This window comes from Chelonoidis abingdonii, chromosome 10, assembly GCF_003597395.2.
Source record: "Chelonoidis abingdonii isolate Lonesome George chromosome 10, CheloAbing_2.0, whole genome shotgun sequence".
Lineage (NCBI taxonomy): Eukaryota > Metazoa > Chordata > Testudines > Testudinidae > Chelonoidis > Chelonoidis abingdonii.
This window is the reverse complement of record NC_133778.1, coordinates 3,349,744-3,409,281: the sequence shown is the minus strand read 5'-3', so window position 1 is coordinate 3,409,281 and position 59,538 is coordinate 3,349,744. Positions and strand designations below refer to the sequence as shown.

The 59,538-nt window shown below is 46.4% G+C and overlaps 2 protein-coding genes across 2 annotated transcripts in view; both read left to right on the top strand.

Moving 5' to 3' along the window:
* The window catches only part of TRPM8 (transient receptor potential cation channel subfamily M member 8), a 91,221-nt gene extending 88,229 nt beyond the window's left edge, over positions 1–2,992 (top strand). Inside the window, exon 25 of the mRNA XM_032771508.2 lies at positions 2,528–2,992. The gene's annotated coding sequence lies outside the window, so the exon portion shown is untranslated. The remainder of the gene's footprint in view (positions 1–2,527) is intronic.
* Positions 2,993–28,742: 25,750 nt separating this feature from the next.
* On the top strand, positions 28,743–55,589 carry SPP2 (secreted phosphoprotein 2). The gene is made up of 7 exons (XM_032771510.2): positions 28,743–28,794; positions 28,884–29,008; positions 32,671–32,793; positions 36,205–36,315; positions 41,659–41,713; positions 42,667–42,774; positions 55,513–55,589. The coding sequence occupies exons 1-6, from the start codon at positions 28,743–28,745 to the stop codon at positions 42,762–42,764; spliced, it is 564 nt and encodes a 187-aa protein (XP_032627401.2). The 3' UTR covers positions 42,765–42,774; positions 55,513–55,589.
* Positions 55,590–59,538: the final 3,949 nt, after the last annotated feature.

The following is a 59,538-nucleotide window of genomic DNA, read 5'->3' as shown; positions in this document are numbered from 1 at the left end:
AATAACCACTGGGAAGCATTTCTTGCTCAATTTTATCCTACTTTTTCTACAGCAAGTTACAGTGGATCAGTATATTTGATTTGGGAGAAATGAAGTAACAGCTGCCCAAACTGAGCTTGAGCACTCCTGAATTTTGAGGTGTTCAAATCTGGAAGGCAGGTGCTAGATTCCCTCTCTGAATATTAGCTAAATCTGGAAAGGAAAAGTCAATTTCTGCTTCCATGGCTCAGAAGTGGAAATCCTCCTAAGTGCCTGGTACTGCATCTAAAGCTGCCGAGGTCCCGAGCCTCCCCCACTTACTTTTTATTTTAAATTTCTAGTGAGATCCACGTACCTCCCTTGCTAGGCATCACATAGAGAGGGGCACTATCCATCTAGTCCACCCAATTCCTTCTTTGGGAGCTGCAAGGTGAGGTCACACCAGTATCCCTAAGCCAGTCTGGGGATGTCTTCTGAAGGGGATATCTGGGCCATAGCCTTCTACTCCTTGGGCACACTTGTTCCCCATTCACAGTGCCACCCCGCTCTAGCAGTGAGCTCAAGCAGCAGCACGAGGTTTCAGCTTCCATACTCCCTCTGCCCCTTTCCTGTTGGTAGTGGCCAAGGAAATGCTGGGAAATGTAGTTCTTTCCCTGCTCCAGGGCTGGCCCTATAGGCAGGGGTAGGCAACCAATGGCACAGGTGCCAAAGGCGGCACACGAGCTGATTTTCAGTGGCACTCACACTGCCTGGGTCCTGGCCACTGGGCGGGGGGCTCTGCATTTTATTTAATTTTAAATGAAGCTTCTTAAACATTTTAAAAACCTTATTTACTTTACATACATCAATAGTTTAGTTCTATATTATAGCCTTATAGAAAGAGACCTTCTAAGAATGTTAAAATGTATCATCAGCACATAAAACCTTAAATTAGAGTGAATGAATGAAGACTCAGCACAGCACTTCTGAAAGTCTGCCGACCCCTGCTCTATAGGCAGGGAGCTAACCAAGGAACTACAGCTCCCAGGGCCCCCTTTTGGTTCTCAGCTCCCAGGTTCAATTCTTGCTAGCTGCCGCCTGTGCAAATGGCTTGCCCCAAGCAGCTGCTTGCTTTGCTGGTGCCTAGAGCCGCCCCTGGCCCCGGGCACACTAGCTCACTCCCCGTCCGCACTGGCAAGGCCCGTAGAGCTCTCTGACTCCGCGACTACAGCGCTGCTGGTACTCCACCTCTGCATGAGGAATAACGTTTGCTGCACCTTGGCTACAAAGCCTGGGTGTCAGTGTGAATGAGGTGTTGCATTACTGTGCTCTGATTGGCCTCCAGAAACATCCCATAATCCCCTTAAATCAAGAGGCCACTCTTGTCATTGTTTTGATCTTCTGTAGGAATGCGATATGCCCTTTCAAGACTCCATTTCTGACAGCCAGCATGCAAGCTGCTACTGTGGAACGCTGTGTGAGAGAGAGAGGTGGTGCGGGGAGGTCTGCTGGTGTCTGAACTTATAAGACAGCATGCTGACATGCTCTCTGCCCCCCAAAAACCTACTCTGTCTCCCCCCACATACACACAACACTCCCTGTCACACTCCACCCTACCCCTCCCATTTGAAAAGCACGTTGCAGTCCCTTGCATGCTGGGATAGCTGCCCATAATGCACCGCTGCCAATGCTGCTGCAAGTGCTGCAAATGTGGCCACGCCAGTGCACTTGCAGCTGTCAGTGCGGACAGATTGCAGCGCTTCCCCTACTGCGCTCTCTGAAGGCTGGTTTAACTCAAAGCACTCTACATCTGCAAGTGTAGCCATGCCCTTAGTCTCTTTGGTCCTTAGCCATATCCTTAGAGGCAGTAAATTCCAAGTTGTTCAACTTGTCAGTTAGCTCAAGTCAGGTAAAAGGTCTGAACTCTAGTCTGGTAGCTTGGGGACTACTCTGGTTCCTAAGTGATGAAGTATAATGGAAATTGAGGATGCTGGGTCCATCTGAAATATGGCTTACTGCTTGCTGACAGTCAGTGAAATCTTCCTGGATGCTATGAATGCCCTCTTGCATATGAGCTGTCCAGGTTCTGAAGCTGGGCTCTCCCAGAAAATGACCCAATGCACTAACTCATCTAGATTTGTGGGAAGGGCAGACAAGCGATTGCCTCCCAAGAAGCTGAAGCTGTATCTTTGTAGTTCCTTGGCCAAGTAGTGTAACCAGTCAGCAAAGTAATGTTTACATCCACACTGCGTTTATTTGGTGCAGGGGGAAATGACTGAATACAGTGCAAGGCATTGGAAAATCAGGCCCAGCACCTGCAGAAGATGCTGAATTGACAGCCCCCAAACTTCCCAACTGCCGCTGCTTTTACTGAATCTGATAGACAACAGAGCTGCCACTCTTCCTCATTTCTTAGCACAGCAGCAAGCTCTTTTTATCCCTAGTAATTTGTTAGGATTTGTCCCTGGATTCCATGTTGACAGATACTGGAATGAAAACTAAAGGTATCAACTGATGGCAGCCGGAGATTTATTCTAAAATTCTCTTTTTATTTTCTTTGCTCACGCAGGTACTGACTCGTTCACGCTAATTTCTAGGAGACGTCTCAAAGTGAATCATATCCTGCGACAAATGGCAGCACCTGGGAAGGCCTGAGGAGAATGCATGATGCTTTTAAAATGACATATCTGCTCTTTGCATTTTGGAGCTCTGGGCTCTTTTATTTCCATGGTCAGCTTACATGCTGATGTGATAAATGATCCTCCTAGTTGAGCTCCAAATTCTAGCAGCTGATCTGTTGCATTTCTTCTCAGTCCTTAGTTATTGGCCATAAGCAGGTAGCTCTCGTCAGCTGCTCAGAGATCACTTTCCTAACGCCAACAATTCTTCTGCCAACCAGCTCTGGTTTGAGTCTCGGGAACAGATCTCCACCTGGGCATCAACTAGACACTCAAAGGCGGATTGTCAGAGGTGTTTAGGCTCCAAGCTCACAGAAAGTTAGGAGCCTAAATACTTTTGAGGATTTGGGCCTCATCGCTCCTTTTAGTGACCCGCAATGATCTCCCCCCCTCGCCTCCCTTACTGCTCCCATAGTGTATTTCCTAACCCGGACTAAATTTTTACACACTGGCGTATGAGGATGAAAGGCCTCCTGCCTTCCCTAATAGGAAATATTGCTCTCGACATCCCAAACTAACCTGCCACCTGGATTCCTGGTGAACAATAATGACTTTTTCAGATTAGGCTGAGGCACTATTTTGTAGTCCAGACTGAGTGCCTACACTCCGTGCAGTTCATAGATAAGTCTAATGGGATCACTTCTTGCTGCCTCAGTGATGTTTTGCAAGGCCCTGATATTGCATTTGGTTTCACTTGTTCAAGTTTCTGTATGGCGTCTTCGTGTTCTGATTCCTTAACACACAAGAGGTGGTATGTGATTCACTGCTCATTTGATGCAACACCAAGGCTAGCTCCTGGTATCACAGTAGTTTAGAAAGCAAGTGTCCCCAGCTGAGTGTTCTTCCCTGGAAGGGAAAGAGGCTTCTAAAATGCAATGCTGCCCATAGCAAGATCAGCTGGATGTCAGCTTGGCTCAACCAGAATGGCTCTGCCTTTGCTGACAGTCTTCCAGAGAGCCAAGCCCCGTCAAGCTATTAACTCAAATGACTGCTGTGTTGTCTCTGCATAAGAAAACAACTGAATATATTTTCCAGGGGAAGCATTATTAATTGCCTGTTACAGTAAAACTCTTTCAGCATCTTGCTGTTCACATCTTTGCTGTTTGCTCTGCTATCCAAACTTACCAAATGCACTGAAACAGGTCAAGCTCAGTGCTGATTACAGCACCAGTACTAAAGGTGATACCTGTTCAGCAGTGGAACATAAGATTTCACTAATCACACATTGGAAAGGCTTGTCAGGACGTGCTCAGACTCCCACTGACTTCAGTGGACGTTGGATTGGGCCCTGAATGACTAAGATAAATCTACTTCATATAAATGGATTTTCGTTTGTCACTTGTGTCTGCCTTTACTGTAGAAAATGTGCCTTCGTTCCATTTTTATTGTCTGTCAAACCATATTCAATCGTACCTGTAACAGTGTTGTTCTCCTGTGTATTGTGCTGGATGTAGCTACGAGTAGTGTAACAAAGAATCAAATGTACCTTTCTGAACATTCAGATTAAATAAGATGTTAACTCTGGCTTCTTGCCTTATTTCAAGGTGGGAAAGACAAAGAAGGTATTTTCCTAAGACAAATAGGTTCTGCTACCGTTGCTACCCCTGTGACACTTTCTGTATTTATTTATCTAATCTCAATTCTACAAGCAAGTGTTCCGTGTTCTTGCCAGCTACGTATCACCCATTGCCTTACTCTAGGAATTGCAGCACAACTGAGAAGATTTTGGGAATAATTAGGGAAACAATTGCACTAGGCACCCATCTCTGTTTGAAAAGGATTCTCCAATGAGAGGAAGACATTCTGATGGTCAATGCCAGTGGGATATCTCTGGGGGAATAGAGCTAAAATTTAATGAAATCAGATTACTCTTTTTTTCCCCTGAAATCTTGGTCACTAAAAAGTGTAACGTGGACCAAAATAGAATGATCAGTTCAAGAATATACCGTGGAATTACTAATCTGCAAAGACCAGACAACAGTTGGCGATTGTAAAAGTCCTGGCTTAGTTTACAGTAAATGAGAATGGGAGCGTTGTTCATTCTGGATGGATCTTGTGTCAGGAGTTGATTAGCACCTGATGCTCCAGCGGTACAACGCACAACACAAGCACACTGCTTTTTGTGCTGTGCCAGATTAAACGGTCTGTACCTCCTGTAAGTGGCATCTCTTGAAGTAATTTGGCACTGTAGCAGGGTGGACCCCTGCTCCTGCCCAGAAGGGGTTAAAAACAGCCCTGAAAGGGGGCTGTGGCTGGGGAAAGCAGCCTTTAGGCTGCTTTGATTGGGGAAGTGGCTGCAGCTGTTTTTAACCCCTTCTGGGCAGGAGCAGGGGTCCACCCTGCTACAGGCACCTCTTTAGTGAAAGTAAAAGGGGATTGTTTTTAACCCCTTCTGGGCAGGAGCAGGGGTCCACCCTGCTACAGGCACCTCTTTAGTGAAAGTAAAAGGGGATTGTTAAATACCAACACTGAAAAAAAAAATCCACTGCCCCGATGACTGGTTCTCGGTGTCCATTTGGAAACTGCTGAGCTTTAGCCTTTCCTCCTGACCAACAGAGTGTGCTGTTTTCTGTGGTGAGGGAGCCTCACTTCCCAAAGGGTCCAGCACCCATGTCTCCCACTGATGTTAACTTCAGCATCAGGCCCCAGGGTACAATTCAGATCCGTATGAAAGAGATGGAATCCTTCTGGTGCTGCCCCATGCTGAGATCCTTTCCAAGCTGTCGTACGGCTCTTGGAAAATAATCAGAGAAATGTGTCTCCCATGCTATGAAACTCCTTGGAAGGGACAACCAACTGGATCGCTTCACAGCTGCACATTTTCCCTAACTCGGGTATGTCTGCACTGCAAGGTGTAACTGAAGCATGTGTAGACAGACCTCCCATGTGAGTGCAGCATGTGTAGATGTCCCTGAGCTAGCGTTGATCTACCTAGCTCAAATAATAGTGGCAGTGAAGCCATGATCACATGGGCTTGTCACTTGAGTACATACCCAGGGTCCCACAGGGGTTTTTTGAGCCAGCTAGGTCAAAGCTGGCTTGGGTACGTCTACAAGTGCTGAGTGTCACCTCTAGTTGCAGTGTAAACCTAAACCGAAGTATTTTGATTTCAGGAAGCTGACAATGACGGTGCTGCTCGCCAATGCAATAAAGGGAGGAGAATGTCATCGAAGATAAGAGGAAGGGAAACCTCCCTCCCTGCCTTCTGTGCAGGGCAGGGAAGAAGAGCATCAGTCATGTGTACTCTTGCTCTGCATGACCTTGTCTCCCTTGTCCCAAATTGGAGCCCATTATTCACCGCTGATGCAGCTGCACTAGTGTGAGCGTGAATAGAAAGCCCCAAGTCCATGGCCTTGGTGGAGGAAAGCAGGTTAAGGTTAGAGGGATAGACCCTGCAGCTCCATGGCTGTTACTCCAGTCTGTCATCTGGAACAGAGCCTGTGCCCCAGAGGACACCCCTCTCTGCCAAACTATTCAGCACAAGCACAGACAGTGCTGCAGTGCAGCAAGGGGTGGCCTGAGGGAAGCCCCTTCGGCACCAGGGTTTACACCGCCTTCATTTCATTTAAAGCCTATATTTCTAGTTGCAGGGCGAACACCTGGAACAGAAACCGAGGCCAGTGCTGCCGGAGTCTGAACATAGCCTGAAACAATAGCCCTAAGCTCGAGGTTGTAAAGATGTGCCGGGGGTTTATGTCCCGCCTGCCCTTCCCATGCTGCTAAATAGGACGGGGCTTTGGTATGGAAAAATCCAGCAGGGAGTGCCCAAATACTGAGGAGAATTGATCCTAGCGCCCATGTTTCAGTGGTATGAGGCTTCCCAGGGTGGGAGTCCATTACTCCTATTCCAGTGCAGCCAGTCCCCAGCTGGCCTGTTCTGCTTAGGGCTGGAAGCTGAGCACTCTGCTTGGGTGCAGAGAGATATTCCTCTCTTCGATCCCTTTCCGCTAAAGCAAAGGGCAGAGTGCTGTAAAACCAGGGCAGTGATGCAACTGGATTTTATTTCACACCCTGCTAGACTGTTTCAGATGGCTCAGGTGTTTGGACTGATGCCTGTGGCTGGATCCATGTTTCCCAATGACCCTGAACTGCAGCAGCTAAATAGCTTTCTGGCTAGACACATCCTAGGGGTTTGTCTGACGCACGCCAATGCTGATCTGAATTCCCCTTCATTCTCCCTACAGCCCATTTACCCTGGTTCACTGCACCTCGGAGAGGTTGATGAGGAAAAGCACCAGCCAACACTGATCTTTCCACTCTTTCCACAGCTGCCCTTTGGACAGCTACCACATATGTGGAAAGGAGTCTTGGAGCCCAGCGTCAGTGTTGTTGCAGCCAGGAATTGACATGGGTATGTGACCGGGACACAGCCTAAGGAATGTGCATACTCACACGCCTCAGACATGCTAGTGCTCTTATTTTGTACACACTTGAAACCCGTGTTTCAGGGGTTTAGATGTGGACAGTAGAGGGCTCTGGCACCACCCCAATATTGGACTAGTGTCCTGTCACCAGTCTAGATATAGCCTAAGTGTAAATGAAGTGTCTGTGTATTGTAAATAAACAATTTTGTATTTCCTTATTTGGGGGAGAAGGAAGTTTACATTTTTCCTCCAAGCAGTCTTCTGCTTTTCCATTATTAATTTGCTTTAACATAGATGTAGTATTATCTCGAAGCAGTTTTGCATCCATTTCCCCCTCTATCTTTAGTATTTCAGTAATAATTATTGAGCTTTTACATCATGCCATTTAATTTTGTGTGGGATGTTAATGTATTGCCAATAACACAACTGGCTAAAGCCATATCCAAAGTAACATGTAAATCCAATTATCTCTCCACTAATTTATAATGTTGGATTATACCACTAGGACAATCTCTTTCGATAACAGAACATTAAACAGATTGCATAAAATGCATTTGGTTTATGATTTAGATGGCTTCATTTTCCTTTTGCTAGTTTCAATCAGATAACTGAAATAAATATTGTGGTTCATCTGAAATGCCGGCTAGCTCTGGGATACATTAAAATGACACAACTTGAAATCTCACCTCCACTGAGGATGTGGGACTAAATGGATGTTGAAAAGGTTCTATCAGTTCAGGCTGCTGTCTGCTTGCAGATATCGAAGCATGGGGAAGAAAGATTTACCCATCTTAGAAAATTTAATCATGGCCATAATTAAGCCTTGATTGCAATAAATCCTCTTCACTTCGTGAAATCTTAGCTTCATTAATATCAGAGTGTTTCAGGGGCAGGGACAGAAATGTGAAATGAGATTCTGGCTGGGTGGTTCCGCTAGTTGCTGTTGAATTTTTTGACATGAAATGCTTCTGTGTTTGCTTGGTACAGTTCCCTGTACCCGAATGAAGGGAACAATGTGCAATGAATAATCTATTCACTAACTTCAGCTTTTTTTTCTACTCACAAAATATCAGGCAGTAGGTTGCTTCCTACTGTTGATCTGTTGTTTGGATGTCTTTGAACTTGGTTATGAATGTAAAATCTGAGCTGTCAATTGCTCGGGGCTGCTCACATGGTATCTTGCGTATGTTTTCGTTGCATGTGTGTGCAAAATACTTACTGCAGGTGTACTCACATATGCAAGCTGAAACCTTGATTTCCACAAAGAGCTGCCCATGTTACTGCAACAAGAAAACTCCAAATTGGATTTCTGCACATTTTTCTAATGAATCTCAATCCAAACAAACACAAAATGATCAAGACTTATGCATCAGCTTTTTTAGTTTTCTGGCTTACTGGTGGTGCATCACATTAGGTGTTGCCACCACATAGCACCTGTCTTGTAATAATATTGTTATAGTCAAGTGATCATAATAGAGTTAACTGGAGCACTGTGGGATGGAGCCATGCTCCCCTGCCCCCTTACAACCTGTGTTGTTAGTGGGAATTCCCCCCACCACATGCACTCTGTTTGATGCAGTTAAAAAAAGCAGCAAGTTCCCAGAGTTTGACTAGCAAATTACAAGTTTTCAAACAATGCCTTACAAGGCATATCTTATACAACCGTTATTGCAATAGCATGTAGGGTGTGAACATGGGTATATTCTGTCACAAAGTTACATTAAGGGCACTTACAGCTTATGGGATAGGCAGAAATTTTGCAACAAAGAAATCAACTGTTTGATTATCTTAATGAGGGGAGAGGAGAGACTAAAGCAGCAAGTACTTCAAGAATACCGTGAATTTCTAAATCGATTCAATTCAGTCATGTGCATGCACCTATTTCATTCACTGTCTGCCAGTTCTGTGTAATTGCATTTTACTAATATGAATGCTTTTGGGATATTCGAGTTTGCAGGCTTGATACTTACAGAAAATGAATTTGAAGCACATTGTCACTTAGCACTGGAAATCTGATTGCACTGGCTAAATTAATCCCGTCAGGGAACAGAACCAGTACCACATGGTGCATGAGACTAGTTGCAATCAAACAGCTTGCATTTCAAATTCTGAGCAATAAGAGTGTGAATACACTTGAGAAAGTAATGATCTGTCCGTGGATATTCCATAAGAGGAGGCGAAATTCAAAAAGACCCCTTCGAATTATTCACTCAGATCTGCCCAGTGCAAGGATACGTGAGTGATTTGTTGGCAGGCAGGAGTCCACTGATAATGCTTAACAATTCTATTACACCTTCCAGCCAAGGATCTCAAAGCACTTTGCAACTGCTAATGGACTAACCTTTGCATCCCCTTGTGAAGTAGGAAAGAATTTGCGGTCCTCTCTTTACAGATGTGGGTAACAGTCACTGATTTTCTGAACATGCGATGCACTTTCTCTGTGCTAAAGCAAGGACCAGAAGCCACAGATCCATGCACCCAAGAGGGAAGGAAAGGGTCGGTGCAGGGCCTAGGAAGCAGATGGGTTCACTCACTACGAAGACTTTCCTTCAGAAAAAGATGATTGGCTTGGAGCAGAGGCTCTGAGCCAAGCTCCCAAATGGGCTGTAGCTGTTCAGAACCCTTCCCCCATGTACCCCTGCAAAGGTGCAGTTCTCACATAACTAGTCAGTGCAGACTGGAGGTACTAGAATATGGAAGGCTGTCTCATGCTTGCTCCTACTACCACAGGATCCGAGCACCTCCCAGCTCTGAATGCACCAAGCTGCATAACACACCCTATCAAGTCTGTGGCAGAGGGAGGGACTTGAACTCTGGTAGCCTGAGGCCCAAGCTAGGGCTCTAACTGCTCTCTCACCTATTTTTTTCCTGTAAAGGGAAAGCCGGCAGCCCTCTGCTGTGAAACAGAGAGTCTGGAGGTTGGGACAAGGGGCTCTTCCTGTTAGTAATGAATACACCAAACTGGAAGGGGTGAGCCCAGGCTTGTGTGGTAACATTACCGAGATAGGATTGGTGTCAGAGTACCCCATGATGAATTGGAAAGGTTATTGAGCTAGTTAGCAGAAAATCTGTAAGACGGGTTCCTCATGGGCCATATCACCTAAGCAACTGTGTGCTGCCAAAGCACAAACCTGGAATGATTTCGTCAAGCTAATCGTCCTGAGTCTTTCAATGAGTCACAATTAAGCAAACACACTTCTGTGCTACCTTTTGTCAACAGCACAGATAGGGATGTTGAAGCAACCTCTGTGGAGGGAGGCCAGTTCCCAGAGCATGGGAAAATGACTCTTGCAGATAGACCCAGTGATGAGGGGGAGGGGAAGAGCCAGACAGGTCTGAGAATTGCAGGTAGGTGTTTTCCCAAGCTTGGACCTGAAGGGTCCACCTTCAAGCTGGCCTCCACTTCTGCCCATTTTGGCATACACAACTTAGTGAGCACGCAGTCATTCGGCACAAATCGTGCCAGTGGGCGCACACACCAGCTGGCTGACGCTCAGAAGGCTCCTGACTTCCATTCAATGGAAGCAAAGAGCCTAAATGCCTTTGAGGGTCTGGGCCTGGCTTTCATGTGTGGTGGCTGTCAGGGACCTCCAGAGAGAAAAGCATGAGTTGCTGCTGCTTGAGTGTGAGAGCCAGGCTCTAGCTGGGAGCTGTAAGAGACCCCTCTCCTTTGTTGATTGGCACAGCACATGGGCAGAGGGTCACTTGCAGAGCAGCTGTGATAGCTCAGTGGTTTGAGCATGGGACTGCTAAACCCAGGGCTGTGAGCTCAATCCTTGAGGGGGCAATTTGGGGCAAAAATCTGTCTGGGGGTTGGCCCTGCTTTGAGGACAGGGTTGGACTAGATGCCCTCCTGAGGTCTCTTCCACCATGGAGATTCCAGGAAAGCATGCTCAGCCTTCAATGTGTTTATGGCTTGCTAAGGTGGGAACTGTTACAGGTCTGCTAGGTGGACAAGGAAGGGACTTGTCGTCTCTGCACATACTCCTACATTTTCCTTAACCATGCCTTGCTCACACCCTACTGCTTCTTGCTTCCTTACTGCAGCCCCACTGTTCTGCTTTGCTCTGCTCACCCACTTCTGAGCAACAGACCAGCCCACTCCCTGCCCCCACGGCTCCTGCTATGACCAACAACATCCATCCAATAGCCTCCTCCTGTTGCTCTCTCTCCTATCTGCAACTTTACGGCTTGCACCGGGCCACTTGTTATGGGTATAGCCACAGCCCCAGTTATGGGCCGGGCCCCCATAGTGCTGGGCGCTGTGCAAACACAGAAAAAAAGGATGCCCCAAAGATCTGACAAGCTAAGCGTAAGACAGAGGTGACAGAGGGGTGGAGGCAGATGGGAATACAAGGAAACAATGAGACAACACCCAACCCTGCTTTCTTTTTGACCAGTATCCCCTATCAGAAATTTCCTTTGTTCTCTCCTGAGGTTGGAGAGCTCTGTGCAAAATGTACCTTCTACAGTAACTACAGCATTTAAAACTGGCTCGTAAAATTTCAGCTAGGAGGTGCATTCAGCAATGTGTCAGTTTTCTAAGTTTCGTTTATAAAATGTCCTTTAGAATGTGGTGGCGGCTGGTTGCCTGAACACTGGCCTGAGAGCCAGGAACTGCCGAATTCTATTCCAGGTGCTTTCCCTGGATTCCCTCTGCAGCCTGACATAAGTTGCTGCACCACTGAGCTTCTCCATCTCTACCATGTGGCTAAGAACGAAATGTCTGTCTGGGGAGGGGTGCGGACAGATTACTGTCTGCAGTGCTAAGGGAAAGTTTTTGTAGTGCATGGCAGCAGGATGGGCCATGCAGCTGCTGGCTAAACCCGGGCAACTCTTTACAGGAATTACTTGGTTATTTTCCTCTTTGCTTTTCTGTTATATTACACATGTGTATTTGGCATGAACAGCTTCATATTTGAGGCACTATAGTCATGGTTTGGCAAAGGGAATGTGTTTTCTGGTAGTGAGCTGGGCTCTATCAGATTTCATTTGGCCTCTTACTGGCTGTCAGAACAGAATCCTGATACCATAAAGGCTAGACTGTGGACATAAGGGAATATGTTGCGTGTTGAGCAAAAGCACCAGAACTATGCTGTGCCAGAGCCTGGGCCTGATCCTGAGCTGCGGGGAACCTACAGAGCCCTTTGACTTCACTGGGCATTGTGGGTACTCGGTAGCTCTGAGGCTAAAGCCGTGAGTGGGAAAGACATAGCAGCAGGTCTTGGACAGCTGTGACCCAGGGTCTCTTTACTTATTGCTTTGCTCAAATGCCTGGAAGCTTGCCCTCTGGGGCTGTCAAATGGCTGACTGCATGGATGGCTTGCTACGCTTCACTTAGCCATCGTGCTTAGAGATGTAGCCAGTGTGAATGCCTGCAGTGCTCAGACTTCTGTGCTGTAAGTCACGCCAGCTGGGGTGACTTCTGACACTCAGACCTGTTGACAGTTTCCAAATGTCCACCACTAGCAAGAGAACCTACCACCCTGACTGCTAGCTGCTTCACACTTGGGAGAAGAGACAACTGCGGGGGTTGCAAATGAAACTGGTAAAGTATCTTTTCATTTTGGAAAAATATGTAGCTAGTCTGTGCGATAAGCTGTGTTCCCCATACTCCCCCTGAAGGTGAGTAGTAATAGGGCAATGAAGGGGTTAATGGAGGCCAGAGGGGCCAATTAACTTATTAGGTTGCAAGCTGAGGGAGTTAAGGCTGAGAGGAAGGCTTTAATTAGGAGATGCTCACCTGTGCAGGAAAAGGTGGGGCTTTTGTAAAACCAGGGAGCTGATAGCAGATAGGGGCTGCAGGGTAGTAGTCAGCAGTCACTCCTGGGGGAGGTGTGTTTGGTCCACAGTTATTCCCTGGGAGGAGGAAGAAGTTTGAGCTGGCAAACCTGAAAAGGGGGAGACAGAAGGTATAGGAAAGGCTCAGGAAAAAGGTAGCAAGATTCATGATGGTGCAGACCTTGACTGTGGATTACAGGGTCCCTGAGCTGGAACTCTAGCAGAGGGCAGGCCCAGGGTCCCCTATCAGCCTAGGGGCAGTGAATGGGAAGACTTCCTAAGACTGCTAGTGAGGAAAGACTTAGATACCCCCCAGAGAGTGAGAGACCGGCAGCAGGGCATGCAGTGAGTAGAACACGGGGACCTTGAACTTAGAAAGAGCTAATCCCCAGAGTGGCCAGGAGGAGGTTCTAGCTATGGTATGTGGACCCCATGACAGTCTGAGGAAGTTGTCTTTTATACCACTTGCAAACAGTGGTATAAATTCATGACCATCATGCTACTCACAATGCTCACACACAGCAAGGAATGCACAAACTGCTGCAGTAGCAATAGGGCATTGACAGAGAAACACTTATAATGGGCCAATACCTTAATTTAGCAATGAGAGGGCAGTCCAGAGTGTGCCAATGGCAGAAGGCTTTCAGCAGAGGGAAAAGTGAGGGTTGACTTGGTGTCACCGTGAAGACAATGGTTGGCTACCGTTGATTTGCTTGGCATAGGGAAGACGTGTGGGGGAGAGGCTGTGGGTTTTAGCCTAAATTTCCTGGCTCTTGTGGGCACTGATTTGCTTATTTGCTGTTCACAGCCTTAACTACGTAAACTGAAACATACAGAAAACAACATACCTGCAGAGTGCACCTGGCCTGCACACTGGACTACAGAACTCCGTGAAACATAATGAATATCATCTTTAAAAAACCTCTCCCTTGCTTCATATTTGCCAGTTCTTTAGATCTCTAGGTTAAAGTTTGACTCTCAGTAACAAAACTAAAATGTGTCCCCATGACTCCGTATCAGAGCTGATAACTGCTGAGCGTGCAGAAACAGCAAACATAAATATTTAAGTTTCAAAGGCAGCTAAGTTCAAAGAAATGAGAACTGAAAGCTGTGGGATTCTCCTGCACCCTCTGATGTTTCATAAGGGTTGTACGGTGTTATCAAGGTTTTGTTTGAGGTTATAAAATGTTTCCTGTGCTCCAGGATCAAAGTCCATTTCCAGGAACACCAGTGGAAATTGTGAGGGTCTGAATGCCTTCTCTGTACCAACCCAACCTTTTCACACACAAGAAGCCAGGCCTTACCTATAAATACTTGTTCAAGGGGCTAAACTAAATCCCAGTGAAGTCAACAGAAAGGCCATAAAAGAACAAGGCAGTAACTTTGTTGGGTGCGTCTCTAAGGCTGATGAAATACAGAATTGCTTTAGGCTGGAGATCTTATGAGAGCCATACAGTCCTACCCTCAATTTGACAGCTATCGTCTGGTGGCACGTGACTGTCTGAGTTTGCTTCCTGGTCCTGGCATTTCTGTTCTTTCACTGTTCTTGCCCACATGAAGCTCCAAGCCTTCAGCTCTGCTGCTCTTTGCTGATCTTTAAAACAAAGGGCTCACCCTCTGCTCTTGTTGAGGATGAGGGCATGTGTCACATCGCAGGACTGAACCTGAGGAGAGAGAGTGAGAACAACCAGGGAGAAGCTAGAAGAACAAGCAGAGTCCATCCAGTTCTCTTCCATCCCATATTCCATCATAGGGACATGTACAGCAACAATGTTCAGGCATGTTTGCAGGGAGTGACTGTGGGCTGGTCAGGGCTGACTTTTAGCCAGTTTCTTAAAGGGGATATGAGCCTGATCCAAAGCCTATTGAAATCAATGAGAGTCTTTCCAGTGGGCTTTGAATCAGGCTCTATAACCTTTGTGGCTGTCTTTGGTTTAACCAGTAGAGTCATAGAATTACTGTTTCTGGATTCTGACCAAGTACAATAGTGCCACTCTTCAGAGGCTCTAAGGAGGAAATCTACCATGGAGGAACAATGAAGAGGTAGAAGTTATTGGCAAAACCAACAGTATCTTCCTAGGAAGCTATGCAGGGAGAATGATAGTTCTAAATGCCTGAGATGATGCAATCGGGCATGTTCTCAGAAGTGTAAACATGCAGTAATGCCTGATTTTAGATGACAGTGTATGTTGTAATTATCTAAACATCTCTCCTAAACGGAAATTATTGTTCTTTCAATTTTCTAGGAAAGCAGTAGCCAGTTGCAGGGAATGAAACTGGCCTGCAAATTGTCGTCTAACTGAGGACTATTAAGTTCCTTAATTTTCTCTTTTCATAAATGGTGCATATCTCTTCATTGAAGAAATGAAATTGGATACAAAAAGCTCCTCAGAGATCTTGGCATCTGGAACTTGCTGGCAGGGGATCTAATGCACAACACTTAAATTGCCTTAAAGTATCTCTTTTCCCCCTTATGTTTCAGAGATTTAAGGAGATTCTGAAAGACAGGCTCAGTTCTGTTTCCAAAGACATTTTTGTTTGTGTCCATAAGGTTTTCTATCAGGTGTGTGAATTCAGGCTCTCTTTCTTTGAAAGTCTCCTAGACCTTCCCAAATCTGATGAAGTTGGAAATACTGTCCAGATAGTACAGAAATGCTGTGAGTTCTCTCTCTGGCCCTGGCAGAGAGAGAGAACTAAAATGCTAAGGCTCTGTTTCAAGTGTTCCATATTGGCATAGCTCTGTTTCCTTGAAGTCAATGCAACTCCCATTGGCTTAAGTGGGAGTAGAGCTGGATCAACAATGGAGTACATTTGAAAAAAATCAAATGGTTTAACTTTTTCATCTTTCCCCATCTCCCTCTATGCCCTAAAAAGTCTGGTTTTGGTTCTCTTTGCCACATCTGATGGACACAACTATACACTTGTGTAAGCCGGTCGGTTCGGGCCTCGTCCCCCTCAGGTGCGGCAGGGAGCCTGGGCGCCTCCTTCTATGCAGCGGGACGGGTTCCACACCGGTCCTGTACTCAAGGGTCGAGCAAATGAGGTCTAGAGGCCCTGGCCCTTAGGCAGGGCGGGCACCAAACAAACTGTAGCGCAGCTCAGGGGTTCTGGGTGCAGGGGGAATTCTGGCACCCGGTTACGGGTGGCAGGGGGAACGCAGGCCCACCCACTCCTCTGCGTTCCAGCCCGGGGCCCTGGTAGCGGCGGTCGCACTAGCAGTCATTGGGAATCCTGACCGAAACACACTGACCCTGACCGAAACACACTGACAGGGTGATCAGTGGGCTCCCACCGAAACACACTGACAGGGTTGTCAGTGGGGATCCCGGCCGATACACACGGCCATAGGCTCGGGCCTTCTGTGGCCTGAGTCGTCAGCCACCCCGGGCTACTTCCGATTTCCCCCTCCCCGGTACCTGTCCTCCGTTGGCATAATTCGGCGGGTCCCAGACATAGGTCCTCGGAGAACTGGGGGGAGTGCAGGCTCCGGCGGCTCCTCGGCCAACGGGCACAAGGTAGTTCAGGCTGAGGGTCCTCAGGTATACTCGCACGGAGCAGGTCCGGCCAGCGCTCCTCTGGATCCAGGCCCGAGGTAGGTCCGGGCAGCGCTCCTCTGGATACTGGCCCGAGGTAGGTCGGCCAGCGCTCCTCTGGATAGTGAGCCAAGGCAGCTGGGCCGAGCAGGAGCTCGGGTCCCCACGTCTGTGCCTCTCGGCGTCCTGGGCTTAACTAGCTCTGGGCCCTGGCTTTTATTAACTCCTGTCCCGCCCCTTGAATCCGGGGTGGGAAACAGCTCAGGTACTGGCTCCGCCCACGGAGATGCCTGCTCTGGTTCTTCCCCCTCAGGTGCGGCGGGGAGCCAAGGCGCCTCCTTACAACTTGCCTTGTGATTAGTTCATAGCATTACATAGCTAATAGAGTCTTCTCCCAAAGGTACTTGTATACAGTGTAGATACTTGTAGGCGAACTTTTGAATTGAGGTACATAATCCAGGTAGTGCCATAATGCAAATCCTCTTCAGAAACATATGTGCTGTTGAAAGTCATGTGTATGTTCTATGTAATTGCTTTGGGTTTTTACTTTTTTTCAACTGATTTTATAAAGAAACAGTGAAAAATAAAAGAAGGTGAATGACTTCCAACTTGTGTATGTTTCCGAAGCAGCACGCTACATGGGTTCTCCAATCTTACAACTCATCAAAGCTGCAGGAGCAGACATGACAAAACCACCCAATGCTACAAAGACATAACTCGTTAAGGTGGGGGAGAAAGTAATAAATGTTTGTTTTTAATACAGTTGAAAAACATCGTTGGGTCTGGATGTTGAACACTTCGAGGTGTTTTGGATTGGGGGATTTGATTTGGCCTCTACCAAAGCTACAGGCCACACGCAAACTTCAATCTGGATCTAAATTCAAATTACAACAACCTTCCTAAATTCAGGCATGTTTAAATCATGAGTCTAGTTTAGGGCAATCTCTAGTTCATAGGCAGTGTGCTGGGAGCTATCAGACCAACTTCACTTTGAAAGTCAGAGATCGTAAGAGTGATGGGTGAACTGGCTGGACTTTTGCAACAGATCTGAGCAGGACCCTTCAGATCATCCTTTCTACTTCTTCAATGGATAAGCCTCTGGTCTGTGACTTGAGAGAACGAGGTTGGCTTCCCAACCCTTCTACAGACTTCCTTTTCCCTCCCCCCAGTGTCCCCTGTTTCTTTCCATTCTTCTACTTATAGACGAGATTCCTCCTCCCCACCTCCAGATTTCTGAAAGTCTTTTCCCAGCTCTTGCTGTACCCATCCCTTATCTCTCCCAAGGTTCCTGCCCTTGCTTCATCAGAGGCCTCCATGCCTGGGGCCCACTCCTTTCCCCCCGTCCTCTTGGGGTGCCTCCCTAAAGGGTTCTCTCTCCACAAGCTACCTCCTGTATCCTCTCCCAGTTCTCTTGTACTGGCCCCCATCTCCCTTCCCCACCACAGGCCCCTTCTGTCTTGTACTCCTCGTTCATCCCATCCCCACCAAAGATCAACACCCCCCAAGTTCTACTGGTGCCCCCGAAAAGTTCCTTTCCTTCTAGGAGCCCTTTCTTCCCACTCACTCTGCAGCTACCTGTCTCCTAAAGGGTGGAGAAGCTGCTGGTGGTGGCTGACTTCCTGACTGGCTCAACTCCCTCCTGTGGGGCCAGACACCAGGCTACCTCGGCCTCACTAGCTCTTGGCTCCTCTGGAAGGGCAGGGAAAGAGCTGGGCTAGCTGCAGAGAAGCCCTCTGCTGACCTCCTGCCTAACCAGGAGTGGGGTGGAATGGCCCTTGCTGGCAGGATGCTGCAGTGAGATTCCTGATGAGGCCACGAAGTGAACTGCTGTTAATCAGCTAGCCAGAGGGAGGAGAGCCTAAGGCTCAAAGCAGCCACCTCAATTGCACTCCCCATCCTGCCCTTCTAAAGCAAGCCAAAAGCTGTGGAAATATTAGGGTGGGGAGAGGGGTAATTTCACCCATCCCCCCTGCTTACGGTAATACCTCTGGACCCAAGAGTCAATCTGTCATTGGATATCCAAACTGAACCCAAACTTGCCTCTCTTTAAACTCGCCTGCTACTAATACCTTGAGCAAAACCAGTTTCGCTAAACTTTAAGAACTACTGGAGCGTATAATGTATCGACTGAGACCTAGGAAATATTTACCGAGCTCATTACAGACTTAATGAGCCGAACTTTAGGTAGATGAAATGCACAATGTCCAAGTTTACTAGTGTCATAAACAGGTAGTAGAAGTTAATAGAACAGAAGTACTTCATATCTCTTTTGACTGTAAAGCGTTAACAAGTTCACTAAGCCTGGCTGTCACCTGACCAGAGGACCAATCACGGGACAGGATACTTTCAAATCTTGAGGGAGGGAAGTTTCTGTGTGTGCTGTTAGAATTTGGTGGTTGTTCTCTCTGGGTTCTGAGACGTGCAACCAGGTTTCTCTCCAATCTCTCTGATACAGGCTCTTATAAGTTCAGAATAGTGAGTACTAGGTAGATAAGGCGAGTTAGGCTTATGTTTGTTTTCTTTATTTGCAAATGTGTATTTGGCCTGGGAGGAGTATCAAAGTGTGTTTGGCTGAAAGGAGTTCAAGATTGTATTTGCTGTCGGGATTTTAATTTGTACTTGCTATACTTCTTAGGCCGGGAGGGATCATTCCCAGTGTCTACTTAGCGCAAAACACCCTGTAATCTTAATCAGCTCTAAATTTACAAAGATAGAATCTTACGGTTCTCTCCTTTAATTACAAAGCTTTTGCTTGTTTAAAGAACCTTATTGTTTCTTACTTCTTGAGTGGACCTGTCAGAGCATGGGTTCTGGATTCACCAGGGGAATTGTGTGGACGGTGGTGAGATAAGGAGGTACAGCGTGTAAATCGAGAGACTTTAACATGCTGTCTTCATCTCTCGATTTAGAAGCAGGTATACGTGTATGTTCTTCTAGGCCTCAGAGGAGAAAGTATGGTCTCGGTGGAATTCGCACAGAGGGAAAGACGGAGTGGAGTTTCGTCTCTGTTTTTTAGATTTCCGACAGAGATGTTATGCAATTTTGCAAACAAAGTGCACTCCCTCTCTATCTATGAAATTGCTCTCAGTTAGTGTGTTTTTGCGTGCTGACCGAGGGCACATCGAGCAGAAAAGGCCCTTTCACAAGCAGGGAGGTCGACCGCCTAGGAAGTTTACAGGTAGAGTTCTTTCCTCACCCTACTACATCCTCCCCCGAGCCAAGACAATGCGTGGGGGATAGGGTCTATTATGCATAAATTTACTCACCTCCGTCGTCTATTAATGAAGACTCCCCTCGATTGGTTCTGTTGTGCGCTTGTCTGGAAGTTATGGGCTAAGGCACCAAAAGTAGGCTCTAACACGGACATCTCTTTCTGATCCTTCTCGTAGTTCAGCTTAGCCCTTGTTAACACATAAGTAAGTGGATGTTCTCTGTCCATTACCTGAGACTGATCACCAGCAAGTAAGTCTCGAAATTTGCACTGGATGGTTGGTTCCGATGCAGCTTATCTCAAGGCCTCTCATAAAGTCGTGCAGATTTCATAATCTATTAGAGGATTCATATGCCGTGAGTTTCAGGCTCTCCTGACAGTCTCAGTTGCCGAAGCGCTCCTACAGGTCAGTATGTTCGTGTTAGTGATCCTACTTCTCTACCGATATGACTGCTCACACAGCCTCCGTCAAACAAACTGCACTCAGCTTAGTGCAGCTAGAGCAATAAAGATATGCTGGTTTGGTTTGTTCATATCTCCTAGGACTGACGGAAACTGGCAATGTAATCATAGTGGTGCCATAGTAACTAGCCATGAAACTCGTCAAACGCACTCGTCCACTTCCCTTAGTGCCACTACAACATTCCAGTGTCGTCAAAATGGTGTAGTCTGACGTCATTCATCATCGCTTGTGATGAAGGTCGCTCGCAGGCCAAATACATCCTCTGCATCTAGTGAAAACTCGATGAAATGCTCTTGGTCTCTATTGGCGCGCATTGTCGATAACCAGGACTCCAGGGTGCCTGTATTATTTTATGCTAGTGGTGCTTTGGCAGTGCGTATGGCATTCTAATGCAGGGTATGACTGCTCCCTCTGAACCAGGACACCACCAGTGACGAGTTTTGCGTTGTTGTCCGACCTTGCGTGAGGGCTGTCTCGTCTACTCGTGGTGTCTTAAGATGCATCTTGGGTCGTAATGTCATGCAGAGCGGTGAGGTTTTATTGTATCCACAATGAGACTCTCGTATTTACTGCTCATCGGGCACTCGTAACCACTTTTGCCTATTGTCATCGCCTCGTGTAGCTCTCATTTGTTCATTCTCTCCACTCGAGGCCATCAACTTATACTCTCTATTCTTAGCTGCTTCGTAGGAGGGAAGGTGAGTTTTCCTCTCTGTTTTTAGATTCAAGGAGTTTGAATCACAGTGATCTTCCAGGGTAACCCAGGGAGGGGAAGCCTGGAAGAGGCAACGGTGGGGGAAAGGGTTTACTTTCCTTGTGTTAAGATCCAGAGGGTCTGGGTTTTGGGAGGACCAGAGTGTACCAGGCACTGGAATTCCTGGTTGGTGGCAGAGCTATAGGTTCTAAGCTGGGAATTAAGCTTAGAGGAATTCATGCTGGTACCCCATCTTTTGGACGCTAAGGTTCAGAGTGAGGATTTATACCATGACAACTAGACAAGGCAGAACCAGGCAAAGGAAGTTTTTATTTCAGTAAGTAATTATTTCTGAGCACTAATCAGCACCTCTCCTAGCTCCACACGGGGAATGTCTCGCTGTAGCTGTGATAAGACTGGAATCTTCAAAACACTCAATCAATTCCTTTGTTGAAATGACTGTTTATTTTATGATGGTGCTTGGCATTTCTATGGCATTCTATGCATTCAGCCCCTTGGATGAACAGTATGTGTTCAACCTGTCTGAGGTAGGTGGGTAAATGTTGCTATTTCTCACCTGGAGAAACTGAGATGATGTGATTCTGAGATGGGGGATGTAACTTGCCATGGTCTCGCAGTGAGTCATTGTTAAATGATCCTGAGGGCATGCTAACTCCTACCTGAGCTTGGTACTCCAGAGCGCATGGTCTGAACTCTAATTTTCCTGTGTGTTGCATTTTTCTGGTTCTCTTATGGCCTTTGGGGGTTACCCTGCAGATGGTGCATTGACCAACTTTGGAGAAAATTAAAGAGCTGGTCTCCAAAGCAAGCATCTGAAGAGTTCCCTCTAGAGCCTAGACAATGTGCTGTATCTCTGTGGCACAGCAAAGCCAGTCTCCAGTTGGACAGAGTGCAGCATGGCCTTGTTCTAGACATGCCCAGGTTTGCTGTAGTTGAGGGTAAAAAGACTGGATTACAGTGTGACATCCACTTGGGAGGAGGAAGCTCGCAACAGCCTGTCTGCAGTGTAATGGGTACTGCAGCTAGTGGATAGTGACTTCTGTTACATGAGGGGAGTACTAACCTTTTTATACCCCTGATCCACACTGGGTAGCAAGAGCTGGGGGAGTTCAAACAGCATTGCTGTATGCCACTCCTGTGTGGCATACTGTAACAATACCCTAGCTCTTCCACAGCACTTTTCATCAGTAGATTTCAAAGTGCTACCCAAGCTAGGGATTGTGAATCTTCACAACCCCACTGTGAGGCTGGGCAGCTCTATTATCCCCATTGTACAGATGGGGACCTGAAGCATGGAGATGCAAAGTGACTCACCCGAGGCCCCACAGTCTGCGGTTGAGCAGGGCCTCATACCCAGGTCTCCCAAGTGTAGCTTCATTAACAATTATGCAATTGTTGCTAATAACAGGTTTGTTGTTTGGTGGCTGCATAGAGATTAATGAAGACAGGCAGAGACTGAGTTTTATTAATATCACCATCAGTATAAGCAAAATTACAGAACTAGAAAAACAATATAAGAATAACAGCAGAGACGGTATCCCTTATACTCATGAACCTGGGGGGCTGTGGGTTCCCTTTAAAGTGAGATTAAGCATGAAGATTGATTCCCTTTTATCCCCACCTATTTCTGAGACCATATTTAATGAAGTTGTGGCCTCTTGTCCATATTTGTCATTCCTGCTACCTGTTATATCCTTGGAGGCAGTCGGTTTAGGAAGAAATCACTTGAGGCCAGACAGCTAACCAAACTACCATTTATCTACACACACACCACAGAGCTCATCTAACCGGCCAAAACAGGCTAGGCTATCTAGGCTATCCCCTAATAATCTAACTCAGTTGCCATGGGAACAAAAACCATGACAACCAAATACACAACATATTCCTCCCCTCCTAATAAGAACATCCCCTAAATAAAACACACACTAGACTAGAGAAGGAGGGTAGACTGCCTCCATTCCTGGCTAAACCCTGGGGATTATTTTGCCCCATAACCGTGGGTTTGCCCTAGCTAAAGATCCAGCCAATGAGGAGGGCTTCTATCTCTAGGTGGATTATGGCGAACTCCTGGTGTTGTTGCACCTGAAAGTTCCATGGGCTCAGGGTCCACAGGACGAACAGGGAGGAGGTGGTATCAGCTAGTGCTGGGCAAAGGGGTATCTCAGCCGCCGGCAGTAATGGAGGAGAACAGTCAGGAACAGGTGATTCGTGATTTGGTGTCTCACTGGAAGAGGTGAAGTCAGACCAGTCAACTGCAGATGTGTCCTGAGGACTGGCATGACCTGGCAACAGCTGATCTACATGTCGCCGCCAGGTAAGATTCTCTGCAGTCCGGACTGTGTAGGAAACAGGTCCTGTTGGAGTGATGATCGTGGCAGGGACCCATTTAGCTCTGGAAGTATAATTCCAAGCCAAAACTGGCTGTCTCGGGCTAAAGGTTCGGTCTTTTGCTCTGGGTGCCCGTCTGATGACTTGATATTGCTGCTGATGTTGCACAATTTGTTGGGGTTCAGAAGGTTTCAGCAGATCAAAGCAAGTGCGCAGCTGTCGTCCCATCATTAGAAAGGCCGGGGATGCCTGGGTCGTAGCATGAGGTGTTTCTGTAGGAAAGTAAGAAGGTATGCAGACGCTTTTGAATGGAGCGTTGTCCCCTTGCTGATTTCAAAGCGTGTTTCATTGTCTGCACAAATCTTTCAGCTAATCCGTTGGTGGATGGATGATATAGTGCTGACGTGATGTGGTGTATCCCATTTGCCTTCATAAAGTTTTGAAACTTCTGAGAGACGAACTGCGGTCCGTTGTCGCTCACAAGTTGTTCTGGGAGACCGAAACCACTAAAGAGTCCCCATAGTTTTTGGATAGTACTCTCTGCAGTACTGGACTGCATTATACAGACTTCTAGCCATTTAGAATGGGCATTTATTGCCACCAAGAACATGCTTCCTTCAAGGGGGCCAGCGAAGTCAATGTGAATACGTTGCCACAGGTTTTCAGGCCAGTCCCATGGGTATAGGGGTGCCCATACAAGCTTTTGCCTTCTCTTCAATAGCACTGTCCAATCCAGGCCACCAAAAATAGCTTTGTGCAATTCCCTTCATGCGCATTATTCCACAGTGACTGGAATGTAGCTGTTCTAACATCTGTGATCTCAGTGGTGGTGGAATAATGACACGTCTCCCCCACAACAAACAACCAGATTGGACCGATAACTCCGTCCTCCTGGACATGTAGGTAACAAGGTCCAGTGAGACCGGAGAAGTTTGTTGAGATTTTCCATGCATCACCAGGTCCATAACTTGGGACAATACTGGGTCAACGCGGGTTGCCTTCTTTATCTGACTAGCAGTGATGGGTGTATTCTCTACCTGTTCAAAGTAGAAGATTTCCTTTTGGACACTATCTTGATGTTTGACCGGCAAAGGCAACCTTGAGAGGCCATCTGCATTGCCATATAGAGTGGATTTCTGATATTTGATTTCTTATGTGTGTGTTGAAAGTAACAATGTCCAGTGTTGCATACAACTAGCAGCTAATGGGGGAATGCCTGTGTAGGGTCCAAAAATTGACGTCACAGGTCGATGGTCTGTTAGAAAAGTAAACTTTCACCCAAACAGGTATTGATGAAACTTCCGAATTCCAAAAATAATTCCTAATGCCTCACGTTCGATTTGGGCGTAGTTAGTTTCTGCTTTGCTTAGAGTGCATGAAGCAAAAGCAATAGGTCTCTCTTTTCCCGAAGGCATAATGTGTGACACGACTGCTCCCACTCCATAAGGGGAGGCATCGCAGGCCAATTATAGGGGTAAGGATGGATCAAAGTGCGTTAGAACTTCAGAATTTAGCAATGCATCCTTAGCTTTGTTAAATGCAACATCACAGGCTTCAGTCCACTTCCAGGCCTTGTTCTGCCCAAGGAGCTCATGAAGTGGTTTTAGCAGTGTGGCTAACTGTGAGATGAACTTTCCATAATAGTTCAGTAGTCCTAGAAACGAGCGCAGCTGGCTTACATTTCGAGGTGGGGGAGCCTCCACAATAGCTTTAACTTTTGCAGGGGCCTTATGAAGACCTGCAGAATCAATGATGTGTCCCAAATATTCAACAGAGGGCTTGAAGAATTCACACTTGTCTTTGCGAACTCGTAGGCCATACTCTTCCAGTCTTTGTAGGGTAGCCTCTAAATTCTTTAAGTGATCCTCTTCATTCCTTCCAGTGACCAGGATATCATCCAGATAGCACTGAACTCCTGACAAGCCACACAAGATCTGGTCCATAGCCCTCTGGAACAGGGCTGGAGCAGACGTTACTCTGAAGGGTAGGCGACAGTATCGATAAAGCCCCTTATGAGTCACAATAGTCAACAGCTCTTGGGACTTTTCATCGACGTGCATCTGTAAATATGCTTGACTCAGATCAATCTTACTGAACTTTTGTCCCCCAGCCAGGCCTGCGAAGAGGTCATCGATGCGGGGAAGCGGGTATTGCTCTGCACACAACACTGGGTTGACAGTGACTTTAAAATCACCGCAAATCCGGAGAGAGCCATCTTTCTTCACTATTGGGACGATAGGAGTGGCCCATGAGCTATGGGTAACTGGTATTAGGACTCCATTGGTGACCAGGCGCTCCAGGTCTGCTTCAACTTTTGGCCTGATGGCATACGGCACAGTTCGGGCTTTCAGATATTTTGGTGGACTGTCAGGTTTAATGTTCAATGTCACAGTGATTCCCTTCATACTTCCCAAATCATCTCCAAAAACAGCAGCATGTTTCCTTAGTATAGGGGTTAGACTGGTTTCTTCTTTAGTCATCCGGTGCACTTCTGCCCAGTTCAGCTGAATCTTCCCAAGCCAAGACCTTCCCATTAAGGCTGGGTAGTTACCTCTCACCACAAACAGTGGCAATTTAGCAGCCTGTCCATTGAGCTCCACCTTAACATCAATAGTGCCCAACATGGGCACAGCTTCTCCCGTATACGTCTTCAGAACAGTTTTTGTTGCCTTAAGCGGAAGATGCTGTAGCTTTTCTTTATACACAGTCTCGGAGACCAGCGAGACGGCTGCACCGGTGTCCAGTTCCATGCGTATAGGTTTGCCATCCAACAACGGGGTTACCCAGTATTCATGTGAGCCCACTGCCAAAGACAAAACATGCAGTGGCACTTCCGCTTGCGATGAGGTGTCACCTTGATCATCCTGGGTCTGCTCTAGGGTATGCAGGGTTCCTCTTTTTGTTGGCCAGACCACAGGCCTCTTTTTCTTTTGTTTACAGGCACACTCAATGTGTCCCTTTTTGCCACAGTGTCGACACACCAGGTCCTTACACCAGCATTCTGATGCCTGGTGACCCGGCTTACCACAGGGGTAACATTCCTGACTCTGCACAGTTTTGTGGGTAGGTTCTTGTGACTCCTTTTGCACCGTAGGGGATGCACCGATGTATTGCGCCTCCCTTGTAGCCAGTTCCATGGAGACAGCAATATCAACAGCCTTCTGTAATGTAAGCTGAGCCTCTGTCAGGAAGCGCTTCCGTATAGCTTCACTGTACAGGCCACACACTAACCTGTCATGCAGGGCATCATTTAACATCTCCTTAAATTCACAGTGTTCTGCTAGCTTTTTTAAAATTGCTACAAATTGTACAACTGTTTCATCTTCCTTTTGGTCTCTTTTGTGGAACCTATATCTTTCAGCAATTACCAGTGGTTTTGGGGAAAAATGGGACCCCAGGATTTCCACAACATCACTGTAAGATTTAGTCTCAGGCTTAACAGGGTGTAGTAAGCTGCGTAGCAGGGAGTAGGTTTTAGCCCCTACAACACTTAAGAATATTGGCACCTTCTTCGCTTCTGTAATGTCATTTGCAATAACAAAAAGCTCAAAACGCTCAGTATACACATGCCACTGCTCTATATTCTCATCAAAAGGTTCCAGTGGCCTGGTCAGAGTAGCCATGATTTTTAGTTTCACTTTCACAGTCAGTGCAAACAAGCAGTTTTTGTTTGTTTGTTTGTTTGTTTTTTTTACCTTGACTTCTACTTCCTTCTGTTACGGGAGCAGCACCAGAATCCCATCCTCGTCGCCACTTGTTATATCCTTGGAGGCAGTCGGTTTAGGAAGAAATCACTTGAGGCCAGACAGCAGACAGCTAACCAAACTACCATTTTTTTAGACACACACACACAGAGCTCACCTAACCGGCCAAAATAGGCTAGGCTATCTAGGGTATCCCCTAATAATCTAACTCAGTTGCCATGGGAACAAAAACCATGACAACCAAATACACAACACTACCCATTGTGGGGGTTCTGACAATTGTCATGAGCATTTGCTCAGCTGGGAAGCTATTCTGAGCAATGAGGTTAAGGAAGTTGTTGCTGATTGGTTAACTGCCTTTGATCATGCTGACCGTGAGGTATTATGGTGGTGGTGGCGGCAGATGGAGTCCCCCTAAAGTATTTCTGGCCCTTTCTTTGCAAGTTTCCAGAGGCTACTTCTGAGGAGTCTATTACATAAGGTTCTGTCTCATCACCTTACCTGCTCAAGGTGTGTGTGAGGGAGCTAGAGGGATTATCTAGGAAACACAAGATCAGTGGTCCTGAAGGCTGATAGAATCCACCAAGCCTTGTTTGTCCCAGCCCCCAGCAATGTAATGTAATGTTTCTCCCCCATGTTTCTGCAGTACTTATTAAATCTGGGCTTCTGATCATGCCAGTACTTGACATGCAGCTGTCTAGCAAGTTCCCTTGTGTCCTCTATGTTCAGGAAGGTCAAACGAGAACTCAGCCACCTATAAGGTAATCCTGCTGTTTTCAAGGCTATGTCAGAAATCTTAGCAATCAGATCTGGAAACGTATTGTGTATTGGGCACTAGCTTAATGCACAGAATAATATTCCTGACAGTCCCGTTACTCCAGATAGGCTTGTAAATCACTTGAGTGCCCTTGAAACTTTTTACCTTCTAGCTCTCTCTGAGAGTTGGTGAGACTTAGGCACCTACATTACTTAGGTGCTTCAGAAAACGTTACCCAGACTTGTTGGGTGGTTTCCCTGTGGTACAGGCACCAGAGCTGCCCTAGACATCTGAAAATCTGAACTGAAGAATTGACTTAATCGCTTCGCTTTTGGCATATTTGAAATCACATCCCATGAACCTCTTGATTAGCTGCCTTCTGGCAAAATAGAAGCACGAAGGCTTTAAATCATCTGTGAGCTGACCTATCATGTGTCCAACTCCTGCTGTGTCCGATTTCACCCTATAAACTTTTAGAACTTGAGCAAAAATCACTAACTTTAAAAGTTGACTATATGTCCATAATTACTCTGCTGTAACTCAGATCTGCTTCCTGCAGCATCAGAGGGGTATCAGGGAGATGGTTCTGGCTATAATTTCTTTGCTTAGCTTGGTTCTAAACTTGGTAAAAGTTAGAGCAGCCTAGGGGCTTCTTTAGTCTGCACCAGCTGGCAGTGGTTTTTGGCAGGATTGTCTACCAGCTGACAATAGCCAGAGGGCATCAGTGCCCTGGCCATGCCCCTGCCACCAGCAGCACATCCCTTACACCTGGGCGAGGTTCAGGGGTGGCTTAAGAATTGGCCAGATCAGCTTTACCTGGACAAAAAACTTCCCATTCCAGGGGAATTCTCTGCTGCCCAAATGGGACCAGAATGTGGACCCTTTTTCTCTGGAGTAGTGCAAAGGGGCTGGATTAGGTCTGATCCAGTGGCTTTAAACTGAAGAGCAAAGGCTAGAAGCTAGTGGAGCTAGTTAGGAGCTGTATTTCTCATGCTCCCTGACATCTCTGATTTGGTCGTAGACTTGTGGAGAAGTATTGCAGTACCCCTTTGATGATGAAATCCCACAAGCAGTAGAAAGCCTAACAAATATTTGCCATTAGATCAATCCTTTCTGTTTAAAGTGCAATGTTTGTAGCTAAGCTCTGACATCAGAAGGTCAGACGGAGTATCAAGGTTGCATTATATAAAGGCAGAGAAATATATGCTGGAAAGCTGAGATGGAAAGTTAAGTTTTCCAGAAGAGAAACCATGAAGACCTTATTCATTTTTGCCATTGTGATGAGTGTTTGGGCTTGTTCTGGTAAGTTCCTCTAAACAGGAAGAGCATCCATTCTTCCTGGATGAATAACCAATGCTTGTGTTAATCGGCCTGTGATATGTTGGTGTCAGGGTTGCCGGTGTATGACTATGAACCATCCATTGCGGAAGCAGCTCTGCGTGCCTCCATTGGAAGAGTGAATTCTAGATCACAATGGCCAGCCCTGTTTGGCGTCGTCAGGAGCTATGTTAGAGGGGTGAGTGTGGAGCTGGTCAAAAGAATGTCACTGAAACATGTTTGTGGTGGGGAAAAACTAGGAAACATCAACCAATTTTCTTTTGGTTTGGAATGTGCTAATTTTCTTCAAAAAAAAAAGTGATTTTTTTTCTTGGGCATTCAGTCAGGGTTTTCAAAAACTAAAATCATGGTTTTTGGAAAACCAAAATATGTCAGTTTTCAGCTTTTCATTTGCCATAAAAAACATGGTTTTGAGGGGTTTTTGTTTGTTTTTTTGAGGGACACTTCAAGGAAAAACAACATTTTCAAAATCTTCCACAGAAAAATAATTAGCATTTTCAGTTAGCTCTAGAAAAGTGCTCTCCAGTTTTGGGTGCATTGTAATGTGGCTCAGTTGAATGTTTCTTGGCCAGCGTTTATAATATTTACTAGATGCACTTGTCCTTATCACTTACGTTCACCATTCACGCAGTCTAAACATATTCAATCTGTATGTAGTATCATGGCAGCAATTCTACTGGTCATGTGTAGCTGGCACTAGCTGCCTTCAGTATCTACAGCTTCCTCAGAAAATTGCTTTAACAGGCTCAAGTTTCTTATGCTCAATTGTTATTCCACAATGGACTTTCTGAAAAGCAAGAACCCAAATGTGACTGTCACCCTCCACCCCGCACCAGTGACATATGCTGTAACTACTGCATTTCAATATAAAATTAAGAGGTTTGCATTCCCAGACAAACCCAAAGCCCCACTGTTCCTAAACTTTGAACTTGGAATGTACCTAGTGCTGCGTGATGAGTGGTCCAATAGTTCCTGCTGTAATAAATCTAGCTAGGAAATATTGCAGGTATCAAGGTTGGAAAATAAGGTGCTGAAAGTGAAAGGGAGATTCACTGGGTCTGAAAAGCCAATAGGAATGGGAAGAAGAGGAGAGAATACCTTAGTACATATAACTGCAAATGAACCTACCAATCTTTAAAGTTTGTCATGTTTCCTGCTGGACAGTACTACTCAGCACCTGTTCTGGTAATCGTATTATTATTGAACGCCTATATTGTGAGTAGTGTCAAGAGGCAACAACCAGATTTGGCCCCAAGGTGCTAGGCACTATACAGACACTCTTTTTAAGGGTCTCACTTTGGAAAGTGATTGTTACACAGCTTCTGTGACATTTATACGCTAAAATAATGAGATGACAGACTTATAACCTAGCTGGGCATGAATAAACCATGGGGTGAAAGGTAAGTTGCAATCGCAGGAATAATGACTGAAAGAGGAAACCCAGGAAAGATTTCCTTTTAGCTCAATAGGGAGCTTTTTTCCTAACGCAATCATCCTTGGGGTTTTTTGGTGTAACAGATGTCCTAGTATAATTCCTCAATCTGAACCTTAGAGTTCACATATGAGGTACTAGCAGTGGTAAACGTCTGTCCCAAATCTGGACTTTAGCGTCCAAAATCTGGGTGCTTACCTGAAACTCCCCCAAGCTCACTACCAGCTTGGATTTTACTTCTCTGCCACCAGATAAGATTTAGGCTCTTATCAGCCTGGGTTCCACATATTACTAGGGGGACCCCCTCTGTGGCCTCCCCAACTTCCTTTGGGAAGACCCCCACGACTCAGAAATCTGAGTCTACGTCGAAGGGAAAATCCCCCCTCCCTATCCTCTCTCTGGGGTCCTGCTTCTGAGCCACTTGAGGGATTTGATGCAATCTCCTTTAACATCACAGATACCAAGAAACCTTGTCCTCCTTTCTCTCCAAAGAGACAGTTTCAAACACAGGGAAACTAAAGTGATTTCTTTCTCTCTTTCCTGTAGCCTGTTCCCGCCCTGGGACGATAGGAAAATGACCCACAGCCTGGGCTTTTCCCTTCCCCCCCCCTTAGCCTGTCACCGATGTAACAGAGCTCTTGGCACAAAAATTCTTTCCCCTTTCCTCACTAGGAAAGCAAACTTCCACAAATTTTAAAAAAGAAACTTTATATAAAAGAAAGAAAATACAGAAACAATAATACTGCATTAAAAGATCAATACAAGGCTCTTGCTATAAGGAAAGTGAATAACCAGTTTGATTTAAAAATAGCCAATTCAATCAATCCAGCAATCAACACCCAGTAAATACACACAAAGCCAATAACAGCCTATTACTTTGTTTTCTTTTGTACTTACAGACTTTTAGTAGAATATTTGAGATAAGATGGAGTTAGAACAAAGTTGTTTACCCACAGCTGAGGAAACAACAAAAGACCCTGAGTACACAAATTCCCGCCCCTGACTTTTAAAAAAATCCAGTTCTCTGATGGTCCTCTGGTCAGGGGTTTAGTTCCCCTTTGTTCACCCTTTACAGGTAAAAAGAAATTAACCCTTACCTATCTACTTATGAACAACAGATTCCTCATAAATAAGGTTAGTTAACAATGTAGATACAGGTTAACCGGCACTGTCTGTGATTCTCCACCCTTGACAGTTCATTGGTTGGAACTGTTTACAACACATAAGGCCAGAACTGCAATTCAACAGTAGCTTGCTGTTGGCTGAAAGGTGCTGATGCGTGTGTGTGTGTGTGTGTGTGTGTGTGTGTGTGTGTGTTGTGTGTGTGTGTGTGTGTGTGTGTTGTGTGTGTGTGTGTGTGTGTGTGTGTGTGTGTGTGTGTGTGTGTGTGTGTGTGTGTGTGTGTGTGTGATGCATAACCAATCTGCCTCTCTCATTAGGGAGACAATGTGAGTTTCCAGTGTTAGCCCTTAGAGCAGGAGTGCCCAACCTGAGCCGGAGAAGGAGCCAGAATTTACCAATGTACATTGCCAAAAAGAGCCACAGTAATACGTCAGCAGCCTCCCGTCAGCTTCCCCCTCCCAGTACCTCCTACCCACTGGCAGCCCTGCCAATCAGCGCCTCCCCTTCCTTCCCCACACCCCCAGATCAGCTGTTTTGTGGTGTGCGGGAGGCTCTGGAGAGGAGGGGGAGGAGCAAGGGCATGGCAGGCTCAGGGGAGGTGGTGGGAAGGGGTGGAATGGGGGCAGGGCCTGGGGCAGAGCCAGGGGTTGAGTAGTGAGCACCCCCCCACACATTGGAAAGTTGGCACCTGTAGCTCCAGCCCCAGAGTCAGTGCCTATACAAGGAGCCACATATTAACTTCTGAAGAGCCACATGTGGCTCCGGAGCCACAAGGTGGCCACCCCAGCCTTAGAGCTCCAAGGTTCCTTTTGGATGGCAAAGCAGCCACACAGGAGAGCTGATGCCCAGACTCTTTCAAAGCCCATATACTCCCAGAAGAAGATCGGTGATCTACTGGGGTGCACCAGGTGTAAAATTCCAGGACTCCGGCAGAAAGGGAACTGTTTAATTAAGCAGTTTACACTGGCAAGAGATCATAGAGAGTCACTCATGGCAGGTGCTGCTTGAGGCCATCATGCTTTACCTGAGGCTTCTGCAGGAGGAGTTGCTAGTGTGAAGCTTTTACCAAGGAAATAAGATATGGTGTAACTGGTTTATTTACAAAATGTCCACAAGAAAATACCATGACCGAGTCCCTGGTGTTCTGCTCCCAATGGGCTACTGACTCTCAAGGCCCTGATTTCTGCCACGGTTTGGGAACGAGGCAATGGTACTGTATACTTTACACTGAGAAAAAACCCTCAAGCAGCGATCACACATGCTATTGGCCTTTCCTTCTTATACAGGTTGACCTGTTGGATAACAATGACTACAGTATAGTGCTGGACTTCATTGTTCGAGAAACCACCTGCACTAAAGATTCAGAGAAGGATCCGTCCTTGTGTGACTTCAGAGTGGGACGCTATGTGGTAAGCATGCCGGGTCTCCTAGCATGGAGAACACCTCTGTGTGATTGAATGTGGCCTGGGAATCTGTCTGCTTTTGTGCTGATTATTCAAGGCCTTTGCTAAGCAAATACTTGGCTTGAAGCATTAAATAAATGACATTTGAGGACTGGCCACAATACATAACCTGCTCTAGACTCCTCCCTGCTCAACATGCACAGGGTGGGAGAAAGAAGGGGATTCCAGGCCACATTAGAAAGGACCAGACCAAGCCCATCTTCATTATTTTACTTTGCCTCACTTAACAACACAGGTGTAGTTAAGATGTTTTTTTCACAGCAAAAAATACCCAACTGAAAAATTGCTCCTGCATCTTCCTCTCCACAATGAGCATATGCATAAATTCCCAGGCCAGAAGGGACCATTGTAATCACTGAGAATGACTCCTTGTGAGTGGAACCCAGGCCAGAAAACTTCCCTGAATTAATTCCTGTTTTAACTAGAGCAGATCTTTTAGAAAAGCAGCCAAGCTTGATTTAAAAATTGCCTGTGATGGAGAATCTAGCACAACCCTTCGTAAATTGTTCCGATGGTTAATTCTCCTCACTGTTGAGAGACGCCTCTTTTTTCTTGTCTGAATTGATGTAGTTTCAACTTCCAGGCATTGGATGTTGTTGTATCTTTTGTCAACTAGACTGAGGAGCCCTCTGTTATCAAATGTCCATTACCTGTGTAAGTACTTCAATGCTGACCAAGTCATCCCTTAACCTTCTGATTGAGCTCCTTGAGTTTTCCAGTCCTTTAATCATTCTCATGGCTCTTTTCTGAATCCTCAACAATTCCCGAAGGATTTTGAGAAATTAGAGATGACAGAACTGGACACAGGATTCCAGTAGCAGTCATACCAGTGGCAAATATAGAGAGAATATAACTTCTCTACTCCTACTCAAGATTCCCCTGTTTATACATCCCAAGGATCACATCAACCCTTTGGGCCATGCTATCACTCTGGAAGCTCAAGTTCAGCTGACTGTCCACCATGATGTCCAAGTCCGCCCTGCTTCCCAGGGTAGTCCCCCATGTAGCTGGTCTGCTACCTGGATGAGCATAACATGAAAACCAAGCTGTTTGAGGATATTTAGGATTCAGTAAAAACCAATGCTTATCTGATAGTCACTCAACCAGCTAGCCCCAGGATGGGAGGAAGGAAATGTGGCTTAAAGAAACCTCTGTACATAGTCTCCCGCTCCTGAGCTGTGCTATATGGTGACCTGTTCCCTGGCATAGAGCAGAGCAGCCCGTAGGACTTCCTGAGTCCTCTATCAGGCAACGCTTGTTAACAGGCCAACTGAAGTCCATCACTGGGCCACACTCAAGTCCATTGGCAACTAGTCAGTGGATTTTATCATTTAGGGGAGTCCCTATCCAGTGGCTGAATTTGTTGCATGTGCGTATTGCACGTATTACTATGTCTGTGATTAGTATCAGAGGGGTAGCCGTGTTAGTCTGGATCTGTAAAAGCAGCAGAGAATCCTGTGGCACCTTTTAGACTAACAGACGTTTTGGAGCATGAGCTTTCGTGGGTGAATACCCACTTCGTCAGATGTCTGTGATTGTGTCCTTATATCTGTGATTGTGTCCTTATTCAGCTCAGTCAGGTGAAGTACAGGATAGTTCCCCCAAGTGAGGGAACAGGAATTTTGAACTGTCTTCTCTGCTTTGTGTTGCTTACAGGCTATCCTAATAAATGTGCAAAAGTATGAAAGTACAATATCAAAATATCACCAGAGGGAGCTAAGGGCAATCCTGCAGTACCCCATCACCTAAAATAGGTGTTGTGCTTCAGTCTGTGTGAAACTACTGCTTAATCATTAAAGCCTCCAGTCTGGTGATTAAAGAAGTAATTTAAAAAAAAAAAAAGGGACTATCACCGGCTCAGCACCGTATGGCTCCCCATCTGCAATCTCAGGGCTTGGCTACATTTGAGAGTTACAGCGCTGGTAGTGGCTTTACAGCGCTGTAACTTACTCCCCGTCCACACTGGCAAGGCACATACAGCGCTGTATCTCCCTGGCTACAGCGCTGCATGTACTCCACCTTGATGAGAGGAATAAAGAGAACAGCGCTGCTCTTGCAGCGCTGGGGTGCCAGTGTAAACAGTGATTAATCTTACTACGCTGTAACTGACCTCCGGAACCTTCCCATAATGCTTTTTAAGTAAAGATAACACTCTTTGTTTTGTTGTGATGCCTCTGTTTGTTTTGTTGTGAACTCCGGGCTCCGGGAGCTGCTTATCTAAAAAACAAACACAGCTACTGTTTGCTCGAGCAGAGGGGGATGAATGTCCACAGCTAATGTTTGCTTGAGGAGAGAAGCAGCCCGGAGGGGGGATGGGGAGGTCCGTTTTGGAGCAGCTGCTTATCTGGTCTGAAGGCTGTTTGCATTTAGTGAATGAGAGAGTGGTGGGGGAAGGGGTTGAAACTTTTAAGATGATTGAAGGTTGGTGCTGTGTATCTTCAAGTCCTTAGAACTTGCAAGGCAGGGAGCTGACACAGTGTCAGCTCCAAAAATCCACTCTCTCTGTCTCCCCCACGCTGCCTGTCACACTCCACCCCACCCCCATCTTTTGAATGCTGGGATAGCTGCCCATAATGCACCACTCCCAAAACTGCTGCAACTGCTGCAAATGTGGCCACACTGCAGCACTGGTAGCTGTCAGTGTGGCCACACTGCAACGCTTTCCCTACACAGCTGTACAAAGACAGCTTTAAGTGCAGCACTGCACACCTGCAAATGTAGCCAAACCCTCAGAGAACCAAAGGGATGAAAAGTGCCTCTGAAATGTAAATGGTCATAGAATTTAAAGTCAGAAGGGCCTACCAGATCATCAAGTCTGACCACCTGTATGACTGGTCATAAACACCACCGAGCCAAACAACCAGAATTAGACCAAAACACTATAGCTTTCAGAAGACTAAATTATTGGGTGGATCAGAAGGGACTGATGTTCTCCCTGTCCTGGAGGAGTTCCTTCTGTGGGGCTGAGGAACACTGGGGAAGCAAGGTGTGAGGCACCTCACCTTAGCACTGTTCATGCTGCACCTATTCGTGGTTGGGCAGAGGGCAACAGTCTCCAGGGTGTGGGGATGATGTCTTTCAGGAGCACGAAAGCCAGATATGCCCAGTTCAAAAATGGAAAGACTCCAGAGACTGGTGACTACACTGAACTGCCACAAATAAGTTTTGCTGGAACACCAGAACCAAAGGCTAATCCATGGTTGTGAACAATGTGCTCTCTCAGGTCCCTGCCTTTGGTAGCTGGCTATCAAAAGGCTGCATGACTTTTGATTGAAACTCGTTCTCCAGACAGTTCCAGGAGGCTTATGCCATAGTCTCCATAGCTGTATGGGTGAACTCTATTTTGATCTATTACAGCAAACGGCCTTCTGCAGAAGTACAGTGCGGGTCTCTGAAGAGGAGATACAGAACTTGGCAGTTTACTGCAGCCAGGATGGGTCCAGCTCAGAATCCTCAAGCAGCGAGGAGGTAAGCAATCGGAAAATTTGCTTTTGCCATGCAGCTTCGTCTTAAGGAATATTCCGCCTCTGATGCACATGGGCTCGGCTTCCACTACCCTGACTAGGAGTTGCATATGCATATCTGAAGACACCCTGCCTTCATAGATCGTTCCACTGAAGCACTGAATGATAGAGACCAACATGGTGATCGCTTTAGGGGGGAAAACAGCCCTTCAGCACACTGCCAGCAAAGAACAAATACTGCCTCTCCCAACGGCTCTGTTGCCCTCTCCAGATCTGGAACTTGGCTATTTTGTCTCATGCATCACCCCAGATCAACTGGGATCTTTGGTTTTCCCTGATGGATGCCTTGAGAAAACTTGAGTTGCAGACGTTGACACTAATTCTACATTGTCTTGCATAGTGTTTGTAGGCATGAACATAGAGATGCAGATATGCAGCTCTAATAGTCAGAAACAAATACAATTTATTCACCTACACTTCTGTTTTGCTGATCAAGTCATCAGTAGTCCAAGCACTTCATGTTATAACTAAAGCACCTTCACTCTGGAAACTGTTCCACATCCTTCTTTGGGTTTGATCTGCCTCACTCGATTCCCAGACTTGAGTAAAAAATTGGATCAAAATCACTGCGCTCCACCTGGCTGTTTCAAAACCATGCAAATGTGCACATTTTCAAAGACTTTGATGCAAAACCAGGTTCTTTTGGGTGCCAGTTTTCCCACTGTTGGACAAACATGTTCCTGTATTTCCAGATTGTAACAAAGCAAGAAAGCAGCTGAGTTCTGTTTGGTGTCAGAGAATTACAGGAATGTCTGGGGGGAAGAGCCCTATCTAGTCCATCCCTAAAGTTTTCCTAAAATCTAATCGAAATCTTCCTTGCTGCAGATTAAACTCATTATATCTTGTCCTACCTTCAGTGAAGACAGAAAGCAATTGGTCATCGTCTTCTTTATAACAGCCCTTAACACATTTGAAGGCTGTCATCAGGTCCTCTCCCCTCTCCTCCACCCCAGTCTCTCTTGCTCAGTACTAGACATGATCAGGTTTTTTAAACCTTTCCTCATAGGTAGGCTTGGAAGGATTAGATTTTTGTTGGTAAATGTCAATTTCATTGGCTACACACAAACTGACAAAAAACATTTCCATCAATAATAATCAAAATGTACAGATAGGCAAAGTAAAAAAAAAATGCTGCTTCAGAATTTCTTAGTTGTGTATTTTGACATGTGAGATTGGCGATTTGTGTTTAAACTATGACAAAGCTTTAACTTTTTATATCTGTCTACTATCTTTAACCAGGCATTGTCTGATTCCCCCATAATTTCCTGCAACTGTGAACATTTAAATAAATAAAAATACAAAAAATGCTTAAAAATAAACATTGAGATTATCCATAGGTTTTTTTAATTTCGAACTCAGCCAAGCCTACTCATAGGTCAGGGTTTCCAAACCTCTTATCACTTCGGTTGTTCTTCTCTGGACTCTCTCCAGTTTGTCCACATCTTTTCTAAAGTGTGGTGCCCAAAACTGGACACAATACTCCAGTCGAGGCCTCACCAGCGCTGAGCAGAGCAGTGGTTATCTCCTGTGTCTTACAGCACTCCTGTTAATACACCCTAGAATATTAGCTTTTTCTGAGACTGCATCATACTGACTCATATGCAATTTGTGACCCACTATAACCCCCAGATCATTTTCAATAGTACTACCACCTACCCAGTCATTCCCCATTTTGTAGTTGTACATTTGATTCCCCCACCCCAAACTGTAGTACTTTGCACTAGTCTTTATTGAATTTCATCCTGTTGATTTCAGATCGATTCCCCAATTTGTCTAGGCTGTTTTGAATTCTAATCTTGTACTCCAGTGTGCTCACAGCCCCTTATAGGCTGGTGTCCCCCACAAATTTTATAAGATGCTCTCCACTCCATTATCCTAGTCTTTAACAAAAATATTGAACAGTACTAGACCTGGACGGACCCCTGCAAGACTCCACTAGAGGCATCCTCCCAGTTTGACAGTGAACCATAGATAACTACTCTTTCAGTACTGTTCTTCAACCAGTTGTGCCACCCACCTGGCAGCCATTTCATCTAGGCCACACTATCCCTGCTTGTTTATGAGACTGTCATGGGGGACTTTGTCAAAAGCCTTATTAAAATCAATATATATCCTGTCTACTGCTTCCCGGCCATCCACTAGGCCAAAGGAAATTAGGTTGGCATGATTTGTTCTTGACAAATTCATGCTGGCTATTCTTTATTACTCTATCAGCCTCTCGGTGCTTACAAATTGATTGTTAAATTAATATTTGTTCAAGTAACCTTGCAGGTATCATAGTTAGGCTGATCAGATCATATTTATCCCCCCTTTTAAAGATAGATACTATGTTTGCTCTTCTCCAGTTCTCTGGGATCTCATCCATCCTTTTTGAATTCACGAAGACAATCGCCAATGGTTCTGATTGCATCAGCTAGTTCCAGAAGTACCTTACAGTGGGTTGTGTCAGGCCCTGCCGACTGGAAAACATCTAACTTGCCTATATATTCTTTAATCTGTTCTTTCCTTATCCTGGCTTGTGTTCCTTCCATCTTGTTTAGTTGTTAAGCTTCTGGTCACAATTAAGTCTTTTTAGTGAAGACTGAAGCAACATAGGCATGAAACACCTAAGGCCTCTTGATGTCCTCTATTATTAGCTATCCTTGCCCACTTAGTAGCAGAGCTACGTTCACCTTTGTCTTTCTCTTGTTCCTGTGTATTTACAGAACCTTTTCTTAGGACTGGTCTACGTGAGGAAATTAGGTTGGTATAACTACGTGGCTCAGGAATGTGAAAAATCCACACTCCTTAGTGATGCAGTTAAACCGATCTAAACCCAGTGTAGACAGAGCTAGGCTGATGGGAGAATTCCTAGCTATGCTGCTGAAGCACTTTAAGTACAGACAAGCCCTTATTGTGTTTTATGTCCCTTTCTGGGTATAACTCATTCTGTACCTTGCTTTTCTGTTTTTGTTACATTTGGTGTACGAACATTTTGCATCATTTTGTTTCTTGTTAATTGTCATGGTGTTTAAAGTTGTGCCCAATAATTATATTCAGAAATGAAGTTTGCATTTCAGGCAAAAGTTTATAGTGCCAGAGGATGGGGATATCTTGTGCCTGTAGCGAGATGGTCTGGTTCCCCGCCACCCCGGAGAGGGACGAGCCCCTCCGGACGCCAAAGTGGGCGGTGCCAGTGTAGCTTGCTCCTGCCCCCCAGAGGTCAGGGCGCAGGACAGGAAGTACAAAAACCCAACCCCAGAGCTCACTAGAGGCCCAGCCACCGGAGAAGCCAGACGCTTGTGGCCTAGCTCCCAGTGGGGCGACTCCTGCATCTTGCGACTGACCTGAGGACTGGCCAGACCAGCCGAGGCCGGTTGCTGACCAGGCTCTGGAGAGCTAAGCCTGCCTGTGGCAAGCTACCCCGAGGAGCTGCCAAGCCTACTACTCGCCAGGTACTCTGAAGAGCCCAAGGTGCTCGATTCCTTGGAGGACACTGTCCAGACGCAAGTACCTCTAGAGGGGGAGGTCGGAAGTAGCCCGGGGGGCAGCCAACCCCAGTCTGGCTTCAGCACATCCAGGGCCAATGTCAGTGTGTTGTGGTCAGGTTCCCCACTGACGCAGCAGTGGGTCGTCTGCTGCTGCTAGGGCCCTGGTTTGGGACGCAGTGGAGTGGGTGGGCCTGCATCCTCCCTGCCACCCAACGTGCGGGTGTCAGTCTCCCCATCTCCAAGGTCCTTCGGATCCAGGGCCTGGGCCTCCTGAACTCATTTGTTTGCTCAGCCCCTGCATAAGGGCCAGAGCCAGAGACTCTCGACTGCGCTGCCCTGAACTAGGTCTGCGCTGCCCTGGGTCTGCGGAATCGAGCTGTTTGTTGGTCTCTACTGTTGCCATGCCATGAAACCCCATGGCCAGGCTAGTTCCCCCAAAATAACCCGACGGACGTAGCGAGGCGGTCAGGTTCCTTGCTGCCCCAGACAGGGCCAAACCTCTCTACAGTTCCATTGGTTAAATGTTAGAGTGCAATGAATAACTTGGAGCAAATAAGATTCAAACGTCAGCATCTTTAATTTGTCAGAATAGCTTGTGACGTTCTTGTGTTCAGTCCCTATTCCAAACTGTTCGGACAATACGTTCTAGGAATTCACAATCTGTAGCATGGAAGCAGTGCAATTTGAGTGTTTAAAATTCAAGCTATGTGGTAAATTTGGAACATTGGTTCTGTTCCCTGACTAACATGACTCCTACAGTAGGGTTTCAGTGTAAATACTCACTTTTTGGAGTAGAATCCTTTTGGTGAATACTCTTCAACAGTCATTTAAAATTGTCATTTGCAGCCATTGTTCCTGTCAAGAAACACAGTTGCTATAGTATTCATGGAGCATAAAAAGCCAAAGGGAAGTGATACCAGAGAAAAAGGTGATACCGGAGAAAAAGGGAAATAAGTTTCTTTCTGCAAAAGGTGCCTTGCAAATCTGCCTTTGGAGGTTATGGTTTAAATCAGGAGTTCCCAGCCCGGCATGTTGTGAATAGGTGTTGGGAGTGGGATGAGGGGGCACCTTCATCCTGTCCTTCCCGGTCACACTATCTTAGACAAACCAGGGTGAGGCAGTCTTGTCATGGATTGACTGAAGGGCCAGCCTGGGCCCCAGTGAAGTCAGTTAGAACCACAGAGCACCTGTCTCTGTAGCAACAGGAGAGGGGAGAATTCCTGCTTGCTTACGGGTGGCGTTGGTTGGAAGTGTTGCACAGCATCAGAGAAGCTGGCTTGGAATGGAGAATTTCTCTGGCCATATGTTTGTTACCATAAATGGCCTGGGGATCAGTCGTCTTCCAACAAAATTCCCAGTGACTTCAGGGGGGCAAGATCAGGCTTATGGCCATGTGATGCTACTGGCAGGCAGGAAGAGAGTGACTGGTATAAACTGTTAAGGTTTTTAGGAAACCCCAAAGGCTCCAAGCCAAGGTCCCTAATCTCATTGGTTTCAGAGGCTCCAATTAACAACGGGATACCTTTGAAAAACTCCTCTTGATTTGCCCGGGGGGTTGAGGGGAGCTTCTATTTTCAGGGTCCCATTTTAAAGGTGATTTCCCTGCATGCCAGCCAGGGCTACCAAGCCAGTTTCCCCTTGGACTGGCTGTCCCTTTTTCAGTACTCATATTTCCTTAGGCTGGTTCAGTGATGTTTTTCCCAAATGGAGTTATTTTAAATGAGATAAAATCATAGCAAATCCAAAAGGCTGCCTTTGACTGCTGCTTCCTTTGACAGCTCAGGATATATGCCTTTTAAAGATGTCTTGCCTTTTAGATGATGTTCATGGAAATGATGGCCCCAAACAGAAGGGGTGACAGTCGCAACGAAGGTAAGTAATCTGGGTGATTGACTCTTCGTCACTCAGAGGTTTGATGCTTATCGTTGGCAGCCTAAAAGACAAGATTTCTCTTACCCCCTTAACTACCATATAACCACCCTAACCCAGGCGTAGGTGCTTTGAATTCTTGAGGCAATGAGGCTAGGGTGAATGCTCTGATTGGAGTGGGGTAAAAAATACCCTGACTTACTGATCCAAGGTGGGAATGAGATAGGGAAGCATAACTTGAGGGAGTGGCCAATTTGGAATGATAGCGATGCAACCAAGTGCAGGACCAGACTGTCGCTAGCTTTCACAAGGATGGGAGGGCATGTCATTCCGAGAGTGAGGAGAGAGGAGCAATCTCAGGCAGTGGTGAGACTGGCCCACCAGCACAATCTCTTTCCAAGCTTCCCTGGGCAAGTGTTCCTTTACCCTGGAACTGAGCAAGGAATTGATATTTTTTTTTGGTTCAATGGCTGAACTGGGGGTAAAAAAGCTTACTTTCAAAAGCTGAATTTTTTTCAGGGTTTTCTTGACAAAATAAAAACAACTGAAAACTTCCTTCAGGTAGAATAAAATACTTTGAATGTTGATTCAACTCGACAATTCTGGAATAGAATGTCGATTTAACCTTTTCAAAATTGGTTTTGGGTTGAAACTATTTGCCAAAATTGAACTGAATTCACTAATAGCATTTTTTGGATGAATTTATTCTTTGTCCAAAACACTTTATACCTGCTAGGCCAATATTTAATAGCATGGTGTATAGATCTCCCATATTTACCTCAAGTCTGTACATCATGATGTTCACCCCATCAAAAGCCGGTATGTGCTTTTTCTGTATGGGGTTGGACCCTGACTGTCCTAACCCTTACTCCGATACTTTGGGGGGGATGTCCTGCTCAAACTGTACATGAGAATACTGAAGGGACCCACTAACATTTCATGTCCTTTTCCTAAAGCTCAACTTGCTCCTGAGGCCTTCTCTGCAGGGAGAAGACGCCAGAGCTATAAAGCTCAGCATCGATCCAGTAAAGCCAACTCCTACACATTGAAATAACCCCACTCAGGTAAATACACTTGCTTGAATGTGCCTTCTATCAAGGTATGTCCTGGGACTTCAGAGGCTGATTGCTTAGAATAAATGACCTCCTGCGAATATAGGAATCCATAAACTGTGACTTGGCTACTAGTGTGCTGGAAGCCAGCCTGTCCTGGGAATTTAGGGTATGTCTACACAACAAGCAGTAGACCGCGGCAATGAGTCTCAGAGCCTGAGTCTACAGTCTCGAGCTGACAATAGCTGTGTAGATGATTGGGCTCTGGCTCTGAAGCCCGCTCTGGGATCTGAGCTCCTGCCTGAGCTTGAACATCTGCAGCTATTTTTAGCAGTACAGTGCGAGCCCCAGTCTGGACCCAGGCGCCCAGACTTGCTGCTGCTTGTACAGACTTTACTGGTGGGAATGCCAATGAGACAAGCAAGAAAGGAAACAGCACTATTGCTGTGTTACTCAGGTAAAAAGAAATACTCGCAGTTCTACAACGCAACGGCCAAATTAAGGGAACACCTTCACATGATGTGCTGTCTAATCCAGGGTGGAAATGAGCTAATAACTAATGAACACTAGACTGAAGTGTCACAGCAAGCAAAGAAACTATATGAAAAGATGGAGTTTGTCTGCAGCCCATCCAGTCTGCTCTCTCATCCAAATGTAATGGTTTGGCTGTCTCTTTAATTGCCCCCTCTCTCATCCCCCCACATTTTCTGTGGACCTGGCAGGCATTCAGGACTGAATAGCTCCATGGACAGGTAGTGACTGGAGGTTACTGCCATCAGATAGCTTTTGGGGAGACTGTGTCATGTTTATGGGTTTAATCCCCTTCCACGTCCCCAAAACCAACTCCACAAATAAATCCTTGACTCAGTAGGCTAGAATGAACTCTGGTGCTCACAGTCCTGCACTCTCCCATCTCTACCACTTTTCTCAACCTGTCTTGGTTGATACAGGGGAAATTTCTGTCAGCAATATAGCACATCATGTATAGTTAGGGCCTTTTTAATTGACTTTGGCTCTGGATCATGCCCTTGTTGAGGAGTCTCATGTGAGGGCACATCTTAAATGCTATCTCTGTCTTGGTGAGTTGTGATTGTGTTCCTGCTGTGTAGCCATGTTTGATTCAAATACACACATAGGTACAACTTGGCAGCCATTCAGACTGTTCTAGGAAGAAAGCCTAACGTAAAGCTTAATCTAGAGCTGTGGGGTGGTCTTGTGGCTGAAGCACTGGACTGGGAATCATAGAAGATTAGGGTTGGAAGAGACCTCATGAGGTCATCTAGTCCAACCTGTGCTCAAAGTAGGACCAACTCCAACTAAATCAGGGGTTCTCAAACTGGGGGTCGGAACCCCTCAGGGGGTCATGAGGTTCTTACATGGGAGGTCACAAGCTGTCAGCCTCCACCCCAAACCCCGCTTTGAATCCAGCATTTCTAATGGCGTTAAATATATATAAAAAAAGTGTTTTTAATATATATGGGGAGTTACGCTCAGAGGCTTGCTGTGTGAAAGGGGTCACCAGTACAAAAGTTTGAGAACCACTGAACTAAATCATCCCAGCCAAGTCTTTGTCAAGCCAGGCCTTAACCTCTAAGGATGGAGATTCCACCACCTCCCTAGGTAACCCAACCAGTGCTTCACCACCCTCCTAGTGAAATAGGACTAAGTGTGTACTCACCCACGAAAGCTCATGCTCCAATACGTCAGTTAGTCTGTAAGGTACCACAGGACTCTTTGCTGCTTCTACCAAAATAGTTTTTCCTAATATCCATCCTAGACCTCCCCCACTGCAATTTGAGACCATTATTCCTTCTTCTGTCATCTACCATCAGTGAGAACAGCCTAGCTCCATCCTCTTTGGAACCCCCCTTCAGTTAGTTGAAGGCTGCTATCAAATCCCCACTCACTCTTTTCTTTTGCAGACTAAATAACCCCAGTTCCCTCAGCCTTTCCTCATAAGTCATGTGCCCCAGCTCCCTAATTATTTTCGTTGCCCTCTGCTGGTCTCTCTCCAATTTTCCACATCCTTTCTGTAGTGAGGGGCCCAAAACTGGACACAATACTCCAGAAGTGGTCTCACCAGTGCTGAATAGAGGGGAATAATCACTTCCCTCGATTTGCCGGAAATGCGTCTACTAATGCAGCCCAACATGCCGTTAGCCTTCTTGGCAACAAGGGCACACTGCTGACTCATATCCAACTTCTCGTTCACTGTAATCGCCGGGTTCTTTTCTGCAGAACTGTCGCTTAGCCAGTCGGTCCCCAGCCTGTAGCAATGCATGGGATTCTTCCGTCTTAAGTGCAGGATTCTGCACTTATCCTTGTTGAAGCTCATAAGATTTCTTTTGGCCCAATCCTCCAATATGTCTACATCACTCTGGACTCTATCCCTACCCTCCAGCATATCTACCTCTCCCCTCATCTTAGTGTTATCCACGAACTTGCTGAGGGTGCAAGCCATCCCATCATCCAGATCATTAAAGAAGATGTTGAACAAAGCCAGCCTGAAAACCAACCCCTAGAATCACAGAATCATAGAATATCACGGTTGGAAGGGACCTCAGGAGGTCATCTAGTCCAACCTCCTGCTCAAAACAGGACCAATTCCCAACTAAATCATCACAGCCAGGTCTTTGTCAAGCCTGACCTTAAAAACCTCTAAAGAAGGAGATTCCACCACCTCCCTAGGTAACCCTTTCCAGTGCTTCACCACTCTCTGAGTGAAAATGTTTTTCCTAATATCCAACCTAAATCTCCCCCACTGCAACTTGAGACCATTAGTCCTTATTCTGTCATCAGGTACCACTGAGAATAGTCTAGATCAATCCTCTTTGGAACCCCCTTTCAGGTAGTTGAAAGCAGCTATCAAATCCTCCCTCATTCTTCTCTTCTGCAGACTAAACAATCCCAGTTCCCTCAGCCTCTCCTCATAAGTCAGTGGTCCGCCTCCTAATCATTTTTGTTGCCTCTGCTAGTACTCTTTCCATATTTTACATACATCCTCCTTGTAGTGTGGGCCCAAAACTGGACACGAGTACTCCCAGATGAGGCCTCACCAGGTTTGAATAGAGGGGAATGATCACGTCCCTCGTTCTGCTGGGCATATCCCTACTTATACCGCCCAAAATGCTGTTAGCCTTCTTGGCAACAAGGCACACTGTTTGATCATATACACTTCTTGTCCACTGTAACACCTAGTCCTTTTCTTCAGAACTGCTGTCCTGGCCATTCGGTCCCTAGTCTGTAACAGTGAATGGGATTCTCCATCCTAAGTGGCAGGATCTGACTTGTCGCTTTTAACCTCATCAGGTTTTTTGGCCCATTAACACAACAACTGTCTACGAGATAACTACTTTATCCTATCCCTACCCTCCAGCATATCTACCACTCCTCCTGGGGCACTCCGCTTGATACTGGCTGGGAACTAGACATTGAGATATTGATCACTGCCTGTGAGCCTGACAATCTTGCCAGCTTTCTATCCACCATACAGTCCATTCATCCAGCCCATACTTCTTTAACTTGCTGGCAAAAATACTATGGGAGAGGTATCAAAAGCTTTGCTAAAGTCAAGGAATATCATGTCCACCACTTTCCCCTCATCCACAGAGCCAGTTATTTCATCATAAAAGGCAGTCAGGTTAGTCAGGCATGAATTGTCCCTGGTGAATCCATGTGACTGTGCCTGATGACCTTCCTCTCCTCCAAGTGCTTAAAAGTGGATTCCTTGAGGCTGACCGGTCTGTAGTTCCCTGGGTTCTCCTTCTTCCATTTTTTAAAGACTGGCCCTATATTTGCCTTTTTCCAATAGTCTAGTACCTCCCTCGATAGCCACGAGTTTTCAAAGATAATGGCCAATGGCTCTGCAAACACATCGGTCAAGTCCCTTAGCGTCCTTTGATGCATTGCATTCAGCCCCATGGTCTTGTATGTGTCCAGCTTTTCTAAATAGTCCTTAATCTGTTCTTTCACCATTGAGGGCTGCTCACTTCCTCCCAGTACTGTGCTGCCCAGTGTAACAGTCTGGGACCTGATCTTGTCTGTGAAGAGCGAGGCATTGAGGACTTCAGCTTTTTCCACATCATCTGTCACTAGGTTGCCTTCCTCATTCAGTAAGGGTCCCACACTTCCCCTGGCCACCTTCTTGTTGCTAACATACCTATAGAAACCCTTCTTGTTACCCTTCACATCCCTTGCTAGCTGCAACTCCAATTGTGCTTTGGCCTTCCTGATTACACCCCCGCATGCTTGAGCAATACGTTTATACTCCTCCCTAGTCATCTGTCCAAGTTTCCACTTCTTGTAAGCTTCCTTTTGTGTTTAAGCTCACTGAAGATTTCTCTGTTAAGCCAAGCTGGTCGCCGACCATATTTGCTGTTCTTTCTGCACATCAGGATGGTTTGTTCCTGCACCCTCAATAAGGATTCTTTAAAATACAGCCAGGGTTCCTGGACTCCTTTTCTCCTCATATTAGCTTTCCAGGGGATCCTGCCCATCAGTTCCCTGAGGGAGTGAAAGTCTGCTTTTCTGATGTCCAGGGTCCGTATTCTGCTGCTCTCCTTTCTTACTTTTGTCCAGATCCTGAACTCAACCATCTCATGGTCACTGCTTTCCAGGTTGCCACCCAATTCTACTTTCCCTACCAATTCTTCTCTGTTTGTGAGCAGCAGGCCAAGAGGAGCACGGCCCCTACTTGGTTCCTCCAGCACTTGCACCAGGAAGTTGTCCCTAACACGCTCCAAAAACTTCCAGGATGTCTGTGCACTGCAGTATTGATTGAAATGCTCCATCAGAACCAGGGGCTGTGATCTGGAAACTTCTGTTAGTTGTCCAAAGAAAGCCTCGTCTACCTCATCCTCCTGTTCTTGTGGTCTATGACACCCACCACGACATCACCCTTGTTGCTCTTGCCTCTAAACTTAACCCAAAGACTCTCAACAGGCTTTTCTCCAGTTTCATACTGGAGCTCTGAGCAATCATACTGCTCTCTTACATACAGTGCAACTCCTCCACCTTTCCTCCCCTGCCTGTCCTTCCTGAGCAGTTTATACCCATCCATGACAGTGCTCCAGTCATGTGAGTTACCCCACCTAGTCTCTGTTATTTCAATCACATCATAGTTCCTTGACTGTGCCAGGACTTTCAATTCTTCCTGCTTGTTTCTCAGGCTTCTTGTGTTTGTGTACAGGCACTTGAGATAACTAGCCAATTGCCCTACTTTCTCAGTATGAATCAGGTGGCCTTCCCTGTTGCACCCTCCTCCTGGTGTTTCCTCCCAGTATCCCACTTCCCCACTTACCTCAGGGCTTAGGTCACTGTCCCCCAGTCAGGGGCGGCTCTAGGTATTTTGCATCCCCAAGCACGGCAGGCAGGCTGCCTTTGGTGGCTTGCCCGCGGGAGGTCCCCGGTCCTGCGGATTCGGTGGCAGCCTGCAGGAGGTCCACCGAAGCTGCGGGACCAGCAGACCCGCCGCAGGCATGCCACTGAAGGCAACCTGCCTGCCGCCCGTACAACGACCAGCAGAGTGCCCCCCATGGCTTGCCGCCCCAGGCACGCGCTTGGCGTGCTGGTGCCTGGAGCCGCCCCTGCCCCCAGTGAACCTAGTTTAAGGCCCTCCTCACTAGGTTATCAAGCCTGCCTCCGAAGATGCTGTTCCCTCTCTTCCAAGCATTTCTCCTTCCTGGAACAACATCCCATAGTCCAAGAATCCAAAGCCCTCTCTCTGAAACCATGCATTTACCTCCACAATTCAATGGTCCCTACCTTGGCCTTTTTCTGCAACAGGGAGGATGGATGAGAACATGACTTGTGCCTCAAACTTCTTTATCCTTCTTCCCAGAGCCATGTAGTCTGCAGTGACCCGTACAAGGTCATTCTTGGCAGTATCATTGGTGCCCATGTGGAGAAGTAGGAAGGGGTAGCGGTCTGAGAGCTTGATCAGTCTCTGCATATACTCCATCACATTGTGAACTCTAACTCCAGGCAAGCAGCACACTTCTTGAGTTTCCCGGTCTGGACAGCAGATGGATGACTCCGTCCCCCTTAGGAGGGAGTCCCCGAGCACCTTCATCCATCTCCTCTTCTTGGGAGTGGTGGTCGTGGAACCCCCATCTCTAGGACAATGCATAGCATGCCTTCTGGCTGATGGGGTCTCCTTCTGATCCCTTCCCTCAGATGACTTTTCCAAACCATTCTCCACCATAGTATCTCTGCAGAGAGCCTGAAATCAGTTTCTTACATCTATCTGCATTGGGGGTACATGGGTTCTCTTCTTTCTTCTTCTGGAAGTCACATAATGCCAATTTTCTTCCCCATTCTGCACTGCCCTCTCTGATTCTTCAGCATGCTGTGCCTGAAGTACCAAATGCTGACTTGCATCAGAGAAAATGAAGATTTTCTGGATAGAACACAGGATTGATACTTGGGTCTCTAGTCCTTTAACCATATTGAGACCAGGTTGCACTTACAGACAAAGTTGCTTCTATCCTTCGGGAGAAAGACAAGCATGGCACATCCTGTGCAGGTCACAACAGCTCACTCTTCATATTGTCTTCCTTCTAAGAGCCTCTTCACATGTTGTATTTACTGCTCACAGAAGCCTAAAAGGCAAAAACTGTATGGGAACTCCCCCCAGCTGAACTCCCTCTGTTGGCTTCTCCTCTGTTGGCTACTCACTCGGTTCGCAACTGGCTGCTTTTTTATAAGGCTGCTTGTTCAAAGCAGTTGCGCCAGTTCAAAGCCTTCCCTCCAGTCAACAACTCAAGGCCCACCTGGAACAAAGCACTCCCAGTTCACACTTTTCAAACAACCTCTCACCCAGTCAAATGGCCCCTGCAACTAGCTCCAGTCAAACAAATGGTCACAGCAGACACACACTCAGATATTGACCCCACCAGCTCCCAACACAGCCCCCCTAATGCAGCACTCGCCGTAGCTCCTCTCGGATTGTTCCCAGACAAACTCCCTATGTTGGCTTCTCCTCTGTTCGCAGCTCCATCACTGACCTGCTCTGTGACCTTGGGCACATCCACTTCCTGTGTCTGTCATGTCTATTTAGAGTCTAAGGTCTCTGGAGCAGCCTCTTTCAATCCTGCCTTAAGGCCCTACTGTCATACAAACCATTACCTCTGTATTACAGTATTGAAGAGAACAAAGAAGCAGTGTAACTGCAGCAGCTGTTCATTACACCTCCACCTGCAGTCTAGCTGCAAGAGTAACAGTATTTTAGGCCTGGTCTACACTACGCGTTTAAATCGATTTAAAGAGCGTTAAATCGATTTAACGCTGTACCCGTCCACACTACAACGCCCTTTATATCGACATAAAGGGCTCTTTAAATCGATTTATGTACTCCACCCCGACGAGAGGAGTAGCGCTAAATTCGATATTAACATATTGGATTACGGTTAGTGTGGACGGAAATCGAACGTTATTGGCCTCCGGGCGGTATCCCACAGTGCACCACTGACCGCTCTGGACAGCAATCTGAACTCGGATGCAGCGGGCAGGTAAACAGGAAAAGCCCCGCGAACTTTTGAATTACATTTCCTGTTTGCCCAGCGTGGAGCTCTGATCAGCACGGGTGGCGATGCAGTCTCAAATCCAAAAAGAGCTCCAGCATGGACCGTACGGGAGATACTAGATCTGATCGCTGTATGGGGAGACAAATCTGTTGTATCAGAGCTCCGTTACAGAACACGAAATGCCAAAGCGTTTGAAAAAAAATCTCCAGGATACACAGCGCTGCGTGACAAGCGTAACGGGAAGCCAGAGACTCAAATGGACGCTCATGGATGGAGGGGGTACTGAGGACTCCAGCTATCCCACAGTCCACAGCAGTCTCTGAAAAGTATTTGCATTCTTGGCTGAGCTCCCAATGTCTGTAGGTTCAAACACAGTGTCTGGCGTGGTTCAGGAATAGCTCCTCAGTTTCTTTCCCCCCCCACCACCACGTGAAAGAAAAGGGAAAGAAATCATTTCTTGACTTCTTTCAATGTCACCCTATGTGTACTGAATGCTGCTGGTAGACGCGATGCTGCAGCAGTGAAGAGCAGTATCCGCTCCTCTCCCCTCCCCGGTGGTAGACGGTGCAATATGACTGATATCCGTCGTCGCCATCAGCCCGTGAGTGCTCCTGGCTGGCCTCAGGAAGGCTGGCCGGGGGCCTGGGTAAAAATGGGAATGACTCCCAGTTACTCCCAGTAGATGGTACAGAACGGCTGGTAACGTCTTCATCATAGCAACTGGGGGCTGAGCTTCATCAGCCCCTCCCTTTCCTGTGTAAAGAAAAGATTCTGTACTGCCTGGACTGTCATAGCAGCGGGCTGGGCTGCCTCCCCCGCATTTTGTCTGGACTGTCATAGCCCCGGGAGCTGCCTCCCCCTCATTTTATCTCACTAAACAAGTCTCTGTTTCTTATTCCTGCATTCTTTATAACTTCATGACACAAATGGGGGGGGACACTGCCACGGTAGCCCAGGAAGGTTGGGGGAGGAGGGAAGCAACGGGTGGGGTTGTTGCAGGGGCACCCCCTGTGAATACTGACACGGAGCAGCTGTGCTCTGATACACTGGTCCTCTAATACACTTGCCCCTTATTCTAGGCAGGACTGACTCTATTTTTAGAAACCATAAGGGAGGGATTGACTCAGTCCCAAGTGAGTCAATCCCAATTTTGCTTTTGCGTTGCGCCCCGGCCGATTTCAGCCAGGGGCACTCATGATAGCAGCGGACAGTACAGAGGGGGAGAGATAACCGTCATCTCATTGCCAGTTTCTCCGGCAGTAGACGGTACAGAACGACGGTAACCATCTCTGCTATCATGCAAAAGCAAGTGAATGCTGCTGTGTAGCGCTGGAGTATCGCCTCTCTGTCCGCGGCATCCAGTACACATACGGTGCCGGAAAAAAAAAAAGCTGAACGGGCTCCATGGTTGCCGTGCTATGGCGTCTGCCAGGGCAATCCAGGGAAACGGACCATGGACGCACAACGCCGAATTACTGTGCCTAGTGTGGCCGCATGAAATCGAATTTATAATATCAGTTTTATAAAACCGATTTTAGCTAATTTGATATTATCCCGTAGTGTAGATGTGGCCTTAGAGTCTAATTAATGCAAATAACAGTGAAGGCGCAAGCAATTCGTTGGCTTCAGTAAGTCTTGCATTGCACAAACTGCCTTTGCTAACCTACTTCTGAGAGGCTGCGTGGGAGTCGTTCTAATTGCTGCTGCTATTTCACCCACCATATCATGCGACAGAGAAGTTAATCTAAAGGAAAGTGACTTTAAATGAGATGAATGTGCACACCATGGAGATAGCTGGTTAGCATTTTAAACACTTTCAAAGTCCGCTGCTGTTCTTTAAGCAGAAGAATCTTTCTGCAAGATAGAAGATGGCCTGTGTGCAGTTCCTATGAACCATGTAACCACAGCATGATTGGCACTGTTGCTGACACCCCGGGCAGAAAGAGCTAGGATACCAGGCCATATGTGAGAAGACTGATCTAACTTTTCTGGTTTGGAAAAATGATAGTTTTAGACAAAGATTAATGTCAGTGAGTCACTGACAAACCCCAAGCAGCTGTTGGATCCTGAACCAGATTCTTGTTTAAAATTACACGGACAGGGAGACTTACTTTTTCCTTCAAACAAGAGGTCAGAATTAAAAAGAGAAAACCCAGTACTCTGCTAGATCAGGGCTTGTTTTATTTCATCATGCTATTTAAAAAATAATGCTTTTCCTAAATCTGTGCTCTTTTCAAGTCACAAGTCATGTCAAACTGACACACCGTTTTAATTAGTGCTTTTCCTTGTTACATAATCTTTGACCTTTCTAATTTCTTCCGACTTTCATGGTCAGGCTGCAGCGTCGTTCTAGCATGCAGTTTATTTCCTTCTAGCTGGCTTTTTTCCCATTACAAGGCTCAAGATGACAAAACTAAAGCTAAATCAAGAGTAAATAAAAGGTCTCATTTCCCTTAATGTTCTAAAACAAAGATTAAGATAAATCCAACTGGCTGTGGTTGGACTTTGAATTTATTCCAATGAGCTCAATGGAGTGGCACCAAGGATAAATCTAACACCTTCATCTATAGACTTATGGCAGGGGGTGTGTGTTAATTTGTATCAGTTGTATTTAAAAACTTCTTTTGCTCAGATCTTGCATTAGAAATACTGGGGTTTCTTTGGTTTTGCTGGTGGACTAGGGAAATGACCTCAAAAGGGTCAAGAGACTGTAAGAAGCATGATTGGCAGGGGGATGGGGTGTGTCAGACTGCCAAAAAATCTGTGTGCATTTTTAATAGCTCTCTAAGCCAGCTTCTGCTCAAACTTGGGAGGGAGGGATGGATTCTCTTTGAATGAATTCACATCCCTTCTCCTTTTAATCTAAAGAGTGCAACGTCTCCCAAACCAGTTCTTTAGTCCCCCAAGAAGTCATCTGGATAAAACAGTAATATCACCAATATTTTGTGTTCCCTAAGGTATAAAGCATACACTCCCCACCCCACCCCCCACAGTAAAACCAACCGCAGCTAAAAACAAGCAAGCAGGAAAACATCCTTTTAAAGGAAAATAAAGCAAATGGAGGGGAACGTATGACTCTTAAAATCTCCCCTGCTTTCTTTCTTAGGATCAGCTGAAAATGTTAAGCTGCTAATGGTAAATATGGACCAGAGACCCCTCACCGAGGGCTAGGCTTTGGATGTTCCAAAGGTCAGAGATGTGTGGATTGGGAGTTTTAGGAGGAGATTGTCAAAGCCACAAAGGGCTGTGGAGTGCCTGCTTCCCCTTTGTGCCTCTGGAAATCTCTCTTTGCTGGAGTCAGCTAAGAAATCTGCAGCTGGGCTTGTTTCCTGAACCCCTCTCATGTCCAGGGTTGGGTGTGTGTCCCTGAAGTTTAAGGTAAAACAAACAAAGCAACAAGCCCCTGATTCTTCAAGTAACCTGTAGGTCATCACTGTTACTAATGTGTTTTCTCTGGGTTAATCACACCAATGCAGACTCTCCTTAAATCAGATCGGGTCCAAAGCAAAGTAATGGGGAGTCTGAAACATAGGCAAGGCCAGATCTTCAGCTGGGATAAATTGCCATTGACTGCAATGAAGCTGGGCATCTGACTCACATTATAGTAGGAGGTAATTGAGAAGGGATCGAACAGAGTGGATAAGAGAGTGTGCCAGCATAGAATAGGGGATTTTCCAGCAGTGAAAGAGCCAGCCTAGCCAATCATGGACTTAGTCTTATGCGTGTTCCTAATAGGAATCCTGGATGAAAAATACAGAGAGGATCTGAGAGCTGCCCTGGTCCTTCTAGGCAAAGGATAGTCCCAGTGCAGGATGTGTCATGTTTCCAGGGTGTGGGAGGAAAAGACGATATCCCTGGTGTGCTCATTAAGACACCACCTCTTTAGGCACAGCGTTGCATTCTCCATAACTCAGTGCATAGCCCTGGGTTATCATTCACTTCCCCCCATCGGCAGGAGGTTTGTCTCTGTTCGGTGGGAAAAAAAATCCCTGCACGCAGGGAGCTGCTGCATAATTGATGAGCTCGGAGTGAGTGTTCATCCTGGCACAGAGCCAGAGCCAGGGCCCTTTATTTCACCATTATGCAACTTGGGTGAGGTGGCAGGCAGCGGCCAAGATCCTGTTTCCCTGCAGCGGTTGTCCCTTCCCCTGCAAAATCTGCTCTTGCTACCTCTGCGCTCTGTATCCGATACCCCCGGCCTGCTTATAAACCAGAATGCCACAGGCTGCTTTCTGCAGGACAACAAAGCCCAGGTGACCTGGCAAATTGGAAGAGTGGCTACAATAGTCCACCCCAGCTGTTCTGAAGACTTGTCACTTTCACTGCCATTCTGAAGTGGAGGAAACTGTCCATATGACTTTCCAGAGTGTGACCGTCCCTTTCGGACCCGCTGTCTATAGGTCTTTGCTCTTGTTGTTTTCTAGGAATTGCTACTGCTCCCTGGAGACTCAGAACTAGGTTCAAAGCCTATTGAAGCCAATGGCAAAGTTCCTGTAGGAGAACACTTCAACCTCCTTGGCCACACTATAGCAGACCTTAAGGTGGCCATCCTGCAGCAAAAAAACTTCAGGACCAGACTTCAAAGAGAAACTGCTGAGCTTCATTTCATCTGCAAATTTGACACCATCAGCTCAGGATTAAACAAAGACTGTGAATGGCTTGCCAACTACAAAACCAGTTTCTCCTCCCTTGGTTTTTACATCTCAACTGCTAGAACAGGGCCTCATCCTCCTTGATTGAACTAACCTCATTATCTCTAGCTTGCTTGCTCCTCCTTTTAGACTGTCGATTGTAGTGCTAATTTTAATTCTCTAAAGCTGTTTTAGGTAACTTTATACATTTTGTATTGTGATCTCTTCGGTTTTGCCTGGGTTAGCCAAACATGGTCTTGCTATTTGCAAAAGTTTGAGGGACTCCTTTGTAGGCATATGAGAGAAACAAGGTGAGTGAGGTGATATCTTTTATTGGGGAGAGGGACCTTGTAGGACTGGCATTTCAGCATACCTTTGTGAGCAATTGCCATGGAATATTATAGACCCTCTTTACTGAACACCGGGAATGTGAGATGGTGCTGCAGTGTATGAGCCGATGTTGATGCTAAAGGAAATAATTTGTAGCTGGTATGAATACAGGTTTATACACGGTCTCCTTCCTTAAGCTATGTGTGATTAGGTTTTGTTAACACTGAATGCTTTAACTATGATTTCTTTTTTTTTCTTTTTTAAAGTAAATTGAAGATCCAACAGGACCAGAAGCCAAAGAATCAGCAAATGAAGGAGGAACTTGACAGCAATTGACTTTATTACATCAGCAAAAGCTATTCTGTAACATATTGACTCCCCCACGCCCCCCAACACTTTCCATTTCATGGCAAATGTCCATTGAAGTGCGCACACAAATGTGTGGAACTGGGCATTCGATCGCATTGCTGTATATTAGGGCTCATTTGGAGAGCGGTGTCATGCACCTAGCATAACTGTCTCCAATGTGTGGTGCATCGTCTCATAATGGTGCTATTAAAGGATCATTATATCATCTATATGTGCTAGGTGGCTCACTGGCTGGCGACACTCATCACTTTCTGTTGCGCTCGTTACTAACTCTAGCTCTATTTAAAACACAACAAAATTTTTCTGCCCTCTATGCCTTTCTTTCCACACCCAAAACAGGAAGGGGGTCTAGTGTCTTTCTAGAAGGTATGTGCAAAGGGGGCAACGGCTGTGTGGATTTATTTAGCCGTCTTCGTGGGAAAAGGTCAGCTTTTCAGATAAAAGGTACGTGCTGCCTCTCAAACATTGGGGTACAATTTACTGACAAGTCCTACTCTTTAAATTTACACGAGGGGACAGTAAATCAGAGTAATTGTAGCAGCTTCCTTTTGCTGTATTATAATCTCCCATCACAATTAAATAATTTGTGTAATTCTTTGCATATGCAAATAACTCAGTGTAGTTTGTGGTGGAATGGGGGAAAGGAAGGGCAAACTGAAAAGGGGAACAGAGAACCGTGCTTCTGGCTACTTGCTAGCAGCCAGGATCCTTCCCTTAGAGCCCTGCGTCAGTAGCTTAGCGAGATAGTAAATTCCTTAGGGGTGGTACTAGTCTGAGTAATCTTCCACAGAGCAGCAGTGACACTGTCTGCTACTACCTCCTAAGAGGTGGAGTAAACACTATAGTCCTTGTACCCTTTCTCCATAGCAGGTGCAATGGAAGAGAGAAAGAGCAGAAGCTCCATGGTAATGACAGATCTTGGTCCTTGCCTTTGAAATGATGCTGTGTGAGTCAGCAAAGGCCACCTTGACAAAGCAGGGCAGAATGGCACAGAATGAGGGCAGACCCCCTCCCTAGGCTTCTAGTGTCCTGATCCTAGGATGACCAGACAGCAAGTGTGAAAAATCAGGACAGGGGGAGGGAGGTAATAGGTGCCTATAAGAGATAAAGCCCCAAATATCGGGACTGTCTCTATAAAATCGGGACATCTGGTCAACCTACCTGGTCCCTCCATCTGTGGAGTGGCAGTGAGGATTGCAGGAACGAGTAGTTAGAAATATAAAAAACAACCCATCATTAAAAATAGGAGTCCTAGGTTCTATTTAGAGGTGGTTGGAAACTTTTCTGACAAGAGTTCCATCAGAAAATGCTGATTTGTTGAACCCAAAATGTTTCATAAAACCAGTTCAGTTTTGTCAAATGGCAGGTAGGGTCCTCTCAGATCTCCCCCTTCCAGAAAACCTGCCAGACTCCCTGCAAGCTAAGCTGGGGTTCCAGCTTCTACCTGCCTTCGAGCTGGAAAGTCCTGACTCTGCAGCAGGGTCTAGGTGCCAGGAGCCTAGCTCCAGTTTAAGCTAGGGCTTGCAGCCGCCCTGTCACAGTGCCTGGAATACGGAAGCCTCTCCTGGCTAGCCATCCCCTGCCCTGAGGATAGCAGGGAGTTCAATAGCTCTGGGCTCACGCAGGCAGTTCACACAGCAGCGCTTCCCTGGAGGAACAGACCATGGACTCCTCCCCAGCTGCTGAGCGCAACTGGCATGATCTTGTCAGTTTCATGCAGGGCCACTGAATAGCAGCCATGAAATGGAACAGATGGACTAGCTGTGCCACCGACCTGCTCTGTGCCTTTGTGAAAGTCATTTCACTAGTTGTCCTCCGACTCCTATTTGGTGCTTTTAGACTGAGAGCTCCTCAATGAAGGAACTGTCTTACTGTACATCTGTACAGGGCCCGTGGGGGTGGGGGTCTGTATTCTACCTGAAGCCTCTGTGCACTGTTGTAATAGAAACATCTGTATGGTAGTAGAGAGTCTGAGCTCAAAACCAACACGAGGTGGCATGCACACGTGAGAGAACATGGCTCAGAAGAAAGATGAGGCTTTTACAGTTGGCTCCCTTATGTTGACAGAAATGTTGACACAGTAGCTGTCAACTGCAGACCTATAATTAATTCATAACTGAGGCTGGTACTTTAGCTAGCTAATCAAATTGCTCACTCAATCCTGCCTATTTAATAAATTCCAATTGAAAGTGACATGCCATTCCCACGTTGTCTTATTTCATTGACGGTGACACAAATAAGGAATGGACTGGATCAAAATGAAGGGGTCTTTGTTCTCCATGGCAGCAGCACAATGTAATTCACAGCTGGCAGAGCACAGAGTAAGGATTATAATTTCAATAACAAGTATCTGAATTAGGCAACCTCTTGTATTAGTCTGAGTCTTCCCCAGGGCTGGCTCCAGGCACCAGCGAAGGAAGCAGGCGCTTGGGGTGGCCAATGAAAAGGGGCGGCACGTCCCGGTCTTCAGCGGCAGGTCCCTCAGTCCCTCTCGCAGGGAAGGACCCGCCGCCGATCATGGCTTGATCTTTTTGTTGTTTGTTTGTTTTTGTTTTCCCCTGCTTTGCTACTTGGGGCGGCAAAAAAACTGGAGCCAGCCCTGGTCTTCCCTGTGCATGTCTGTCTAATCTATCTATCTAATCTATCATAAGGATTATTTATTAACCAAGTGTGGAACTCACCCCTCTGCACCATCATAGCTGGTCCAAAGGGACACAAGCACTTTTCAGTAAATATCTACTGTGCTGGCCCAAAGCCCCATCTGCTTCATCCTCCTGTCTTTCCACCCAAGCGTCCCTGGTGCAGGGATGGGCCTGGGGAGGCCCAATCAGGGTGATCATACACCCAGGCCATTCTGCAGCAGGGGTATAATGTAGGGCAGTCCTTCGAGCTGCTCTAACCAGTGCTCGGCTCTGAATCGGTCCCTGGCAGGTCAGTGCCTGGCTCTGAATCGGTGCCTGGCAGGTCCAGGCCCTGGGGGCTCAGTACTGTTACAGGGAAGGACTCTGCTTGACATGGCAGCATTTGACAGCTGGCTAGAAAACTCTAGCTCCTACCTAAATGCTCAGAATAAAAGGTTGAGATTGTGTTTGTAACACACACTTTTCATATAATCCATAGACAGTCCAGTGTGTAGAAACCAGAGCTTCTCAAGCTGGGGCTTTTGACCATCAGCTCTGTCTTTAAAAAACCCATGTGAGTGCGATCTCAGAACTTTTCTCTGTTGTAATATGGGGTGTCACAGTAGGAAAAAGGTTGAAACCTCACTGCTAGAATCCATGTGGCTCCTAAGCTTTGGGTGAAATGAAGCAGGGATGGACAGAAGTGTAAAGCATTGTTCAATAAAAGCAAGTGCCATGCCACTGAAATACACAGATGGGGGCATTTACCTCTGCCATTAACTGCTTGTACCTTTGGATTGATCTGGAACAGTTCTGTCAGGGTGTCATAAACAGATAGTAGGAGTTAACAGAACAGAAGTACTTTATATCTCTTTTGACTGTAAAGGGTTAGCAAGTTCAGTGAGCCTGGCTGTCACCTGACCAGAGGACCAGTCAGGGGACAGGATACTTTCAAATCTTGAGGGAGGGAAGTTTGTGTGTGTGCTGTTAGTTTTTGGTTGTTGTTCACTCTGGGGGCTAAGAGGGACTAGACGGCAACCAGGTGTCTCTCCAATCTCTCCAATACAGGCTCTTATAAGTTCAGAATAGTGAGTACTAGGTAGATAAGGCGAGTTAGGCTTATATTTGTTTTCTTTATTTGCAAATGTGCATTTGGCTGGAATGAGTTTAAATGTGTGTTTGTCTGGAAGGAGTTCAAATTTGTATTTTGCTGGAAGGATTTTAATTTGTACTTGTATACTTAGACTGGAAGGGTATTCCCAGTGTCTATAGCTGAAAGACCCTGTACCTATTCCATTTTAA

What these genes read in the sequence shown, in the direction of transcription:
- SPP2 (XM_032771510.2), top strand. Translation starts at nt 28,743, where the DNA reads ATGAAGACCTTATTCATTTTTGCCATTGTGATGAGTGTTTGGGCTTGT. An exon ending in TCAGAGTGGGACGCTATGTG is followed by an intron (nt 32,794 to 36,204) that starts GTAAGCATGCCG and finishes GATCTATTACAG; the next exon opens with CAAACGGCCTTCTGCAGAAG. An exon ending in GGGTGACAGTCGCAACGAAG is followed by an intron (nt 41,714 to 42,666) that starts GTAAGTAATCTG and finishes CTTTTCCTAAAG; the next exon opens with CTCAACTTGCTCCTGAGGCC.